The sequence below is a fragment of the Homo sapiens genome, chromosome 8 (genome assembly GCF_000001405.40).
Source record: "Homo sapiens chromosome 8, GRCh38.p14 Primary Assembly".
Taxonomy (NCBI): domain Eukaryota; kingdom Metazoa; phylum Chordata; class Mammalia; order Primates; family Hominidae; genus Homo; species Homo sapiens.
This window is the reverse complement of record NC_000008.11, coordinates 125,904,072-125,976,160: the sequence shown is the minus strand read 5'-3', so window position 1 is coordinate 125,976,160 and position 72,089 is coordinate 125,904,072. Positions and strand designations below refer to the sequence as shown.

Below are 72,089 nucleotides of genomic sequence, written 5' to 3'. Positions count from 1 at the left end.
ACATCTCTGAAAATTTCAGGCTTTCTGAGCTCTGGGCATTATCCAGGGAGAAAAACAGTTGTAATACGAAGGAGTGAAAAAGACTCTATGGAAAAATTCAACATAATTCTACTGCAGATCATGAGGTGCTTTTCTAAGCTCTGAAAGGATACCTTTAAGTTTAGAAGAAACAAAGGAAAGAACTCATTAGTTCCAACATGAGTAAGAGGAAGAGATGAGCAGGTGAGACGCTATAGAGAAGGAGCAAAGTTCTTTAAGGGTAGCCACTGGCTTTTCATCATAATATCAGCACCACAGAGGATTGTAGAGCCTTGAGTTTAGTAATCCTAGGAAGTTCAGTTCCATCCCCCATCCCCATCTGTGGAGAAAGTAGGTTTAATAGAAGGAAAAAGGACTTTGTAGTCATTTAAACCTTGGTTTGAAAATCACTCTAACACTCACGAGCTGGGGGGTCTCAAAAGAAATTTAACCCTCCTTAGTCTCAATTATCTCATTAAAAACAGCAGCAGGCAGAGGTGTTCCACTTCCAGCTTGTTTTGCTGATGAGAAAATATGCAGGCACTTGGAATCAACTCACATAAAATCATGCAAATCTTAGGATTTCAATTTTAAAATATAGTAATTCTATTTATTGCTCTCTTTCTGCTTCCTCTGATTCTTCTCCCCTTCATAACGGGGAGAATAATAACCTATTATTAAAGGTAATAGAGTAAATGGAAGCATAGTTAAGATGAAAATAGCCTGTAGCCTTTAGGCCGCTGTGGAACCTTTCTAACTCTTTCCACTTTCTAACTCTTTCCACTTTCTAACTCTTTCCACTTTCTAACTCTTTCCACTGCCTCTGTTCATTCAGTTGCCATCAAGATGGTCCACTGCTACTTCCCACACTTAACTTTATATTCCACATTACCATATCAAACTTGATAAAAGTGTTTCTCAGCTCAAAATAAAAGCTCTTCAGCATGAAATTCAAATCCATCTACAATCTGGTCCCTGTCTACTTCTCCAGCTCAGAGATACAAGGCTATTTAGTTTTTCATTCATTCAACAAATATTTATAGGCTACCTACTATGAGCAAGGTACTATAGTAGGTGTTAGGCAATTAAATTTGAAGATGTTGACAGAAAAAGAGAAGTGAGATGTAATTTTATAGATTTAAATTTCCATTATGCTCAGTTTATTTTCTAAAATAAATATGTATTACTGATATAATTATTTTTAAAAGCCATATCAGGTCTATAGTATCTCTGCTTTATTAATGAGGGCATCAAGACTCTGAAAAATTAAGTAAATTTTTCAAAATAAAACAGCATGGAAAAAGCCAAGTAGAATTTGAATTATATAATTTAAATTCTGCAGTTTTTGTTTTTGTGTTCCTTTGGACTTTAGCTTATTTTAAAAATGCTTTTTATCTGTATCTGCTCTAGTGGGTTTTAACAAAGACTTTTATGTTTTCAGAAATAATTTCTCTTACGTGACAATGAATCAAACATTTAAAGATGCTTTTTCCTACTTTCTGTATCCCAATAAAGGAAGTTTCTGCCTTAGCTAGAAACCATTGAATTATAGAATTGAGTAATGCAATTCTTGCATCTTTATAACTATTTTCTGGCCTAGAGTTTTTTATCCTTGGGAGATTCATAAGCATTATTTATATATGACATTTTGAGGTTGGTAACCCTCTTCAGAAATTTTCTTTCCTTCCAATGCAAAGGAAAAGAAACTCTCTTTGCATACATTTTTCACCTCAAAAACTCTCAGGCATGTAATCAATTTTGACCCATTTGGGAACCGCTACATACACTGGAAAAAAAAGTATGGCCTCGATGACCTTGGTAACAACTGCCCTAATTTTCAACCAAAACCAGGGAAGGTCTTAGGAATTTGAATCTCTGGTCAGAATGTTATCATTCATTATGTTGGCCAGGCAGGACAGTGACCTAACTGTTACAGAGTTTGTTTTGTTTTGATTTGTGTTCTTTGTCTTCTCGGGTTTTAGGATAGGGTAAGAACGTCATTTTCTTGCCAAGCAATGATGCAAATGACAAATCATAGGATAGGACTCTGACCTAAGATATTTTAAGAATACTGCCTTTCTCTTCTAGGATTTTTTCTATTTGGGGACATATTTTCATAATTCTTTCTCTAGGGGACAACATCTGACTAACACCCAAGGTTTCTGAGTCTCCTGAGCTCAAGTTCATCATCTGTCTTCCTCTGGTGTTGGTTTTCCTTGGATGTTTAGCTATTCCACGTTGTGTGTTCAGTTTTTGGATTAGTATTTCCTGTCAGACTACCTGATACATCTCTGCAGTGTCAGCTTGAAGGTAACCACAGAAGGTGCTGCTGAGGCCGTCCTCACTGGGAATGCGAGGCATCTGAGGATGGCGGCCCACCACTTTCTCCTAAAGGGACCAGCCATCTGGGACAACCCCTTGGCAGTGCGCCTACAGCCTTTTACATCCAACCCAAGCTCCACAACCTCTGCATCCACCTAGAAATGCACATCGAGGTGAGGATACATGAATATACAGTCAAGTGCTGAGCTATTCCTAGTGGCAAAACCAATGAATCACTTTGCTGGTTGTCACAGAGTTGCTTTCTGCTCTGAGTATAGGCCATTCCCAGGGTGCAAGCATTTTTCTGCCAACTTCAATTTTGTTATCACACCTTTTAGGGTAGTTTTAGGCTGTGGTTGCAGTCTTCAACTCTATGTCTTTCATGGATTTCACACAATTCCTGGTCCATAGAATGACTCTTTTGTGTGCATCATGTACATGGACTTATTTATTTATTTACATGCCATTTTTATCGTTTTGTATTTGGAGCAAGAGTGGGATGCGAGAGCCTGTTTCAGTCCACCATCCTCAACAAATGAATTGAACATAAGCTCTCAACTGTGGTGGGTTGAATATGGATTGAATGTTTTTGTTTCCTCCAAAACCCATGTTGACATTTAATCCCCAATGCAACAGTGTTGGGAAGTGGGGCCTAATGGGAGGTGTTTTGATCATGAGGGCTCTGGCCCATTAATGGATTAATGTCATTTTAAAGGGCTTGAGGGAGGGAGTTTGCTCTCTCTTGCTCTCTTGGCCTTCCACCCTTCACCATGGAATGACAAAGCAAGAGGGCCCTTGCCAGATGTTGGCTTCTTCATTTTCAACTTCCCAGCCTCCAGAACTATAAGATATAGATTTCCGTTCTTCATAAGTTACCCAGCCTGCAGTAATTTGTTATAGCAGCACAAAATGGACCAAAGCAATAGTATCCCCTAAAAGCTCACTTTCACCCAAAACCTCACGATGTCACTTTATTTGGAAATAGAGTTATTTACAGATGTAATTAAGGACCTCAAGATGAAATCACCCTGGGGTTAGGGAGAGCATTTAAATCCAATGACTGGCATCCTTATAAGAGGAGAGGACACAGAAAGCTTTAGATACACAATGTGGAGGCTGCCGTGTGAAGTGAAGGCAGATTGAAGCGTCTACTAGCCAAAGAATGACAAGAATTGCTGACAACCATCAGAAACTGATGTATGGTAGGCAAGCCCCAAAATTAGCTTAGTCCAGGAGGGTCCTTGGCTTTACTCAGGAAAGAATTCAAGAGCAAGCCAGTGGTGGAAGAAAGCAGGTTTACTGAAACGGCAGTGCATAGCGGAATGGCTGTTCCTTGCATAACTGGGCTAAGCCCTTGGCAGTGCACCTACAGTAGCAGTGTACAGCAAAGTGGCTTCTCCACAGGCAGAGCAGCCTGGAGTAGTAGTAGTAGCAGCAGCAGCAGCAGCAGCAGAAGCAGTATACAGCAACAGTAGCTGTCTGGAGAAGCCGTTGGAGCAGGAGCAGTGGCCACAGCTGAAGCCACAGCTGCAGAGGCAGCCCCAGCATGGATTGCTGGCTAGCTATATTTATGCCCACTCTTAGTTCTATGCTAATTAAGGGGTGGGTTATTCATAATTTTCTAGAAAAGAAGCGGGGAGTTCCTGGAGCCGTATAAGGTCACTTCCTAGTTGTTGCCACGGCATGTTGCCATGGCATTTGTAAACTGTCATGGCACTGGCAGGAGCGTCTTTAATTATGAACAGTGTGGGCACCAGAAGTCACTTTTGTCACCATCTGCTGGTTTTGGCAGGTTTCTTTACAGCATCCTGTTTTTGATCAGCAAGGTCATTACCAGTGCTCAGAAAACAAGTTCTACTGATCTCTCCACTTCAAAACTAGAAAAGAAGCATGAAAAAGACTTCCTCACAGCCTGCAGAAGGAATCAACCCTGTCAATATCTTTATTTCAGACTTCTTGCCTCTTAAACTGTAAGAGAATACACTTCTGTTTTCTTAAGCCAGCTTTTGGTCCTTTGGTACTTTTGGTACTTTGTTACAGCAGAATAATTATACCCTAGGAAACTAATACAACAGCTCTCCTCATTCACATAAATTTCATAAAGGTATAGTCAATTATAATTTTTATAAGGCAAGGGTAAAATGATCTCTATTTATATATCTTTTCCATTATTCTTTTCATGGTATGGCTAGAAACCGAGAAAAGCCTGAATCCTGCTGCATAATTTATTCCTACTTTTTTCATTCTTTCTTCAACCTCCAATCCCCACCCTGTAACCCACCCCAATCAAAGCCAGTTTCTTAGAGAGCTACATATAAGAACAGAGGTTATATGAAAAACAAAGTATTACTATATTTAATGGAATAGCACCATTTAACCTTTAAATCAGAGCACTGGTAAAAATTAGATTGGAGAATATATACAAAGCCTGAGGCTTAAATGCGATCCCCTAGGTCCCTCTGAATTTAAGTCCTGAGATGGAAAGAGGAGAGACGTGGCTCTGCATCCAGCTCAGGGCTATTGACCGTGCTGATGTCTGCTTCCATATGAAAAGGAGAATCCGAAAGTGCAAGAGAGTGCTATCTGCACATGTGCATTCTATCCTTTAAATGTCACCAGACTCCAGTCACCAGACTCACTAATAACTATTATCCAATCCAAATTCAAGACTCTGATTGAATTAGCAGATTCTCCTATCTTGGAGGGGGGCTTGAATTAAGCAAGAAGAGATAGAATCTTCCTGTTAGGGCAAAGAGTACAACAGTATTTTCTTCCCTCTCCTTTCCAAATTGATCCCAGTACTATGCATATAGCTAAGCAGCCAATAAATGTCTATTGAAATAAAACATTCAGTTTAAATAATACATATTAAATATATTACTGCCATCAATGTATTAGGTCCAACTCTGACTTGCTTTTGCTCAGACTGAAGGGAAACCTCAACATACATTTGCTTTTAAATCTATTCATTTATTTCAAGCCTATATAAAGTGACTATTTAATGGCAGTTTTTCTGGTAGGCACTTAAGATCAGAAATAATGAAATAGCTCATGAAGCTCAGAATCCAGTGAGGGTATGTATATAAAAATAAGCAAAGAAGTATGATGCCCATGATAAATGTCATTGCACAGGTATGCTCAGACATCCAGAAAAGCCCAGGGGAGATACGGCTAACACTGAATATCAGGGGCTAGAAGATCAGGAAAGGTGATACTGAAATGAGTCTTTTTTGTTTGTTTGTTTGTTTGTTTGTTTGTTTTTCAGACGAAGTCTCACTCTGTCACCAGGTTAGAGTGTTGTGGTGCAATCTCAGCTCACTGCAACCTCCAACTCCCTAGTTCAAGCGATTATTCTGCCTCAGCCTCCTGAGTAGCTGGGATTAAAGGCATGTGTCACCACACCTAGTTAATTTTTTTTTTTTGTATTTTTAGTAGAAACGAGGTTTCACCATGTTGGCCAGGATGGTCTCGATCTCCTGACCTCGAGATCTGCCCACCTTGGCCTCCCAAAGTTCTGGGATTACAGGCATGAGCCACCGCGCCCGGCCAAGATGAATCTTCAGTGATGAGTACAAAGAAGTACAATCAGGAGAAGGTTGGCAGAAGGCAGAATATTTGAAGCAGAGAATAAGGTTTACATAAAAGTCTGTGAAGATGATAGAGGATTGCGTAGAGATAGGAGCCCCCCCCCCAAAAAAAAGCAGTTTAGACTCTCAGAATCATGGGGTGTCAATAGGTGGAGAAAATCAATGAAGTTAGAAAGGCAATTGGAGGTCATGCCCTGTTGCCTCAGAAGGGACCGAACTGCGTATTTAAAACTAGAGATTGTGATATTCATGATGATGATGGCATCTTCAAGCAAAGCCTAAATAAAGTCATGTTCAGCATTTTCTAATGGAAGAGATTCATGTCAAGACTGCAGTGTCACTTACCTAGGAAGCTAATTTATCATAAAATTTTTATTATAAATAAATTATAGAGGAATGATTCAGATATTTTATAAATAAAATTTGTAATAAAACTAATTTGTATTAACTACTGTTCCAAACACTTAACAACATATTCTCTCTCATAATACAAAATCCTCCAAGGTGAGAACAGTTATCACCCTGTTTTACAGATGGGAAAACTGAGGTGTGGAGAGGATATCTTGCCCAAAGTGGCAGGTCCAGTCAAGCCAGGATTCAAACTCAGGCTGTTAAATCAGGAGCATGTTCTCTCACATCAGCGCATTACAGTGTGATGATGGACCACCAAAAATATAGAGAATGTGGGTGCCCTGTGGGTTTTTCTCTCAGTTAGTCCCGAAACCCACAATACAAAATCAGGGGCAGCTCTACTAGGACCTAATTAAAAGCCTCACTTGAAATAAGTTGTATTCCCCTGGCATCTATTTTTTTTTCATTTTTTAATATAGCCTAATTCAAATATTATTCCCTTGTCATATGATTTGCTCCTTACAGGCATTTTTGTCATGGACATAACCTTATTTTTTCTGCTACTAACCAATGGGTACTTGGCTTTTCCAATCAGTTTATGCTGTTTATGAATCACTATCTCATCTTTTCCTGGAGTTAAGCCGGAGTTTTCATAGCTCTCATAAACAAACCACTTTGAGTATATGACTCACACGTGAACAGCATCTGGCTGAATCTGACTAGGGGAAATCACTTGTGGCATGATTGGTATATTAGCCTACTAAGGCTGCCATAACAAAATGCCATAGTCGGGTGGCTTAAACAACGTAAATTTATTTTCACACTGTTCTAGAAACTGGAAGTCCAAGATCAAAATGTTCATGAATTTAGTTTCTTCCAAGGCTTCTCTCTTTGGCTTGCAGATGGCTGTGCCCTCACCTTGTCTTTTCTCTGTGCTTGTGCACCCTCGTGTCTTTTTATGTGTCCACATTTTCTCTTTTTATAGGGACACCAGCCAAATTTCATTAGGGTCCACCCTAAAGGCCTCATTTTGACTGAATTATCTCTTTAAAGTCCCTATCTCCAAATAAAATCACGTTCTAAAATACTGGGAGTTAAGGCTTCAGTGTATGAATTTGGAGGCCAGGACATGAGTCATCCCACAGCACTCAGTCTAAAAACATCAACATTGCATAATTTGTAGGGCACATACCAGCTCTTATGTGTTTACATGAGCATCTGACAATGTGTCTTTCAACAGATTTTGAGATGCAATGCCCTCATATGCAATATCTTCCCTTATAAATTACCAAGGCAATAACAGAGAAATTGAGGCTGAGAGTCTTGTGAAAGCTTGCTTGGATACAAATTTCAGCTTCACTACTTGCTAGGTATTAGCCTTAGACAAGTCGCTAATGTGACTCGGCCTTGGTGACCGCATCTGGGGATAATAACAGTGCATATCTCATAAGGATTTTTGAGGATCAAATCTGATAATGCCTGCAAAATAATACAGTCCCTTGCATATCATAAACACTTCACAGGCATTAGATATCATCATCATTATTATTATAAATGGCTAAAATCTACATATATATATATAGTTCATTAGTAGTCTGTATTTACAGAGATGAAAGAGCAACATAAAATTTTACAATAATGGAGGTTCCCAAATTTCCAAGTAAGCAGTGGAAGTGTTTATCGTGATTTGGTTTGAAAACTTACATATGAAGTAGTTGCCTCTCTAATAGGGGCAAATCTCATAGGTTGGTTCACTTAACATCTATTCACAACAATGCTCTCCTCAATCACAGGGTTAAAAGGAACCAAATACTTGATTTTCCAGGTCAGCTTATGAGAAAGAAATAAAGTCTTCTGGAAAGAGTTCCCCTGCCTAAATAAAAAGACAAAGTCCACTTGGTACCAATATTTGTTCATTTAATGTCATTCTCCAATAAAAGGGACCAGGGCACCTTAAAGAAATGGCTCATTCTAGGATTGAGGGACAGAATACACAAGATGAGTAGGGAGCACATTGCCAGAAAGAAAAGAAGTGCTCAAAACAAAAATGATGGGTGTATATCAAAAGAGACCCAGGAGTCAACTGAAAAAGCTCCCAACAGCCAAAACTGAAACCGTGTCAACAACAAAATGAATAAAGTAGTATTGGATGATAACCCAAAACATGAAATAAATTCTCGTGAATACACACACAAACACAAGCGCACACGCACACACAGACACACACACAGCATATATATTTATATTAGAGACAGGATCTTTCTGTGTTGCCCAGGCTAGAGTAAAGTGGCACAATTATAACTCACTGTAACCTCAAACTCCTGGGCTCAAGTGATCCTCCTGCCTCAGCCTCCTGAGTAGCTAAGACTATAAGCATGCACCAAACACCTGCCTAATTTTTTAAAAAATTTGTTTTTGTAGAGACAGGTGTTACTATGTTGCCCAGGTTGGTCTCAAACTCCTGGTCTCAAGCAATCCTCCTGCCTCAGCCTCCCAAAGTGCCTGGATTAGAGGCATGAGCCACTATGCCTACCTTGTAGAGATATTATTAAAGGATTGCCCATATAAATAAAAGAAATAGATATATAAATATAAATATAAATAAAAGAAATATAAATAAATAAATAAAAGAAATATAAATAAATATAAATAAAAGAAACAGAAGAAACACACCTCTTGTGCAGAATTTCAGTTAACACTGCATGTGCCTTCAGAGATGGCCTTATATTCCATAAGTATCTATGGATTATTATTTATGACAATAACAATGGTGCAGGGCTGAGACTGGCCCCTGTTTGAGCTTGAGATTTCTCAGATTGTATCTGCTCTGCTCTGACCATATCACAGTTTCAGGGACTTTTCCTTCCATACATTCTCCACCTGTTGATAACCAGGACCCACCTTCTCTCTTGTGGGTGAAGGACGAAGGCAGTGAGGGTGGTTGTTCCACAGGGTAAATAAGGCAAGGACCAAGCAAAGGGTTAAGGCAGACATGGGAACCACTCCTGCTGAACGGTTCATGGGCAATCTCTGGCTGTGCTATGGACACTAATGATGGCATCATCAGTGTAGCCCCTCAAGATGCAACAAGAACAGCATGCACTCGTGAGAAGCTGAACTATCTTGGGCTGCTGATTCTACTCCTCCAAGAAAGTCTGCTCAGTTCTGGCCCCTCAGTTGGGGCCACACATTCCCCTCGCCCTTTGCACATTCTACTCCCTCCTTCCCATCAACAAAGCCTGGGGAAATTATTATCTGGTCTCATTATAGAAGCCTTTCTCTTGTCTTCACATATTCCAGTTTTATTCTCTATGCCTTGGATTTTTATTTATTGGCCACTAAGTTTTAAGATCTTGACTCTCAAAACAATCTTACTGCTGCCATATCCTTTTTTGGAGGCACTTAATGAACAGCTTAGATTAAAGAGAACCAAATGATGATAGAATTGGAAAAAAAAATAGTTAACATTTTTAAAATATTATACTTCATTCTCTCTCCTTTTTCTCCTTCTCTCCCTCCAGTCCTGAAGCATCCGTGTATTCCAGTCATTATAATGCAAGGTAGAATTTCCCCAGTGCCTTACAACTTGTATGGATGAGATGAAGAGGCAAATGAGAGAGTATGGTCAGCTTTTAGATAAGCCTTGAAGGATGGGGAGCTAGGCACACAGGACTTGGGAAAGGGCATTCTTGGAAGAAAAAGCAGCCTGGAACTAAGCAGGCAGCAGAGGAGTGACCATTTATAGCAAGAATAGCTTGTCCAGTTTGTCTGGAGCACAGGCTTACAATGCCAGGAAAGCTAGTTTGTACTTTGCACCCATGTTAGGACATGCTGCAGTCATGAGAGGAGGGGAGGGGCATGGTAGGAACAGGGCCGAGTAAGACATACTGCTGATCATCTGAAGGGCAGATGGACAAGAATAGAAAATAGAAACAAAGTCTGGTCCAACCACTTTTATAACTATCAGCTGAGAGACAATGAGGGCCCAGTCTGAGCAATGGCAATGAAGAGAATGAATAGTACAATCAACATGGGACCACAAAACAGTCAGAGCTCATCCAGCACCCGCCACTCTGTGCCAGACACAGGGTCTCAGGTTTCACCAGGATTACTTCATTCAATCCTTACTGCAGTTCAATGAAAGTTACCTTATTATTACCCGTATTTTACAGAAAAGGAAACTGAGAGTGAGGTTGGATGGCAGTCCCTGGGGTAATCCTGGGTTACATATTTTTTTCCTAATGTAATTATTGAGGTAGCTCCCCTCTGAGAGGACCACCACCAACTCTTTTCCTCTTGTATGAAAGTACCATTCTCCCATCAAGAAGCATAGTCTGTCTATTCATCCCGTGGACTCCAGGCTGTCCTTTGGTCAATAGAATTTTGTGGATGTGACACTGTGCCGGTTCCAAGCATCACTTTTGGAGGACTTGGGATTTCCACCTGTGCCTCTTAGAGAATGTTTGTTGGTATGGATGTCCTTCCTCAGAACCCAGTGCCATGCTGTGGTTAATCCAAGTCACACAAAGAGGTCACACATAAGTGCTTAGGTCAGCAACTCAGCTAAGCTCCCAGTTGGTAGCCAACACCAACTTCCTGCCAAATGAGAGAGGGTCATTATGGACATGTAGTCCAGGTGAGTCTTCAGATGGTACCACTCCCAGCCAACAACCACACAAAAGACTACAAGTGAGAACCACTCAGTTGAGCCAAGCCTGGTCAACACAGAGAATCATAGATGATAATAATAATGCCTGCTTTAAGCCACTAAGTTTTGGAGTCTTTTTCCACAGCAATAAGTAACAAAAGCAATTATTAATAATGCTCCCTTTGTCTCTCAAAAGGGAACTTATTTATTTATTATTTATTCTTATTATAATATAAATAATAATATAAATATTATTATTTATTATTTGTTATATATTTATTTATTTATTATTATTATTTATTATTTATTTATTCTGCTGTGGACAATATATTACATTGGCTAACCTAGCTAAGTAAGTGTTGATTAAGTATAAAGGTTGAATTAAAATGTTTGTTACGTGAATAATTAACTAAATGAATGGATTTAATGGATGTATTAGGGTTGACTGCCCTTAGTTTGTTAAATGATTGGGTAGACACTTCTCCACTTTGGCCAGCAACACCATTTGCAGAAAAAGAGCTAGTGGATGCATTTACCAGGTCACAGCATGGCCTCATTGCCTGTTCTCAGCCTAGTCTTTAACCACCATGGGGAAGTAAGGGTTGGGGGGCGGGACAGGGAAAACTGAGTATGAGATAAAATCTATTATGAGGTCTTAATAAACTCTAGAGTGGACACTTTAAAAAATGATCTAACTTTTTTTCTAAAATAGAAATTCTGTCTAGCTTTTATAATGGCTCAGGCTTTCCTCAAGCACTTTTCCCATAAATTTTAACATTAGCATCCATGGTAATGCTTAACTGCAGGTAATATATTTTTTAAACCATATTTTTCTCCTAGAGCTCATTAAAAGCACTCACTCTGCTAATGATTTCTGAGCCTCAAGTTAGACTTATTAGTGCACAAGGAGCAACAGATGCCTAAATGTCAGGTCTATTTACCAGCTCAAAGTGTGGTTGCCGTAGAGGCATTTGTCTTCTGTGGGACATGCTGACTGTGGTTAGTTCACTCCATTTTTCCTGATGGGAAATGATCCTGAATCCAGAGCTATTTCGTCCAACCAAGCTTCAGCATGGAGAATTACACTCTGGATCAGAACCTTGCCAGTGTGGGTTTAAATGAAGGAGTTATTGCTGACGCTGCCTTGGAGTCTTCCCTGCCTTCTGGGCAGACTCTAAACCTACAATTTTATGTATCCTTTTGTTAGTAATGCTTGTTATAGTGCCTGGAACAAATGTCCAAACCAATAAAGGTTTGTCTGCCTTAGTTTCGCCTCTTTTTCCTTCTTTCTGTATCATCTGCTTCTATATGATCAATGTTTAAAAATTTTAGATTCAACCTCCTTAATAATTCTCAAACCCAACCCCTCTCAGCTCCATTCTTTCTCTTGTTACCTGAGTCCAAGGCTGCCATCATCCCTTAATTGGAATCTTGTGCAGTCTTCTGACTAATATCCTCCTCCTCCATCCATTCTCCACATTGATGCCAAAATGATAGTGAGCTTTGCTCCATTCATACTTAAAACACCTCAGTGACTCCTCTTCATTCATCTCTTATCACAAGGAAAATTCAAACTAATCTTGGCAGGTAGTCAAGTCCCTTTTGATCTATTCTCTCTGTGAACCCACAAAACTTGAGACAGGTCTCAGTTAATTTGGAAAGTTTATTTTGCCAAGGTTGAGGATGCACACTCATGACACAGCCTCAGGAGGTCCTGATGACATTTGTCCAAGGTGGTCAGAACACAGCTTGGTTTTATACATTCTAGGGAGACATGAGACATCAATTAACATATGTAAAATGAACACTGGTTTTATCCAAAAGGCAGGACAACTGGAAGCAGGGAAGGGGCTTCCAGGTCACAGGTAAGTGACAGACAAATGGTTACATTATTTTGAGTTTCTGATTAGCCTTTCCAAAGGAGGCATCAGATATGCATTTATCTGTTAGTAGAGGGATGACTTTGAATAGAATGCAAGGCAGATTTCCCCTAAGCAGTTCCCAGCTTGAATTTTCCTTTTAGCTTAGTGATTTTGGGGGCTCAAGATATTTTCCTTTCACATCCCAATATGTTCTAGCTACATTTCTCGCTCAACATATCTAGGCAAACTATGCCTCAATCAAGCCAGACTCCTCATTCACATAATATTTCATGCACTTTTCTTCATCTTGTTTTATTGTATGGTTTTCTTCCAGAGCCTGGAATATTCTTCCTGCTGTCACAGCGTGTCAAAATTTATGTTTTCTTTATGACCTAGTGAAAATGTTTTCAACACCCTCAAATTCTTTTCTACCACTTTCTTAGGACCCCCAAGCTTAAATGAATTACTCTCTTCTCTGTCCCCTCCACACCCTCCCACACTCACATCTTGTTTGTGCTATTGAAACTCAGCAGGAAGGCAGCAGAGGATAGGGGTGATAGCTCACATTTGGAGGTTGCCTGCTGGGTTTAAACCAAAGCTCTGCTGCTCACTGGCCTTGTTACCTTGAGCAAATTATTTTATCTCTCTCAGTTTCCTCAACAATAAAATGGGAATAAAGATGGTGTCAAATTATAGCATTACTATGATAATTAAATGACTTTATTATCTGACCCATTGAAAGTGCTTTGTAAGCATTCTTCAATGAAATAAAAGAGCACTGATCTCCTGAATCACTGATCAGAGGTTCTCCAAGCACGACTAGCAGCATCAGTCCCACCTAGGAAAGTACTAGAAATGCGAATTATCAGGTCTCATGTCCAGCCTACTGAATCAGAAACTCTGAGCATGGGACCTAACAGTGTAACAATCTCTCAGGATGATACCGATGCATGATCAAGTTTGAGAACCACTCTATAGATGATCTCTAAGATGTCTTTCAGCTCTCACCACCTATGGATTGATTACAATCCTCCTGTTCAGTCATTGAAAACTGGAATATCCCATTTGAAGGCAATTTTAAATGATTGGAAAGGGAAGTAAGGAATTAAGTCAAGAAATCAAAAGTGAAAAGGGAAACAACGTATCTATTTGCAGGAGAGAACAAATGAGGCAAGAGGAAAAATAACACTTAGAGGAGGAAAAAAACAAGGGTTTTTTTTCTTAGTTCTTTCTTTTCTCATAAAAGCAAGTAGCCTCACATAGACTAGTGATCTAAAGATTTATTGATAAGTTGTTTTTATTTCTATAATCACATTAACAAAACTCTCTTTCCTTCTTAACTTTTCTTGACTTGGGAATTGCATCTTTGGGGCAAGAACACTGAAAAAAATTTGTTTAAAAATGCAACCAACTTAGTGTTTAATCACTCAACATAAATATGTGTGAAAAACTAAAATAAGACACAAGATGGGTTGCAAGTAGCACCAAGCAGCAAAATAGTTCTTGGCAAGGCTGAGGTCATGCAGCAGAGACTGTTGCCAAAACAAAAGGCATTCTGAAATATTTTAGAAGTACAAAAATGTACAAAATAAATATCTATGTATCTAACAAGAAGCTGAAGAACCTTCATGCACCCAGATATTCCTACAATTGGTTTTCAAAGGATGAAAAAATATTTATGTATTTAAAATGCTGTGTGGCTATTAAAATTAATTTAAAAAGCATAGCACAGGGCTTATCACAATAAATGTCCACTCCCTCCTTGTGTCCCTCCTTTCAAAATGTGCAAACAAGCTGTCTGGCAGTGGGACTTCCAGACTGAAATATGCCTTTGCAGGTAAACTTTGGGATGGTGAAATTGTTACAAGTGAATAAAAACAATTACTGCTGTTGTATTCTCCAAATGAAATAATGTATTCTTACAGGGGGTGTATTTTACCCTTTAATAAATAAAGATTTGTGTTAAAAATGCTTTGGAAAGCTCTCAGGGATAATTCCACTATTCATGTGAAATATTACAGATTCTGAGGGTGAAAAAATGAATGCTATTTAACTCTGATGATTGTGAATGTTTTTGTAAGCATGAGGGAAAAATATGGCCATGAAAGCCTACAGAGAAATTAAACAAACATGTAAAATCAACTAAATATAACTTCCACGTGCTCTTTATTGATTTCCCTGGAACTCTGGCTTCATAAGATAAAATAGAAAATGTAAAAGGTTATCTGGATTTTCTCCCTTCTTTTCTTGGTTCATCTTGCTATTATTGGTCTATCAATTTTATCTTTTCTCAGCAAAATTGGCATACAAGGGACATACCTCAATGTAATAAAAGCCATCTATGACAAACCCACAGTCAACATAATACGGAATGAGGAAAAGTTGAAAGCATTCCCTCTGAGTACTGGAACACGACAAGGATGCCCACTCTCACCACTCCTCTTCAATATAGTATTGGAAGTCCTAGCCAGAGCAACCAGACAAAAGAAAGAAATAAAGGGCATCCAAATCGGTAAAGAGGAAGTCAAACTGTTGCTGTTTGCTGACAATATGATCGTTTACCTTGAAAACCCTAAAGACTCCTCCAGAAAGTTCCTAGAACTGATAAAAGAATTCAGCAAAGTTTCTGGATACAAGATTAATGTATACAAATCAGTAGCTCTTCTATATACCAGTAGCAAACAAGCAGAGAATCAAATCAAGAACTCAACCCTTTTTACAATAGCTGCAAAAATAATACAATACTTGGGAATACACCTAAAAAAGGAGGCAAAAGACATCTACAAGAAAAACTACAAAACACTGCTGAAAGAAATCATCAAAGACACAAATAAATGGAAAAACATCCCATGCTCATGGATGGGTAGAATCAATATTGTGATAATGACCATACTGCCAAAAGCAATCTACAAATTCAATGCAATCCGCATCAGAACACCACCATCATTCTTCACAGAATTAAAACACACACACACACACACACACACACACACAATTCTGAAATTCATATGGAACCAAGAAAGAGCCTGCATAGCCAAATCAATACTAGGCAAAAAGAACAAATCTGGAGGCATCACACTACCTGATTTCAAACTATACTGTAAGGCCACAGTCACCAAAATAACATGGTACTGGTATTAAAATGGCACATAGACCAGTGGAACAGAATAGAGAACCCAGAAATAAACCCAAATACAGCCAATTGATCTTTGCCAAAGCAAACAAAAACATAAAGTAGGAAAAGGACACCCTCTTCAACAAATGGTGCTGGGATAATTGGCTAGCCACATGTAGAAGAATGAAAGTGGACCCTCATGTCTCACTTATACAAAAACCAACTCAAGATGAATTAAGGACTTAAATTTAAGACCTGAAACTATAAAAATTCTAGAAGATAACACTGGAAAACCCCTTCTAGAAATTGGCTTAGGCAAGGATTACATGACCAAGAACCCGAAAGCAAATGCAATAAAAACAAAGATAAATAATTGCGACCTAACTAAACTAAAGAGCTTTTGCAAAAGGAACAGTCAGCAAAGTAAGCATTCAACCCAAGTGAGAGAAAATCTTCACAGTATATACATCTGACAAAGGACTGATATCCAGAATCTACAATGAACTCAAACAAATCAGTAAGAAAAAAACAAACAATCCCATCAAAAAGTGGGCTAAGGACATGAATACATAATTCTCAAAAGAAGATATACAAATGGACAAGAAATACATGAAAAAGTGCTCAACGTTACTAATGATCAGGAAAATGCAAATTAAAACCACAATGGGATAACATCTTACTCCTGCAAGAATGATCATAATCAACAAATAAAAAAACAGTAGATGTTGGCATGAATGCGGTGATCAGGGAACACTTCTACACTGCTGGTGGGAACGTAAACTAGTACAGCCACTATGGAAAATAGTGTGGAGATTCTTAGAAAACTAAAAGTAGAACTACCATTTGATCCAGCAATCCCACCACTGGGTATCTAACCAAAGGAAAAAAGAGTCATTTTTTGAAGAAGATACTCACACACGCATGTTTATAGGAGCACAATTCGCAACTGCAAAATTGTGGAACCAGCCCAAATGCCCATCAGTCAATGAGTGGATATAGAAATTGTGGTTTATATACATGATGGAATAGTATTCAGCATAAAAAGGAATGAATTAACAGCATTTGCAGCAACCTGGATGAGATTGGAGACTATTTTCTAAGTGAAGTAACTCAGGGATGGAAAACCAAACATCGTATGTTCTCACTGATATGTAGGAGCTAAGCTAAGAGGACACAAAAGCATAAGAATGATACAATGGTCTTTGGGGACTTGTGGGGAAGGATGGGAGGGGAGTGAGGGACAAAAGACTACAAATAGGGTGCAGTGTATACTGCTTCAGTGATGGGTGCACCAAAATCTCACAAATCACCACTAAAGAACTTATGTAACCAAATACCACCTGTACCCCAATAACTTAAGGAAAAATCAAAATAAATAAATAAACAAGAAAATGTAAAAGACATAATAATGTTTACTTTCAAGGAGCAACTTTCAGATGAAAGTCATTGTGCTAAGTACTTTATAGATATTAATTTAATATTTATAATGATTCAAGTTGGTAGGTATTATGAGGCACTTCTTCTAAGAAAATCAAGCATAAGAGAGGTTACATGACTTGTCCAGAGTCAGTGTTAGGAAATGGAGGTGTTGTGGTCTAACTCCTGTATTTTAACCAGTGGCCACTCAGAGTATATTGCCAAAAACTGAGGACCCCTATTCATTTAGGAAGCAGTTGACCAATAGATCACTCATATAGTCCAATCTCTTCATCTCAGGGGTAAGGAAACTAAGGCTACAACGGGAAAGGCACTTCTCCAAGGTTACAGAGCTTAGGCTAGCACGTAGGATTCCTAAATCTGTTTACCCATTCTCACTTCCTCTGCCTCACTGGTCGAAATGGAATGGATCTTCTTTCCCTTCAAAATCTGGTTATGTGTTCAGCCATATTCTAGGTCCAGAAAGGAGAGTGTGTATGTGTGTGTGTGTACACATAACATGTACAATTTTAAAAGATTGTATCTTCCGAACAAGAACCACACTGAGGCGCACACGGTAAATGCATACGTTCTCCATCTAACAAACATTTACCCAACACCTGACTCAAACTGTTCCAGTTGTGTCTGGCTGCACCACAGGGTCATTTGAGGAATTAAAAAAAAATACCAAAGCCAGACCACCACTCAAGATACTTTTACATATTTTGGTCCAGGGTGGGACCAGGACTCTACATTGCCTCAGTTTGTACATATTATAGGGTTCTCAAAACTAACATGGACACAATAGCTCCTCCCTTCATTCTGTCTCTGTAACTCAAAGAAACCCAAGTGAACCCTACTCAGATACAAATCTCTTGCATCTCAGTAAATAGCACCACCAGGTGGCTCAGGCCAGAAACTAGCATTTATTCTTGATTCCTCTTTTTCCTATCCATCTATATCCAATCCATCAGCTTGAGTCAGATGTTGGGTAAACGTTTGTTAGATGGAGAAATGCATACATTTACTGTGTGCATCTCAGTGTGGGTTCCCGTTTGGAAGGTACAATCTTTTAAAATTATGCATGTTATGTGTACACACACATACACACACTCCTTTCCGGACTGTTTCTCCTGCCATTCCTTCAAGTCTTTGAGGGCTCAGAGCTCCTCTCTGAGCAGGTTGAGCTGCAGACAAATTACACCCTTATGAAGGGTTTGGCTGCTTTTTGAGCTCTCACATTTTTCAGTTATATTCTTCCCTTCTATCCTTCATGCTTTTCTCATAATTGGCCTATCTACACAAGCATTTTTGTGGCCCTAGAGGAGAATGCTCTTCTCTGGAAAAAACTGAGAAAGTTTCATTACTGTATAATCTCCATCACTTTTTAGCCAAACAAGAAATGTGTAGTTTCAACATTGAAACAAGTCAAGCAGACGCCTCTGATCGGTCTTGAGTCCGATCTATCTGGATTATACTGTCACAAAGAAAGGGCACCTCTTTGGCCTGCCATACCTTAACCTCATTTGCAGTGGTGTGAACAGACCTCACATTCCAGGGCTGTGACCTCACATGTTGGGAAGAGTCAATGGCCAATAACAATTTAAAAGTCGGAAAGCCATAGATGGTTTTCTTCTTTCTGATGATCACACAGCAGTTACAGTACTTCAAAGTTTGAGCTTTGTATTTTAACCAAGAAATAAAAGTATTCTAGAGTAGTGCTGTCAAATAGAAATAAATATGAGCCAAATATGGAACTTGAAATTTTCTAGCAGCCACATTAAAAATAGTAAGAACAGATGAGATTAGTTTTAATATTTTATTTGTCCTAATACATCAAAAATTATTACTTCTGCATCTAATATAAAAATTGTTAATGAGATATTTTACTATTTTTTGATACTGTCTTCAAAATCCAGTGAGCATTCTATGCTTATTGCACATCACAATTTAGATGCTAGGTTTACAATAGTTTAAGTGAAATATACTTCTACCAAAGCAATAAAGTTACATTTAATGGAAAATAATTAAAATTAAAATTTAGTTTCTTGGTCATGCTATCCACATTTCAAGTGCTTAATAGTGCTGGGTGGCTTGTAGACACCATATTAGACAGCTCACCTTTAGATGCTAGAATATGGCTTTTATGATTTTTTATTAATAGTATTAAGGACCTTGTAAAGTATCCAGTCCTTATTAAATTGAATTCTTACTAATTGATAAAATTATTTTTAAAACCACTGAAACAAACAAAAGAAAGAAAAATATGAAGTATGGAATCAGAAAGGACAAGTTTGTTTTACATCTCATAACTCAAATGTTCTTATCTGCCAATGAAATGTTAAGTTCTTCAGTACTACCCAAAGCGTATCTGTGGACAAATGATTCAAGAGCAAGCAAATGTGGGAAATGCTGCATACAAATCAATCTCACCAGATATTAACACAACAGACTACTATTATCTTTTTCATTCATGGATCAGAGATTCAGAGCAAGCTTTGTCTTATGCTATGTGCTCATCTTTGGTCTACAACTATCTTTCTTCTTTCTCTCTCTGTTTCTTTTGTCAATGCAATTAGCAAGTATGAGCCCACAACAATATAGAAAATGCAGAACTTTAAAGTAGCTTACAACTTTGGCCTAAGGTAATCATTATTCCAGCCAAATCCTATGCTTATGATTATGATTTCCTTACTTTCACTCAATAAATATTTATATCACGTTTTAGCAAAATGTGATATATAATTTATTACACACACAGAGTCATAATATAGTGAGTTATCATGTTATATATAATTTTGAAACCTACTAGACAGAGTCAGATGGAAAAATCCATAAGATATCTCCTCAATCTTTGTTCAAGCCTCTATCATCTCTAAATCTATCTCTAGACTATTTTATTAGTCTTTTAAATACATTTTGCCTAACTTCAGTCTTTTCTCTCTTCAGTTCATCTTCCATACTACCTTAATAGTCATCTTTCTAAAATACAAACTTGACCATGTAATTCCCCTGTTTGATACCTTTTAGAGATGCCTCAATCATTAAAAAGTAAAGTTCGAATTCCTTATAAGATTGTGTTAGACTTTTTAAAATTTCCATAGTTTTCCTATTCCAGTAGACACCACTATACTGCAATGTGACTTCGCCATTCCTGTCATCATTCCTGGGGCTCTTTCTGCATTCTCTTTAATCTGGGCTAGCTTTTTAACTTGCTTTGATTAACAGAATGTGGCAAAAATGACAATTCAACTTTTTTTAAATTTTTATTTTAAGTTCTGGGATACAAATGTAGAACGTGTATGTTTGTTACATAGGTATACATGTGCCATGGTGGTTTGCTGCACCTATCAACCCGTCATCTAGGTTTTAAGCCCCACATGCATTAGCTATTTCTCCTAATGCTCTCCCTTCCCCTCACCCCCTAACCCCCAACTGGCCCTGGTGTGTGTTGTTCCCCTCCCTGTGTCCATGTATTCTCATTGTTCAACTCCCACTTACAAGTGAGAACATGTGGTGATTGGTTTTCTGTTCTTGTGTTAGTTTGCTGAAGATGATGGCTTCTAGCTTCATCCATGTCCCTGCAAAGGACATGAACTCATTCCTTTTTATGGCTGTACAGTATTCCATGGTATATATGTACCACGTTTTCTTTATCCAGCCTATCATTGATGGGCATTTGGGTTGGTTCCATGTCTTTGCTATGGTAAAATAGTGCTGCAATAAACATATGTGTGCATGTGTTTTTATAGTAGAATGATTTGTATTCCTTTGGGTATATACCCAGTAATGGGATTGCTAGGTCAAATAGTATTTCTGGTTCTAGATCCTTGAGGAATCACCACACTGTCTTCCACAATGATTGAACTAATTTACATTCCCACCAACAGTGTAAAAGTGTTCCTATTTCTCCACAGCCTCGCCAGCATCTATCGTTTCTTGATTTTTTAATAATAATCACCCTTCTTACTGGTGTGAAATGGTATCTCATTGTGATTTCGATTTGCATTTCTCTAATGATCAGTGATATTGAGCTTTTTTTCATATGTTTGTTGGCTGCATAAATGTCTTTTTTGAGAAGTGTCTGTTCATATCCTTCACTCACTTTTTGATGGTCTTTTTTTTTCTTGTAAATTTCTTTAAGTTACTTGTAGATTCTGGATATTACACCTTTGTCAGATGGGTAGATTGCAAAAATTTTCTCCCATTCTGTAGGTTGCCTGTTCACTCTGATGATAGTTTCTTTTGCTGTGCAGAAGCTCTTTAGTTTAATTAGATCCCATTTGTCAATTTTGGCTTTTGTTGCAATTGCTTTTGGCATTTTCATCATGAAGTCTTTGCCCATGCATATGTCCTGAATGATATTGCCTAGGTTTTCTCCTAGGGTTTTTATGGTTTGGGTTTTACATTTAAGTCTTTAATCTATCTTGAGTAAATTTTTGTATAAAGTGTAAGAGAAGGGTCCAATTTGTTTTCTGCATATGGCTAGCCAGTTTTCCTAGCACCATTTATTAAATAGGGAATCCTTTCCCCGTTGCTTGTTTTTGTCTGGTTTGTAGAAGATCAGATGGTTTTAGATGTGTGGTGTTATTTCTGAGGTTTCTGTTCTGTTCCATTGGTCTATATGTCTGTTTTGGTACCAGTACCATGCTGTTTTGGTAACTGTAGCCTTGTATAGGTTGAAGTCAGGTAGCGTGATGCCTCCAGCTTTGTTCTTTTTGCTTATTATTGTCTTAGCCATACAGGCTGTTTTTTGGTTCCATATGAAATTTAAAGTAGTTTTTTCTAATTCTTTGAAGAATGTCAATGGTAGTTTGATGGGAATAGCATTGAATCTATACATCACTTTGGGCAGTATGGCCATTTTTACAATATTGATTCTTCCTATCCATAAGGATAGAATGTTTTTCCACTTGATTGTATCATCTCCTATTTCCTTGAGCAGTGGTTTGTAGTTCTTTTTGAGGAGGTCCTTCACATCCCTTGTTAGCTGTATTCCTAGGTATTTTATTCTCTTTGTAGCAATTGCGAATGGGAGTTCATTCATGATTTGGCTTTGCTCATCTATTGTTGGTTTATAAGAATGATTGTCATTTTTTCACACAGATTTTCTATCCTGAGACTTTGCTGAAGTTGCTTATTATCTTAAGGAGTTTTGGGGCTCAACTTTAGTTCCTTAAAAGTGTCTGGTCATATCTGATCAAATAAGCATCATTCTCAAATATGACATCCAGGCAAAGCCTTGGTTGTATTACCAATGTTTTTGCTTGCATCCTGTTAACAAGGAGGACAGACTCTTATGGTATCTATGCAAATAACTATATTGCCATGAAGATAACAAGACTCAATGAGAGTTTCCAGATTTGGAATGGGTGAGTCAGGGAAGAAAAGAAAGAAGTTTCATTTCTGTTTACAAGAAATTAGCATAGTCTATAAAATTGTTTGAGCGATAACTTAAGAGAAAAAGAAAAGAAATTCTTACTTCCAAAAAATAGAGCAATAAAACCTTAACAATATTTCAAATAGAAATCATAATCATCTGCTCATTCAGTTCTATAAAATTCACTCTTCTTCCACCTGATCTTGTGTTGTTTCATGAATGCATCTGCTTCTCAACTAGACATCTGCAACTCCTGACTCAGTCCAATGGTATGATTTCATAGTTGTTTAAACAATGCCATCAGAAATCTGTTCCCCAGAGTATATGGCATGATCCTTTTCCACCAGACTCTAAGATTGTTCCTTTTTGCTGAAGATAGAACACCTTAGCCTATAATTGATTGCAAGGATTTTATGGAAACATCAGTGTAAAACAGAACAAACAAAACTATCAGTAGATGACAAAAGTCTAAAAATGGCTATCATGTACATATTATTGATAATTTTCAAAAGTGAATAATCTGAATAGAGTTCATTATAAGAATAATGCAATTGACAAACACATCTGGCTGTTTCTGTTGTACAAAACAAAATAAATTCAATCCAAAAAACATTTTAGAGAAAATATCTATCAACACAATGTATTAGCAATATTTTCAAAGAGGCTATATTACATCCAATTTATAAAAATGCTTATATATAACCTTACAAAGAAAACATTTTCATATATAACATAAAAATCCTGAGACATTAGATGCCACAAATACCTAGCACTTCATTAGAATTTACTAAAAATATATCAAAGTTATCAAGTAAATAGAGTCAGTACATCTGAAGTAGATTCTAAACATTAGAGTATTAATAAAAATGCATAGATAAGTGAAGTGAATCCTCAACGTAAAACTACCAGCCTAGCATATACTGGTTCCAGATAAAAGAAGTAAAGTTGCAACCAAGTTAAAGTTTGAAAATATAATTAATTATGACTGATAACACTATACTGCTTTTATCTAACAACAAGCAAAGCGACCCCAGGACTCTGATAAATAGAAATACATCATGGACAGTGAAAACATTAACAATTCTGGCGTTTGTGTTGTCATCTCTTATAGCACCTCCTGTTTCCCTGGCAATCCTCAGAACCCAGACAGGAGCGTGGCCCCATCAGTGCATGCTGAAGGGCGAAGGGCTGGTACCGAGAATTATCCATTTCAAGCAGAAGGAAAATGGACCAGTTGTGGTGTTGGGACACATTACAGGATTGCCTGAAGGCCAGCAGATGCCATGTTCATCAGTGTGCAAATAATATACAAGGCTGTACCAGTGCAGGTCCTCACTTTAATCCTCTATCCCCAAAACACGGTGGACCAAAGGATCAAGAGAGGCATGTTAAACACCTGGGCAATGTGACTGCTGGCAAAGATGATGCAATGATGTGTCTATTGAAGATTCTATGATCTCACTCTCAGGAGGCCACTCCATCATTGGCCATGCAATGGTGGTCCATGAAAAACCAGATGACTTGGGCAAAGATGGAAATGAAGAAAGTACAAAGATGGGAAATGCTGGAAGTTATTTGGCTTGTGGTGTATTTGGGAATTCCCAGTAAACATTCCCTAGGATGAGGTCTGAGTGCCAGTAACACATGTGTTATCCTGCTAGCTGTAGAAATGTAACTTGATAAACATTTAACACTGTAATCTTAAAAGTGTAAAGAAAAAAAAAACACACACACATTCACAATTCTCCAGAAACTTCTTATGTAGAATACAGTTTTAAACATGTTTATGTTAATGACATTTTACCCACACAAATTTAATCTATGCAAACCTGAGCATCTCTTCCGATTGGACAATGCTTCCTAGACATCTTGTCAATGATAACATATCAAACAATCCTAACTGTTTCCAATTCTTGTCTTTTCCCACGGTGAAAGAACACATCTTTGCAACTTTCCAGAGGTCCTCTGGGAAATCTCAAAGGCAATTTTGGGCACTGAGGAGGCTGAGAAGACTGTGCTTGACTGTTAGCTGAAACAACTTTTGGCTGTTTGGCAGAGGACTAACAGGCCCTCTGCTTTATGTGAATTTCTCACTTTAACTTGTTTGCTCCATTTTGGGTGCAGACCCAGCCCCATGTGCCTGACCACAAACCAACATTTCCTGTCTCAATTCTCCTATTCATATAACGTTTGAGGACGTTTGTTAAGTTTTAAGAATTCCCTCCCACCCCCAGATTTTCGCAGGGTTTTGTTGATTTCCCCTCAACTTTCCACAGGTATCTTAAAAGCTTTGCTCACTCATCCCTTCTCTGACTTAGGATTTGAGCATCTTTCTGTTATGCTGTTGCCCCACTCCTATTGCAATACTCCCCTTCTTAAGAAAGTTTTTCTAGACTAATGTCTAGATTAAACTTCTTTTCTTTGACAATAATGATGCCATGACTTGGACAAAATGCCCATTGCCTCTGGGTCCTGCTTTCTTCACCCAGTGCTGCCTTATTGGACTCCTTGTGCCTCTCCTTGGCTGGGGAAATCAGAATACACAGTGGTAAGTCATGATTTCTAATCCAGTGCTCCAGACGTCTGTCTGTTGTAGCACAGTGAGAAGTTGACTTATATTTCTCTCATTTTTGTCATTTTCTTCTGTTTTTCCATCTTTCCCTTCTGCCTTTTTTGAGTGTGGTGAAAGCCCCTCATTCTCTCCTGAGAATCATACCTGAGTTGAAATCCCAAAGCCTCTAGCACCAGCAGGTGTCCCTTCCATTATCATGAGAAACCGTCAATTTGGCTGTTGTTCTCCAGAACCCTCAACTCTGGGGTATGCTCTGTGTTACTATGGTAATAATTCCACCCACTTTCTTCCAAAAAAAAAAATGGCAATATTTTACAACTTAAATTTCAATGGCCTCTTTGGAGAACGTAGAATTTTTCCAAATTGCCTCATTCTGCGAAGGGCAATTGAATCCTGTGCCACCAAGATCTCATCCAAGCAATAGATGCTTTGTTAGTGGTGGTGGGCATTTGGTACAAAGAGGCAGAAAAAAAAAATGCTCTCTCTCAAAAACTTTTCAGTGACCATTGCTTCTTTCAAAGACAGTCATCCTTCCCCAATCTGTGACCTGTGTCTTCTCATCACCTATCCCCCAATCTCTCTTTTCTACCATCTTCCATGTTCCCTTCAGCTCCCTTTAATCCTTGGATCTTCCTCTTTCAACCCTCTATCTCCTCCACCTTTCCATCCACTCCTGCCAGACCTTTCCTCTCCCACTCTGGCCCCTCAATTCCTTATAATCCCTTGAGCTTTAAGTCCTGTCCCTTCATGGGAGGCTCTAGAGAAGCCCAGGGGCACTAAGAGCAACAGCCTGAGGCTAAAAAGGCTCACCGGAAACAGGCTGAATGTTTTATCCCCTCAGGTGGGCTCTGGAGACACCAGATGACCGCTTGGTCTCTCCTCCATGCCTCCCTTGAAATTGAGTCCACAGCTTCCCTAGAATTATACACCAGAGCCAAGGGTAGCTTATGGGTCTCCTACACAAATATTGGTGAAGATGCTTCAGTTCTCATACTGAACAGGTTACTTCAACTTGCCCCATCTACCAAAAATATTATCCTTGTAAAAATATAAACGTGAGGCAATGATGATACTTTGTTTGTTTGTTTATTTGTTTGTTTTTTGAGATGGAATCTCACTCTGTTGCCAGGCTGGTGTACAGTGGTGCAATCTCGACTCACTGCAATCTCTACCTCCCAGGTTCAAGCGATTCTCCTGCCGCAGCCTCCAAAGTAGCTGGGATTACAAGCACATGCCACCATGCTCAGCTAATTTTTGTATTTTTAGTAGACACTGTGTTTCACCATGTTGGCCAGGATGGTCTCGATCTTCTGACTTAATGATCTGACCGCCTTGGCCTCCCAAAGTGCTGAGATTACAGGCATGAGCCACCGTGCCCAGTCAATACTCTGTTTTTTTATATGAATCAGTGAGTTTTGCATTTCTGTGATTATGCCTAAGTCATGGCTAAAATTTAAAAATTAAAGCTGTAAGTTGGCTATGTCTGCCTATATGTTTATGTATGTGTGTTTGTGCATGTGCACATACATTTTGTTTGTGTAATATTTTCCTACCTCCAGATGGTATTACCACATTAAATTATAAAACGCCTTAAATAAGCTCCTTCTGGATTGTCTTAGAGATGAATGAGAGCCTACATAAGTTAAGTATTCTTGAACTTCCTTGAAATTAGGAAAATCAAATTTCTAATATCATCAATGTGAAAAAAGTATTTTTATAAAAGCTTAACAAAGTGTTTAAAAATTCAAGTTCACCTAATTTAGATAAACCTTTGGCCATTGAGAGTAGTTTAATATAATTGATTTAATAAATATAGCTATGTCTTCTGAGTTGTCCACATGGTAAGAATACATTTTTGTTCTACTTGAGTATTTTTTTCCTAAACCTATACAAATATACTGAATCTCTTTGCTTGATAATCTAAATATATTCTTGGTATATTCTAACTATATGTTTGATATATTCATGACACATTATGTCTCATGATTATCATGTTATTTCTTTTTTTTTTTTTTTTTTTTTTTTTTTTTGAGATGGAGTCTCACTCTGTTGCCCAGGCTGGAGTGCAGTGGCACGATCTCGGCTCACTACAACCTCCGCCTCCCAGGTTCAAGAGATTCTCCTGCCTCAGCCTCCCGAGTAGCTGGGACTACAGGTGACTGCCATCACACCTGGCTAATTTTTGTATTTTTAGTAGAGACGGGGTTTTACCATGTTGGCCAGGCTGGTCTCCAACTCCTGACCTTATGCTTGTGATCCGCCTGCCTCAGCCTCCCAAACTGCTGGGATTACAGGCATGAGCCACTGCGCCCAGATAATCATGTTATATCTGAAAATGTTTTCTCTATAAAAACTATGCCCATCCACTTTCATAAATTTGATGTAATATCCACCCTTTTTTGAAAATAAAATTAATTATTATGTTTACACATATTTTCTCTGAAACTTTTTGTAGCAACTTTAAGTGCCATAACGACAATTAAATTTTTCTGTCAATGTATTATTTTTATAGCAAACTTTCATCAGATCTTTTACTTTCAAAAATTATCAAAAATATGTTAACCACAGCAATTTTAAGTCTTTTGTTATCTATGGAGGACTTTGTTTCCACAAAAAAGGACTGACTCAGAAGTATGTGGAAAAGGATTATGCTAGGTGCTGTTGTGTTAAAGTTTCTAATTACGTTGTTTAAGTAACTTTGGGACCAAAACAATGAACTGAGTTAGGAATTCCAGAACTCTAGTTGAAAAAGAGATGGGTTCATAAGCCTACTAATCCGGGATCAAGTGGGACAAGAACTAATTCCACAGGAGTGAATGAACTGATGATAGATAATTATGGGACTTTTTTGGAATAGGGCTATAGGGCTATTCCTTTAATGTACTATTTTCTTTTTTTTTTTGAGACAGAGTTTTGCTCTTATGCCCAGGCTGGAGTGCAATGGCGTGATCTCAGCTCACTGCAACCTCTGCCTCCCAGGTTCAAACAATTCTCCTGTCTCAGCCTCCCAAGTAGCTGGGATTACAGGGTAGTGCCACCACACTTGGCTGTTTTTGTATTTTTAGTAGTGACGGGTTTTCACCATGTTGGCCAGGATGGTCTCGATCTCTTGACCTCATGATCCACCCGCCTCGGCCTCCCAAAGTGCTGGAATAACAGATGTGAGCCACCACGCTCGGCCTAATATCCTATTTTCTGGACATAAGAAAACCCCTCCTCTTTTTTTTAAGCTATTCATCACTCATAACAATTTCATAGACCATGCTAATTTCTTGTAAACAGAAATGAAACTTCTTTCTTTTCTTCCCTGACTCACCCATTCAAAATTTGGAAATTCTCCTTGAGTCTTCTTATTTTCATGGCAATATGGTTATTTGCATAGATTCAGTAAGAGTCTGTCCTCTTTGTTAACAGGGCACAAAAACATTGGTAATACAACCAAGGCTTTGCCTGGATGTCATATTTGAGAGTGACGCTTATTTAATCAGATATGACCAGACACTTTTAAGGAACTAAGGTTGACCTTATAGGGCCAATGCTTACAAAGCTCCTCTTGCGAAAACTGGCTTGAAACCTGGCTTTGCAGGGTTTGCAGCTTTGCAGGTGAGCAAGGAATGTCACTTCCCAGCAGGCTCTGGAATCTTAGGATATTTGTGGGATCTCAAGAAGAAAGGAATGCCTGCCAAATCGATAGGTACTGCATGTGAAATCTGATGTGAGTTGTTGGCTTGGCTTCTTATCCTCAAGAGGCTTTGAAAAGTCCAATTTGACATTCTTTATGAAAACTTCCAGCAAAGCAAATATAATATGATCTATATGTAAATTGCTGCTCTTGCAGCACCTATGCAAATAACCAGGCCGAATCTCATGAGACCAACCTTAATTTGTGATCAAGAATAATCTTTCTTTGAGATTGTCTTTGATCAAAAGAGGAGGAGTAACTGTAGAAAGAAAATTTGTGTTTCCATGGGAAATCATAGCACATCTTTCTGGATTATCAGATTCTGATCCTGTTAATTTGTGTTTGAGCTATTTAGTGCCTCTTGGTAAACTGAGAGTAACTGATAGTTATGCAAACTCTCTCTTCTCTAGTAGAGATTTAATTGACTTTCTCTCACACTATGGGACAATCAGTTTTTGTAACTACTAATAAATTGTACTTGAATCTGTTATCTTGCACAAATTGTCCACTTTTACTAAATTTTCAAATCTTCCAATTTCCCTCAATATCTAGCCATAAACCCCTCAACTAACGTTCCAATTTTTCTCCTTTTTTGTTACTCATAGTCACTGAGAAAACTTTACTATCCAGATGACAGTTAAGACCCTAGGTTGCCTTGTGGCTGGCCCCCAGTCTCTGAAGTATTACTACAATCTCAAGTCTGATGACTTGTTATAAACATATAAAGACCCATCATTGCTAGCAGACTATGCATGGTTCTCTTTTTCTCTGGACAAGCCCTGACTGGACCACAAAAAAAGGATGGGAAATGCTCAGGTCACGCATGTTCTGATAGAAGAGGTAATCCAGGCTCTGGGCAACATTACCAAGAGCATCAAAACGCTCAAAGAGCAATGCTACATGATCAAAAGGGCTCATCCACTAACCCCCTGAAATCCCCTGAAATGGATACCCTTGGGTTCAACTTCTGTCTTTCTCAGTTTAATCTCTCTTTCTATATTAACATTTCTCTTTTTTCCTTTTAGGTATCCCACTTCTAAGATGCCTGATCTGAAGGACAGTAAAACAACTGACCTTTGCCAGCATGTAAAACACATGGTTTAACTAGTCCTCCAGGAACAACACTGAGCAATCCTGACCTGGGACTACTTTACTCGGCCATCTCCTACTTGAGATGCTCCTTGTCTCTCTGTTCAAGGACACCTTTTCTGAGCCTTTCTTGAACAAGAGTGGAGGACCGATAGGGCGATTAAACTGTCCTTGACACAACTTTAGGTTGGTTTGCCTAAACTACTAGGTTCTCAATCTATATGAACCTCCTCCAGCATTCTAATTTGTTTGCTCTGTCTTAGACCCAGAATCCCACCCCATGTGCCTAACCATAGACCAATCTTCCTGCCTTAACTTCTCTGCTACCAATTTTGATGTAGCCCAGTAAGTTTCAGCATCATCCCTCACCACCCCACAGTCCCTCACCCTGCCCCCACCCCCACCACACACACACATACCAGCTCTTAGCATCAAATCCCCTTCCATTTTCCATAAGCATCTCTTCCCAGGTCTCTGCATATAAAAGCTATGTTTGCTCACCCCATGCCTGAGACTTTCCTGGCTTAGATCTTGAGCATCTTTCTATTATAAGATTCTCCCTTAGTAATGATTTCCTCACTTAACTTCAGATTTGTACATTTTTTTTTCATTGACAGTGCAAAAGATACCATTTAGGATTTGATTTTCAGAAGGTAAAATATAAAACATTGTCAGGAAATTCGAATACTTAATTAAGTAGGATAATGGATTACTGAGAAATAGTACTTGGTTATCTATTTAATCAAATGATGTAAAATAATTTTAGAGTAGATATAGGAGGTAACATAATTGCAAAGAACTTCATCTCTTTTATATGAAGACTGTTCTCTTAAATAATCAAGGACTCGAAAAAGTCAGCACAAAGCATGGAAAATTATTCTGATGAGATTCTGAATGTTTATCTTCTAAGAAGATTACTCAGAAGGTAAAGAAAAATATTTTACAAGCTCTTACTAAGAGAATACACTAATCCAAAAAAATTATTTTAATAGAGAATAAAACAAATTCTAGTTTTGCATCTGCATATTTGATACTAATGCTTATATTAAACATTTTGTAAACAAACCCATTAAACTTCAGCCAGCTGTGACTACAAGAAATAAAATTTCCTATCCATGAACCTTCTACAGCTTTCTCTATCTAGTTAGGGTTTTGTAGGGTTTTGCCCTACACTTTCCCCTTTCTCATCCTGGAATAACTACTCATTTTACTTCAGAAAAAAATTACTCTTGTTTTCCTTAACAAAAAAATATCCTGCATACCTTGCACTCAAAATGTTCCTTTCTGCCACAGTCACTTCTACTAGAGTCTCATTCATCTTATTGACATATATTGATTATAACTTTTTTTTTTTTTTGAGACAGTCTCGCTCTATCACCCAGGCTGAGTGCAGTGGTGTAATTTTGGCTCACTGCAACCTCCGCCTCCCGGGTTCAAGCAGTTCTCCTGCCTCAGTCTCCTGAGTAGTTGGGATTACAGGCGTGCGCCACCATGCCCAGTTACTTTTTTTATTTTTAGTAGAGGCGGGGTTTCACCATTTTGGTCAGGCTGGTCTCAAACTCCTGACCTCATGATCCGCCCGCCTCGGCCTCCCAAAGTGCTGGGATTACAGGTGTTAGCCACCGTGCCCGGCCTTGATTATTTTTAACTACGGTAACTCCTATTGCATAGAGAAACTTTGGAGGTAGTATAAAAGAAAAGTTACTGGATATGTATTAAAACAGCCAGATAGATCTTATTCAAACTGCTGCAGTAGGAGAGAGAGGTTTCTGTATGGAACTGAGCTCAACTTCTAATACAGCAAAGACAGTTGTGGATTTATAGCCAAGGAGTAGAGCAAGGTGGTAAGCAGATGGAAATTTACTAAGAACTTACCTAGATATCAAAGGTAGAGGGATTCTTGCTAAACTGGCTTAATAAAATTATTTTAAATAATAAAACTGTTAATTAATAAAACTATTAATAATAAAACTACTTTCTAAAACTAAGATATCCAGAGTGGAGAGTGAGAAACTTGATCAAATATCCAGTAGTCTAATATCAAGAATTAGTAAATTCTTGATAAATTCGCTAAGCAGGAATCTTTACTAAAACTCGGCTGGGCAGGCCAAGGTCAAAGTCTACTTAGGAAGAATGCTCCAAGGAGCCTAACTCAAGTTTGGTCAAGGGAAGAGTCTTTTTCAGTGGATAATTGTGAACTATTTTCATACACACTATTTCGTAGCAGACTAATAGATCTTATGAATATACATCTCATTATTTTTGCAGTAATAAACATCCCTATAATAAAACTCACTGTAGCAAAAAATAAACATGCTCATTAACACACCCAAATATATAGGCTCTCCGTATTATATAAAAAATAAGCAGCAAAAAGTCTACAAGCAGAAAATTATACTTAGTAATTAATGCTTCAGTATTTTATTATAGTTAGATAATCTAGGTATCTAATGAATGCCCATTAATTAACCAAATTTAGCATCAGTCTAAAGTTTTATGTTATCAAAAGATCTTGGTCTTGAGCCAGGATGACACACTATAAAATGTAATTAGTTACTTTTGAATTAACATTTGTCAAAACAGTGATTCAATTTAACTAAATGCAAATTTATATTTTTATAATTATAAACATATAGTAACTAAAATGATAGATTATTAAACCAAGAAAGCTGTATAAGCTGAGGAAGAATGTGCATAAGTAGATTAAAATGTATGCTTGTGTAATACCTAATACTGAGAACTCAGAAGACATAACTGTTTTAATTAAACCAACAAAATAAAGCTAGTCTCATTTGCCAAAATTTACCTAAATTATGTAACTTAAATTCTTAGAATATTCAAGCTAGTATCTATAAGCATATTAAAAGTAGAAATGCAATTATCTTAATTTCCAGAAATTTTTGAATATTTTATTTATATAAGACTTTAGTTAGTTCTAAGTCAATCAGAAAATAGTACCTTTAAAAATTTTGATAATCTAATTTAGTAATACCATCTGGAGGCAGGAAAATATTACATACCCACAGACACATAAATATACATACAGATCTAGAGAACTTATCATTTTAATTCTAAAATCTCAGCCATAGACCAGGCATAACACAGAAATACATAACTCACTTGTTCCTATAAAAAGGGCTCTTTTCGTTCCACTGGGTAGAAATTCTTGATTGAGTTCAAAATAGAGAAAAAAATAGACGAACAAAAATAACAAACCCAATTTTCTGGCATCTTTCTGACGTAACAGAGACACAATATCTGCAAACCATTTAATTCATTTACAGAGATTACCAAGTGACCACATACACACACACACACACACACAAATCCAGCACTAGAGATCAACTGCATACTCAATGAAAATTAAATTCCTACCATGCTACCAACAGACAAGAGTCTGGAACATTGAATTAGGAATAGGGCTCACCTTTAGGTCCCTGTATTGCCAGTCACAAATGGAGCATGAAGGCTCCAAGTGTCCTTATTACCTGGGTGGAGCAGATGGAGATCTGAAGGCATGGTCCCATTTTGAGTCATGGCAGCAATCCTGTCAAAGAAACAGACAAGTTAAAAGATTGCTTTTATTTGGGCTATTGCAATAGGGAAACCACCCTTATCTGAAGATGATGGGAATGGCTCAGCCTCTTAGGCAGTTTGGCTTTTATAGGGAGGGGTAAACAAATGCAAATGATGTGGTTTAACACTGTGGTCAGTTGCAAACTGCAGATGTCACAGTTTGTTAACTTTCCAAAACATTTGGAGATGTTTTTCTCAGTAGTGGTTGTGGTTTTTCTTAGTAAGCTTCGGAGAGCAGAGATTATCTCAGCTAATCAGCTATGAGACAAAGAACAGGATGTAGATTTTTTTGCTTTGTCAGCAGGTTTTGTCAGCAGATGAAAGGGGACAGTTTGTGGTAGGTCTTGTCACACTTGACCAAAGATCTTCTAGAATAGTTTCACACAGAGATAACATCAAACAGAAAAACCAGAAACAGGAAGGGGGCTGCGGTCATTCCCACCCCCACCCCCCACCCCAAGTAAAGCTAAGAGGCTGAGGCATACCTCCTTGCAGCCTAGCTCACTTACTTGCATGTGATGCACTTCCTTCCCATGCCTGCCTGTCCCAACCCCACCCCACCTTCTTACACATAGCCTTTCTTGCCCTGTGAATACCCATTTCTACACCTCTCTATTTGCACTGATGCTGACTCAATCAGTGTGTCACCTCATCCCTCCAAGGCTACTGTACTACCTTCCAAAATGGCTGCCTTCGTTCCACTCTTTTTTCTCACAATTTAGTTTCCACAGAGAAGCCAGAATGAACAAAAGTGAAAATCTGATTTTGTTACCAACCTGTTCAAAATTTTTCTGTCTCTCCCTATTGCCCTTCAAGGAAAGCCTATGCTACATAGCACAACATTCAAACCCTTCATGTTCCAAGTCACCCCCTTTTTTTGCCAGCCCTTAGCCAACTCTACATTCCAGCTGTGCAGAAGCTCCAGCTGCTTTCCTACACCCCCTGCAATTCTCTATGTCTAGGACTTTGCTTGTGCCTTTCCTTCACCCCCTGCAATTCTCCATGTCTAGGAATTTGCTTGTGCCTTTCCTTCCACCTCCAATGTCCTCCCTCCAACTGGCTAAGTCCCAATGTATGTATATAAGAATTTAGAGGATACCTCTTCTGGATTTATCCCAGGCCCCAACTTCAGCCCCCAGCCTTCCCCATCACCTTGAAGCTGAGTCTGGCTGAAATTCCTCTATTCCCTACCCTTTCCAGTCACAACACCTACCACACTGTTTAGCAAGTTCCTCCTTCTTTTTCTGTCTCAGCAGCTAGACCAGGAGCTCCCTGCAGGTCAAGACCATGTGTTCTCTGATGCTTTCTCATGGCAAGGGGAGACATAGGGTTGCAGTAGTGAGTGGGCATCTGTTCTCAGAAGGCAGTGCCTGGAGCACTATAAGTACTTAATAAACTCTTGTGAAATTAAAAAGTGGGTGAATTCACCATTTGTGTTTAAAATTGTGCAATACACTGGATTTACAGAACACATCTCAAATCCTGTAGAAACAAGACAAACTCATATAAAGCAACTAGCAAAAACTGAAGACTCTAAGAGGTAGAATATGAAATAGAATGATTTATGTTAATCAATTGTGTTACATCTCATGAAACCTAATGAATGTTAGAACATGGTAACTAGCCACTCTGGGGGTCTGGATATTCACTTATTTTAGGATTGACTTTTTTAACTCAAACCCAGGAGAGAATTCCTCCTTAAAAGCTAATTCTTGGGATACCTTCTGAGCAAACCCCATACTGAAATCAGTTTCATTCCTTTTTAATTAACCAATGTGAACATCCTCTTGGCTTTCATGACTAATGGGATGTATTCCTCAAAGTCACATCCACACTCACAACTATATTGGCTCCCACACAGTACTCTATGCATGCCCAAGGCTTGATAGATACTGCCTGACTTGGTGACTTGCAGAACAGCTGTACACCACTTCTGGGAGGGTTATGATTTCCTTAATATGAGTCTTGGTTTTTTTAATCTCAAATGTATCGTCTGCAATATCAGTCAATATTGTTAAGATCATTGTCACAATTTTTAAAAAAAGTATGTATCCTTACTAACCATATTCATAAATATGAGTTACAAAGTGTAGAATAACTTCAGAAGAAGCATACTCCAAAACTGCAGAGTAGTGTTGTAGGTAAATTGCCTCTTATAGACACTGCATCTCAGTAGAGGGCACTCAGGGGACTAGGAAAGGTCTGAGGTGGAAAATTCATGGTTTAATTTGGGTTCCCCCAGAAGAAGACCCTGACACAGGATTATTGCAAATAGATTTGGAATGGGATCCCAAGAAACATCAGTAGGGGGCTGGAGAAAGAGAGAGGCAAGAAAAAGAAGCTAAAGGGGAATGTCATTGTAGGAAACAAGGTCTCAGTCTCCAGGAGATGGAGCAGAACAGCCTCAGAGATGACTCACCTGAGCAGTAAGAAATATGAAATATTTAATATAACAATTTCCATTAACTATTAGTTGACAGCTGCCCTGAGGATATTAATTCCCTGCGTTTCAGCCCACCTAACATCAGAGCAAACATATTATCATGGCAGAGGGAGCTCCTAGGTAGAAAATCATGGATTCTTGTAGTACAAAGAACATAGACTCTATTATATTTCAGCTGAATCTAAGCTGTTGCATGTGTAATAAGCTGTCTCAGCTGATAGGCAGGCAAAAAAGAATTATGAATTTATTTAGCTTCATTAAATTTCTGAAACACACCATCCAATAACTGGGTTTCCAAACTCGTTCTCAGAATGTTCATTCACTCCTTTTCTACCTAAATGAGAACAGTTACCTCAAGCGAATTAAACATGCAGATTCTGTCCTTTAAGCTTTCATTCAATCCATATCCAATGCATGTTTCTTGTAGGTCCAGAAGCAGATCCTGCTGCAGGGATCCCAGTATAAATGATGTACTAAGGATGTTCTCTTATAAGAAGGCAGACAGGAAGCAGGAGACGGAAGGGAAGAAGCCAAGCAGATGTGTGATTTCTCAGGAAGCTCCAACTGCAGCCTGGTCTGCAGAAGGCTCTGAAGTATAAAATATACCCTAGGGGTGGTCCTGACTTAAAGGAGCTGGGTTATTCTATTCCCAATAGACAATCAGGCATTGGAAACATTGCCCTGAAATACTCTGGGTGGGACACATTAAGTTTGTCTCATCTGTCACAGCTTCTTACATTTTCAGGTTAGTCACAATTTCTAGGAGAAAATTTATAAACAGAAAAGTTAGTGGAAAAAAGTCATCTGTTGTAGCATTTAGACCTGAGGCCGTAAGTGATGGTCATCATCCCTCTTCTCTGACACTGTTTTAGATTCCTCATGAAGCTTTGGCTAGTGCCTCTGTCAGTGTGGGTGACCTTCCTGGAGGGGCTACTAAAACCACCATCCCTGAGGAGTCTCGGCCCCTAGTTACCACATTCTATCAAGCCATAGCATGATAATTCTAAGAGATGCCCCAGTAGGTTTCCTAAGTGCAGAACATTTTGTCTGCTCCCCTTATATAGCAGCAACGCCTTCTCATGGTCCTGGCAACTCAACTCTTTCATGCCATCTCCTGCTGCTGAGCATCCACTGAGTTTCAGCTCAAGATCTCACCTCTTCCATAAAACCTTCCCTGGTCCTTGCATTCCTCAATGCCTTCTTGTCCCCATAACTCAAAGAAGTTCCTGCTTATGCCTCTTATCTGGCCTGAATCGCATTCTGCATTGTAATTCCTCATTAGAGAATTTTTATTGACCTTGGACTATGCAATTTGGTTGACTTGTGAGTGTATGTGTTGTCTTTTTATGGGAACCTGAGCACCTGAACAGGGTTCTACCCCACACTTCACGGGCTGCCTCCAGTGCCGGATACAGGTTGCTGTGCATCCCCAGGCCTCAGGGAACTCACCATGAATTAGCAACTGAACAGCTTACAGAATATCATCTCTGCACTGTAGAACTAATTGTGATTTTTTCTTATCATAAGTCTTGCTTCCAAGAGTTCTCTAACTTATTTAGTTGTCAGTGACACTCATTATCATTCAGGCCACAATCGTCTTTCAAAAAAAACCCAACAGCTTTCAGAGGCTTAACCATATTATATTTTAAAACCAGCCCTTAAAAGCACATATTTCTAGATGCTTTATTATTAATCCAAATTGTGTGCAAATGAATGCCATAACTTTCCCCTACGAAGGACAGGTGTTTCGTTTTTTTTTCTTTTTTGGCATTACTCAGACCTTGAGGTTGACAAACCTACTTTGGGGACATTGGGTATTTGTGGAGAAGGCATAGAAACATTTACATAAAGAGGCAATTCAAACTATGTTGAACACCTTTTGGGTGCCAGGAATTGCCCAAGAGACTTTACATAGACTGCATTGTCCAGAGGTTTTTTCTTCTCTTTTTTTCTGAAACACATATGTTGGAGTATTTTGAGGCATTTTATAGCCTCTTGTGGGAGCTTAAAGAGACAGGAGGAAAACTCATGTCACTTCGTTTTGCAATTAATTACTTCTTCTGGGAAGACTTTGCCTTGTAATTGTAGTATTTATCTCTATGTATTTATTATTTCTGATTGTTTCTGTCTTGTATTCTCTACTCAGAAGCAAAAATTGGATAGAAAAATAGTACTAATCTTGACTATGTATCTCTAGGTATCTAATCTACTCTCCACAAATAGTATTGAGATGAAATAAAATATTTATGTTACTATTAATGGAGCTTAAAATCTATTGAATGCTTGCTGTAAGCCAGGCACTCTGCACAGCCCTTTATACATATCATCTCATTTAATACTCACAGCAATTTTCAGAGGCAAATACTATTATCATCTCTGTTTCATAGATACAGAAATTAAGGCTCAGGGCAGCTGAACAACTTCCCAAAGACCATACATCTAGTAGGTAAAGAAACTGAGCTTATGCTGCACAGAGGAAAAAAGCCTCCCTCCTTGGTTCTCTCCTTGGAGATGGCTAAAGAAGTTGTATTCTCAGCCTGTGATCTTGCTAGCCGAAAGATCACAAACTCTTTGGGTCTCAGCTTCTTTATTTATTGAATAGATACTCTAATGTCCACACTGCTATGCTCATCTATCTGTCCATCATTTATCCATCTTCTAGCATTTAACTTTCACTGTTTTACATTTTGCTTATAAGAGTTACTGATAGCTCTCAAAGAACATAAAGTATGTCACATTCATCTTTATACCTAGAGTTCCTAGGCCACTATTCTAAACACTTTAAATGTATTAAATCATTTATTCCTCATGATACCATGAGAAAGGTATTCTTTTTATCCCCACTTACTTCAGACTTAAGGAGGTTATTTGACACCAGTCACAATTACATTAATGGTGTCAGATAGATTTGAACATAGATATCTGGCTCCAGAGTCCACGCTCTTAATTACCATGCTATACAAGAAAGCAACTTAATTTTCTTCTCAAATCCAGGTGCTGTTTCAGAATAGATTTTCATATGTGTTTTTATCTCGTTTTTCTCTTTACTCTTTAGCTCTTGTTTTTATTCCATGATCTGTATTTATTTTTGTGTAATTAGAGATGTGATTTTTCACTGCATATTACTTTTAAAATCCCAGATATGAAATCTCATGTGGACATTAATTTTAATTTGCCATTGATTTTTTTCTTAGAAGTAACACTGAAAGAGAAAAATTTTCCTCTAATTTTTAAGTTTTATGACCTTAAATGTCACAGGTAGCAAAAATGCCACTTTGGCATAATAACAATTTTGAGTAAAAAAATTGTGAAGAAATAGATAACCCCCCCCCAAAAAAAAAAAAAAAGCTCTCCACCCTCCACCTGTTTTCCTAAAATTAGGAAGTAAATTTGCAAAAGTGCTCCTCTTGACCTCTGTACCAGGAAGGACGACAGTTAATCACCAGAGACAACTGTAGAACCTTGTCATCCTGGAGATGGGACGGTACCAGAAGGATCTGCATAATAAACTTTACCAACTAGACTTCATCTATGACTAGTTTTTCATATATTTGCATTTCCACAATTTACTATCCCTAGAGGTTAAAGGTCCCTTTCCTCTGTCTTGTCACTTCTTTAAAAATTTATTGTTCCTTTGCTATATAAGTCCGAGTTCTAACCAAACCTTTAAGCTACTCATCCCTGAGTTTCTCTCATGTACATAGGAGATATACGCATTAGTAAACTTCTGTTGGTTTTTTGCTCATTAATCTATCTTTTGTTGCAGAGCTTCAACTGAGAATCTAGAAGAGAGTAGATGGAAAAATATTTTTCCCTCCCCTCCAAATGCAAGGATAATCTTACACGAGTCCAGGAGGAAGGTAAGTAACATTAAAGATACAAGAAGATGAATGGCTTCAGATTTTGCCTTTTAGACTTTCAGAAGACAAAGGTTTAGATGAAAATCAACACAAATCTAGGATAAACAAAGCAATTTCAAGGAGTGGTAAGTCCTAGATATGCTAATTTTGGTCTCTGCAGGTCATAGAAAACAGAATTAAGACATAGGGACTGAAAAAGATTGTTACCTAAGTCCTTCACCTTTAAAAATGAGAAGTAATAAATAATTTAAAATTCAAACTAAGTGGAACATAATTTTAAAAAATGAACACTGTGACGAAAAAATCAAGAGCAGTAAAGCATCGGAAAAAAAGAAAAAAGATTGGTCAGCTGAGCTATTCATTGTGAAAACCTTGAGGTACAACCAAAGAATATCCAAAAACATTTCTGCCATCAAAAGATTACCCTTAAGATTAATATTAAGAAATAAAGGAAATGAAGCCTAAAATATAAACAGATTCACTTTTTAATGTGACTTTTATCATTTACTTAAAAATCTGCAGTCAGAAAACATAAAAAGAACATTCACTAACCAGAGCCAAGTGACTACTCTCCCACAAGTTCTTAACACATTACAGTAAATTGTTATAGGCATAACCAACATCACACACACACACACACACACACACGTTGCACACATTCTTCCCAGCATTCTTGCAATTGGTTTGGGATCCATTAGTGAGAGATGTTTTTGTAGCCACACGTTTAACAAATTTAGAAAAGAAAATAGAATAAAATAGCATTTAAGCATATGACCTCAAACTAGGGAAGCAATAATATACATAGTAAAGATGGATGATGATGGATAGATAGGTAAATCATAGATAGATGATAAACAGGTGGATGGATGGATAATAAATAGATGATAGATAGATAGATAGATAGATAGATAGATAGATAGATACATACATACATACATACATACATACATACATAGATTTCAATTAATGTGCATTCAAAAAAAGATTAATCACAATATTCACTCAGAATATTTAACTGTAGAAAGGTGATATTCCAAGGCCATCAACAGGCTAATGCAAGTCTGCAAATGTTTATCTCTGACAAGATGAGTACTGAAATTGAGAGTAAGTCTTTAGAAACTTTTATAGACATTTGGCAAAGAAATTTCATGTCTGTTGAATCTGATGATAAAAAAGAGCTGCATTTTATGCCCTTTTAATAATTTTTGTAGTAATTGATTTTTATTCTATTTTATGAAAGAATCAGCATTAGAAATTTAAAAAAATAAAATTATCCTTTTCCCACAGGTAGTTTGAGAAGCTTTGAATAAAATTATATTTGGTCTTGGGGAAGCTAGGGATTCTTCCTTCTGTTGTGGTTATACAAAACATACATTTTAGGGGCCTATCATTTTATTTTTGCAGGTATTGTAATTGCTTACTGTCAATGTAAGAGAAATTACAGGAGGTGGGTGAGCTGAGAGAAAGGAAAAAATACCTTCCTGTTTAGTAGTTACAAGTTAGAACTGTAGGCAAAGTGTAACATTAGGAAATACAGCTGCTGGTTGACCAGTAGTTTGCCTATTTGTATCAATAGTCCTGAGGTTACTATTATTATTATTTTTAATCTATACAGTTTTTCAAAACTTTGTTATGGACTTCATTCTGTTATTCATAGATATGACAAGATAACTTGTCCCTTTAACTTCTGGGCTAAAGCTACATTTTAGACTAAAGGACAAGAAAAATGTAAGCATCCCTTTTAGGCTTTGGGGAATTAGTGGTATCTGTGACATTAGCCTCACTTTGTTTTGGTGGCACTTTTTATGTGCTGTGGTTTGCTGTCCATGCAGGGCAAAGCTGACCTCCAATGGGATGTATGTAAGCAAAAGGTGCCCAAGAGTATAAAGAACTAAAATCTTTATGCAAAAACAAAAGAAGATGTAAACCTCAAGCGTACCTCCACCCATTTACACTTTTTAGCTCCAAACCACAAAGAGAACAAAAAAATTACTTTCCCAGACTTGTTTTTTTGTCACGTTTTCTGAGAAAAGACATGGTTAACTCTTAAATGCACTGTCCTGGCCGGCCTTACTCTTAGATGTTGATCTTTTCATAAAATTGATAACAGTTGACTGCTCTTAGAGAGAATCTACCTCGCCCCCCAAACCACATCCCTGTTTCTTGGTCCACTGGTCCTATGACCAGCCTTGAACTACAGTACCTATAATGTACAAAATGTCTGCAAATTGCCAGATGTCAAGGCTACTTCACATTTAGACCAAACTTCATGCTAGCAACACATACAGTTTTTTTTTTCTCACCTCTATAACCTCTAAGAAGAAGTTTTTGTAAAATTAGGGCACAGTCCATTTTGCTGCCAGGCAGTTGTCTCTCCAGCATTCCTTCACATGGACTTTGTCTATGGGCGAGAGTATATGGCTAATATGAAATTCAGTGCTGCAGAAAATAGGATAAAAGTAAATCCTGAAACAAATTAAGCTCTTTTTGTTGTAGAATCTAAGGAAACCCCAAGCGTTGCAGTTAAATTCTTAAATACTAGTGACAGCCAGAGTGTGAAATGAATGGATTCCATTTCTGGCAGCAAAAACTGAGTACCTACAAATTAATGCATTAAGAAAGAGATGTTTTTTAAACACACACATACCCCACCCTAAATGTACAAGAACACACACATCAGTGGAGAGGGAAAGCCTCCATGAGACTGAAAAGGCTTTAAAATACCTATATTATTCTAAGTGGCAATCCATGTCAGTGGTGTTATTTCTGAGTCCTGTCATCCCCCATCCACACTCCATCCTAACTTCCACCACTAGATTGAATTATCCTAAAATAGAAACCTTATGATATATCCAATGGTCTAAAACTTCTTCATCCCCCAAACTCCACCCTTGCCATAGCACAGAAAAGGTCAAATTCCAAAGTCATACAAGTGGCCCCATCCATTCTTGATGTAGCTCCACTTACTTTTTAAGAAATTCATAATTAATAAATTTTTGTTGTCATTTATGGCAGTAAGAACATTTACCATAAGACCTGTCCTTTTAACAAATTTGTAAGTGTAAAATATCGTTAACCATAGGCACGATGTTGTACAGCTGATCTCTAGAACATGTTTTTCTTGCATAATTGAAACTTTATGCGTATCGAACAGTAACTCCCCATTTCATCCTCCTCCCAGCCCCTGGAAGCCACCTTTCCACTCTCTACTTCTATGAGATTATTTTAGATATTTGTGTAAGTCAAATCATACTGTATCTTTCCTTCTGTGACTGGTTTATTTCATTAGCAAAATGTCCTTCAGGTTCACCCACGTTGTTGCACTTATTTTTTATATTCATTTTCTGGTCTCCTCAGAGTTGCTCATTTATTGACTTCCAATGTCTATATCATAGGCTCCCCAACCCTGCACTTTTTTATTTGTGTGCCTTTTCATGAAGCTTTTCTACATTTTTGCAATTTAGACTACTTATCCTTTCATCACAGGGCATTTAGTCTTATATGCTGCCATTTATTGAAAGTTTATACTTCATTTTGGCATTTCTCGTTGGCTTTGTTTGTACTGCAATTTACAAGTCTGTGTGTTTCTGTCTAAAGTTTCCGATTAGGTTAAACACATGTCTTACACCACATTTATATCTCTCATAGTATTTAGTGCAGTGTCTTACACGTAGTAATTGTGCAGTAAATACTGTTTAATCGATTGAACGGTTGTAAACTCCTTGAGGGAACATTTTATTTGGTTTACTATCCCCAAAGCCTGGGAAGTACCTGACATATAGTAAATGCTCAGTAAATATTGCGTTGTGTATGAGGAGAAACAGAAAGAGGAAATTAGATGATTCTGCTAAGACCACACATTGCTAAATACAGAGGTCAATTCTCAGTTCTCTTCTTACTTGACCTAAATGCTTTTGATCCAGCTGATAACTTCTTCCTACTAAAAATGTTCCCTTTGCTTGATTTCCAGCACATTCCTTGTCTTGGTTTTTCTCCTATGTCACTGACTGTTTCTTCTCAGTCTAATTTGCTAATTTTTTGTCTCCTCCCAGTTGCTTTATCTGCAAAGTGTTAGGGATCAGTCAGTCTTCTTCTCTTCTCTTAACTACATTCACTCCCTAGGGGATCTCATTAATTCATGACTTTAAAAATCCCACATGTTGCTGACTCCCGTATTTACATCTTCAACCTTGACACCTTCACCAGCTCCAAAGTTATGGTATCCTGTTGCCTACTTGATGTTTCCACTGAGAAGGCCAACAGTGTTTCTAACGAATATACCCCTAGTCTTCTTCCTTGAGCCTGCCTTCCAGCAGTATTCTCCATCTCAGTTCAAAATGGACACATCCTTTTCTAGTATCTCAAACATTATTGGCAATCTCATCTCTTATATCTCAATCTGTGAGGAAACACTGTTGTGCTCTACTTTCAAAATATTTACAGACAGCAACACCTTCTCATCTCCCACCCCTTTACCATTGTTTACCTGAATTGTTACCAAAGTATGCACAGTTTATTCCCCACATGGCAGCCAGAGGGCTCCTTTTAGAATGGAAGTCAGATCATGGCACTCCTCTTTCACAACCCCAGAACAGCTCTCTCTTTCACTCAAAGCAAAACTCAAAGTTATTACAAGAAAATATCCTATTGAACTTCCCAAGTCCTCTCTGACTTCATCTCCTGCTAATTTCCCTCTTGCTCACATTCCTCTAGCTACCATGTTCTCCTTTTTATTTATTTTAGTTATCTATTGCTCCATAACAAGCCACCCAGAATTAAGCAGTTTAAAACAATTTGTTATATTCTCTATTGGGTCTGTGGATTAACTGACTTCAACTGGGCATTTGTGCTTTAAGGCTTCTTGTGTGGTTACAGTCCAATGTCAGCTGAGTCTGAAGTCATCTGAAGGATCCATGGGCTGATGTCCACGGTAGCTTGCTCACTCCAGTGACTGACAGTTGATGCTGAGAGCTGAGCTGGGATTGTGGACAAGAGCACCTACATGCCTCTGGCCATGGCCTTTCCACATGCCTTGGGCTTCTTATAGCATAGCAGCTATGGCATTCAGTGTTCTGAGGGTCAGAGTCCCAAGAGCAAGTGTTATAGGAGGCAGGAAGTAGAAATTGCCAAGCCAGTTAAAGACTATGCTTGGAACTGGCCCATCAACACTTCTACCATATTCTACTGGTTAAAGCAGTTACCAGTCCTGCCAGGATTTGAGGGCATGGAGTAATAAACTCCACTTGCTCATGGTAACATGGCAAGGTCACATTGCAAAGGAGCATGTGGGATAGAAGATATTATCAGGGAAGTCTCTGGAAAATCCTATTCTTCAAACACAACAGCTGCACTCTTACCTCAGTGCTTGCAGTAGCTTTTCCCTCTGCCTAAAATGCTTTTCTCTTGATATCAGCATGTTTTGCTTCCTCACAGCTTTCTAGACTTTGCTCTCTCACTTACTTCAACTCTGCTATTATGTCACCTTCTCAATGAGCTCTTCCTGGACCACTCTACTGAATATGACACATAAACAGTCTCCTTGGTGATCAAGGGCTCACCATTGCCCATTAACGTTGGCTTGACCAAACTTCAGCCAGACTTCTCCCCTCCCTACAGGCCCCTACATTTTGACTTGCCCTCAAGTTTAAATAAGCACTAAGCACCTCAGGTGCAGAATATCCTCCTCAACACTCATTCCGAGAATCAGCCGACCACAAAGAAAAACATTTCTCTGCTGAAGCAACCTGATTTTGCCACCTTCTTACCCTGCCCTCTTGCCTTTTGCCCCTACAAACTTCCCTGTCAGTTTTACCTCTCCCTCTCTCCAAAAGATATGTCCTCTTCTGTTTGACTTTGAGACACTTGAGATTTCTGAGATGGAAGCATTCTCCCTGCTGTTTAACTAAAGTTTCCATTTACCTAAGTCTGCATTCATTTTGATTGAACACCTAGCACTCTCAATATTGTTTATCCTAAACCCGTTTTTCACATTACACAATACCTTTTACATACTAAATGTCATCTCTATTTAACTTCAACTATTTATTATGTTTATTGTCTCTAGCCCTCCATTAGGATATAAACTGCCTGACAGCAGGATGCCTTTCTGTTTCATCTGTTGAATTCCCATCACCTACTACAAACATGATAAGTGCTCAAAAAGCCTTTGTGAATTTAATGGATAAATTTACTCTTACCTGTGATGTGATATGAGCAGGTTTTGTCTAATACATAGATACAGAATAAAGAAATATTCGCTACTGGTTCTGCCAGGATCTCATTCTCCACTCCAGTTAACTGAATCTCTGACATGTTCCTTGAGCTTGTTTCAAATTCTTGTTTCAAGCATCTAACTCCTATAAAACTGTCCTGTTTTTCTTTGCCCTTCCTAACTTCTTTTCCTCTCTGCCCTTCAACTCAGCTCAGATACTGGGGCTTCATGATTTGTGGACAGTTGTCCCTGATGCAGTTAACCCACAGGCTTTTCAATCATTTCCTCTGAGTAGATCCCTGTGCACTTCTGTTAAACTCAGATCCCAGCTGTACCAGCCACCTGTCTAGCCCTTCCCTATCAGATCCCAGGTATACCAGCCATCTGTCCACCCCAGCTTTCCCTCCTTCCTTGGGCAGGTACCATTCCTGTTTCTGACACCTCCAGTCATCCATGTCCTACTTTAGTGAACAAAGTGCCTTATAACCACATCCTAGACAAAAGAAAAGAAGTATCATTGCTTTATGATCATGCATAGATAATATTTGTGGAGTGAATTTGTGTCAGAAAGATCTGGAGGCACAGTGGTTTTACATTCTAAGTTATTCCCCTATTCCAAGGACTTTGGCAAAGGAAGGGGAAAGAATCAAAAGTTTTATGATAATCATAATGAGTTTCAGGTCATGACCACATAATTCACCTTGTTATTACACACTGCTGATCCTTTAAGTAAAATACCAGAGCCCCAGTAAAACAAATGAGATACCAATGCCTGAGGATTTCACCCAAGCATCACTAATTAAGGGTTATCTTCTAATGCATTCAAGCTACACAAGTCTCTTGAGTTTGCATAATTGAGCTGGAAATCAGTTGAAGGAAATTTATGGGATTTTTAGCCCAGGAGGGAAAGCAAGAAAGTTGGAAAACTCAAAACCATGGGGAAACAAAACAAAAACACACAAAAAAAACTTCCTTCACATTGAAAAATGAAGGTTTTGTTTCTGACTCTTTTTTTTTTATGTAAGAAAAGTCTTACACTATCTTTTATATCCTCTTTGTCTTGTTTTCCAATTTTTAGACCTCCAAATGAGGTAGAGGGTGAAAGAAAGAGCATTAGAATCCAAGTCAGAAGTCTTGGGTTATACCTTCCCCCTACTCAATAACTGAGTCTCATATATGAAATATAAATAAAAATTACTGTATCTACTCCATGGAGTAATAATGTGGATTAAACAAGAGGACGAATTGAAAATACAACAAGTCCTCGATGTCATCCACAGGTTCTTGAAAACTGTGACTTTAAGTGAAAGGATTTATAACAAAATAGGTTCATTGATACAAACAAACTTCCTACAGCATATTTTTGGTCACAGAAACATCACCAAACTTCTAAAAAAAAAACCAAAGCACTTCTAATGGTAAACACTGAAACAAATGTGAGTGTGCTGTCTCTCTCTCTTTCTCTCATATATATTTTTATATATATAAAATGTATATGAAAAATCTTTCATATATAATATTTCATATATATGAAAAATCTTTCATATATATAGTCTTTCAAATAAGATTATTTACCCCATTATTTCAGTTCAGGGTCTTGGGTGGTTGGAGCCTATCCCAGCACTTATGACCTGGACATAGAAGTCCATGGTGGCCTGCAACCTTGTTTGGAATTAGAATATGGAGCTGAACCCATTGTTGGCATCAAGGGAAGCTTGGACAGCCTTGCGAGTGAGGAGGCAACAATGAAAGTGGAAAGTTGGGGCTCTAGAAAGCATGAGGCTCTCTATTGTATCCAGAATACAGAAATATAAAAAGCTATTACAACTTAACAACAAAAAGGCAAACAACTCATTTATAAAATGAGCAAAGGACTTGAATAGACATAGCTCCAAAGAAGGTATACAAATAACCAATAAGCACATGAAAAGATGAGCAAAGAGAGCAGAGGGATGAGATGTTATGAATTAAATAGGTTGGAGATATGACGGTAACTTAGACAGCATGGCCAGTTGTATTTCAAAGAACAAAGAGCCTTTTAAACCTTTGCGTAGAAACACAATCATAGGGTTTAAGCAGCAAGGGTTTTTTTCTTTGTATAATAAGTATACAAAGGTTATACAATTGACAACACAGTCTCTATAAAAAGCTTTTTTAGCCACTCCAATCTCAGTTTCTTCTATGAACTGTCCACATTATTTGCCCAACCATTTATTTTTTACAAAATTTCCTTAATTTTTTCCAGTTAAAAAATTTGAGTTGTCATTTAATTTTCATGTAATTTTGCCTGACCTTTATCTATGTTTTAAGCAACTTGAGCACTGGAAATCTTTATTTTGTATCCTCCAGAGTATGAAGTATGATTCTTTTCCCTAAAATAGTAGCATTTGTGATTTTAAATTCTATCCCCTGGATGAATCAATACAAGTGAGTAGAAGATAGAATAATACCTCATCTACCAGAATTCACTGCGCTAGCAGTCTTATCTATTAGAAATATATGAAAGAATCAATAAGTAAGAAAAAAAAGCTTTCAAATAACCAAAATAAATGTTACTAAATCATGTTTGCCATCTTAAATGAGTATTAAATAAGTAAAGGCAAAACCTAAGATGATTACATCTAGGAATTATTTTACAATATGAGACAGGAATTAAGTGTAGCATCAATAACCTTTGACCAAGTGAAACAGGCTTTTTTTAGAGAGCATAAACTTGTATTATTTTTTCATCCAAACCCAAGCAGCCTAACCCCCTCTTCTTGCCATGAAGAGAAGCCATTCTTAGATAACAAAGAGCTTAAGCAAAGTAATTTTGCAGAGTATACTTTGAAGGAGGAAAAAAAAATCCTTCAAATTTCAGCATTTGTATGGATGAATGCAATAGGCAATAGAAACATAAATAGCTTTTTTAAAAGTGCAATAAATGAAAGCTGTTCATAATTGGTGTTCTATAAGGAATTACAAACAAAGAATTTGGGAAGTCTCTGGAGTTACACTTCCCACACAGATACAAGGTAGTGACTTATCTGAAACAGAATTATTTGGCACACCTGGCATGGGCAAGCATGAACCACAGAAGAGATTCAGCAAAATGTGTAAAATCAGACATGAGTTAGTAAGAACATCTAAGCAAGCACAAGACAGCAATATTACCCAGAATACATTACTAAAGGACTCACTGTCACCTGAGTGGGCTGAGATGGGAGGCATCGACCTGTTATAGCCTTATCAGGATATCATTTTACTGTGAGAAGATAACATTGTGCTTAAGCAAACCAATTAGTAAGTCATTCAGAGTTGATCTTATGTATTAAATTAGTCATTTGTAACTAGTTCTTTATGTTACCTTTAAAAAGCATCAAGTAAAAAGCACTATTCAGATATTGTTAGAAAGAGGTTTTATATAGCAATTGCAGGTACAACTTAGTTGCTCGAAATGATGGAAGCTCACAAATGGAGAAAAAGATGATTTAATAATTTTTTTCTTCAAAATGCATAAACATAAATAAATCACAATTAGAAATGCAAAGAAAAGTTAAATTAAAAACCTAAAAAGATGGCCCTGGTAAAAACAAAATAAGCACATTTTGAAAATTAAAAAACATGTATTTTAAAACCTAAACTTCCAGAACCCACCTTGTTATGTCAATATTAGCAACTTAAATAAGATTAAATTAAAAAGTAATATTTTGGGTTTGACTGCAACAGAGTATGGGTGTTACCTAGACTGTTCTTCCTCCCTTCACAAAGGTAAACAACTATGAAACGGAACAAAATAGGTGAAGCATTTTTTGGAGGAGGACTATAATGCTAGCAAAAAAGCAAACATGTGGTGAGCTCAATGTTTTCCCAACCTTCTGCCGTAGGGAACTTTCAGTGATCTGCATGTCACAAGGAGATGGAGACCAAGGAGAGCACAGCAGTGTTGCTGAGCTGGGATGGCAGAGATTAAAGTTGAGGGCTGTGAATGCAAACTGGAATTTGCACAGCAAATTAACAAAGAGAAGGGTACTATTCAGACAAGAGTCCTCAGAATGCTGTATGGGGAAATCTGAGTGGATCCTTGGTCCGAAGCTGGGCTGTACATATATAGAGCCAATCTCTTCCAGAGCTCACAGGAAATACCACAGTGCTTACCAACTGTATTTCTGAGTACAAAGGAAATACATTAGAATTCAACAACTAAAAACATAAAATACACAAATATTTAGAAATTAAACAACACACTTCCAAATAGCACATAGGTTGAAAAAGAAATCACAAAGGACATTAAAGTATTTGAAACAATCATAGTAAAAACACAGCAAATAAAAAAATTATTCATAACTAAGGCAGTGCTAGAGGAAATTTTACAACTTTATAAAAATAAAAGACTAAGAGTGGTTCATGTTTCCACCTTCAAAGGTTGAAAAAAGAAATGCAAAGTAAACCCAAAGTAAATAGAAGGAAGAAAATAATCAATATGAAAAACTACATCAATAAAATAGTATACAAACATTTTAGAAAGTAAGAAAGCCAAAAGCAGAATTTTTAAAAGAACACCAAATATTTCCAGAGCTCATCTTATGCACCATGCTTTCTGCCATGTGTTGATTACACAGATTAAGATAATGCAGTCCGTCTACTCCTGTCCCCAAGTTCACCATATTTGAGCTTTCAGTCATGTATTTCACAAAATGATTTCAACATAATACATCTGAGAGTTCATCTCTCCAGCAGTGCCTAGAACACAGTAGAAGCTCAATAAATATATGTTGAATGGATGAATGAACTTTTTCCTTTAACACATGGAGAGGGCCACAGAGAGGAAGGGACTTTCCCTAAGGTCACCAATGTCTTACTTGGTGCAGCCTGGATTCTGTCCTCCATACCAGACAACATTCTCTGCCTTGGCCAGCTCAGACTTTAGTCTCAACTCTCTTATGCCATTAGAGAACCTTAATAACTAGTTCTGTGTTTAAATTGCCTGGCACCCATCTTGGAAAGGCATTTCATTAGCATTCCTGTTTGTGTAATGCCAGCTTGCCAGCCAAGGAGCCCACTGAGAGATGAGCCAGGGGAGAGTGAGTGAGCACACAGACTCACATTGGAACTTGCAACTCCACTTAGCACAGGGGAGCTGAGCTGTATTGACTCACACCAGCAAAAGCCACCTTTCTCAAGCTCTCTCACCTCCCCAACATTGTTCCTGTTGCCTGATTGCACCTGGAGAATCAAATTTTCTTGGGGCACAGCCCAAGTATAATTGAGACAACAGGACTATTTCCTACTAGTGGAGAACTAAGCCTTTGCAATGGAAAATACAGAGGGAAGAAACAACCAATATTGTCATAAACCAACACATAAGACACACTCAAATTTTAGCAACTCAGATTAGAAGGGAGGCAGAAACAGCTACAGCTACTGGGGGAAATGGGAGGATGCCTAGGAAGGAAGTGGTTATAGGGGCTGGCACTTGAAAAGGCATAGTATGTCCCATCTCCAAAAGAATAAAAATAATAGAAATTACTTATATAGCATACACTATATGTCAGGAACTATTATAAACACTTTGTAAAATAAATATAAATTATTTAATCTTCACAGCAACCATACAACATAAATAATGTAATATCCCCCACTTTACAGATGGCAAAACTAAGTCAGAGATGGGTTAAGTAAGTTGCTTAAATTCACAGAGCAAATAAGTGGTAGAATCCAGGCAGTCTTGTTCCAAAGTCGATGCTTTTACTGATCCCTCAACCCCATACTACATGAAGAATTGATTTTACTGTGAACATGGGCTCCTAATTAGATAAGTAGACCAGCTCTGGAATTCTCCTCCAGAGGTCAAAAACTTACAAAATAGCAAGCACTCTGCAGCTCAAGCCTTGCAGACAGCTAAGCAATGATAAGACCAGTTGTGTCTACTCCTTCCTTCTCCATTCATTCGCTATTAGTCATTTGACCCATTGGAGTTTGTAGATATGAACTGAGTTTGTACTCTGAAGAAATGGCAAACAGTTTTTTGAAAGTGAATCACAAATTTTGATTTGCCAACTACTATAATCTAGTTTCACAGAGCGTGGAGACTATCTGGGATTCAGAGAGGGCAAGCAAATGTTTAGATAGTAGCTGTCTATGAGTAGATAACATGATCTGTGCCAGCCATGCTACACTGTCCCTGCTTTTATGGAGATTCCGGTCTAAAAGGAAAGACCAGTATTAATTACCTAATCCATTAGTGAATGCTACCTGCAAAACAAGTGAGGGGCTCTGACGGAAAGGAAGACAGGTCAATATCAGGGACTCATAATGGAAGCTGAGCTGGCCCTGGGGCAGCAGAAGGGCTTGCCTTGAGAAACAGGTGCTTGGGTTGAGAGCAGAAAGATGAAAAGCCTTTTTTTTAGGTGGCACAAGAGAGATGAGAAGAGAATTCTAGGCAGAATATACAGCACTTGCAAAGGCAAGAGAGAACAGGCAAGAAGCCTCCTGGTATGGCCAGCCCCAAGGCAGGGAGCAGGGTATGAAATGGGTTGAGGCTGGAGTGGGAAGGAGAGGCAGGCCATACAGCAACTGACACATTCACGATCTCTGTACAAAGAGCACTTGGGAGCCGTGGAAGGACATAGGCAGAACAGTGGCATGAAGCAAGAAACACCCAATGCATCCAATAAGTGACTAGACTAATACTCAAACTCAGATCCTTTGCCCTTCTTCCCCCCAGTCTCCATCCTCACTGCATTTTATCAGCCCAGGAAGTTTAGCCAGTAGAGGTCCTCACCAAGCCACACAAATCACAGAGCCTCAGGGTTGCCAGGGACTTGGCTATCTTGCAGACACATCCACTAGCTAAGCACTCCCATGTCCTCTCTGAATCTCAGCCCATTTCCAGTCTGTTTGAAACTAGATATCTGGACTCAGCATATGCTTAATAGCTGGGTCATCTCTAGCAAATTAAATCACTTCTATAAGCCTCCCTTTCTACACCTGCACTATGGGAGTGCTAATGTCAATTGACTATTAAGATAATGAAGGTGATGTTTTCAGCACCATATCCAATCTTTAGTAGATGCCCAAAGAGTGATGATTTAATCTGAATTCAGCCATTCATCTTGAGCTATATCTTTCTCCCAACTCAGCTGTGACAGTTCCAAGACATCATCCTGTGTATCAGACAGATCTTATCATTAAGTCCAGTAGTCCACTAAATAATTATGCATGTTATAGCAGCCCATAGTTAAGGCAGAAATAAAAAATAATAATAAACTTACCCACAGTGGAGAAAGGAGGAAGTGAAGAAATCTCATCTTTCTGGTATAATTTTCCATTGTTTTATTCCTTGAAAAATAGCCAGTATAATTTTGCATGGTGCTCAAAAAATGAAAGTCAACTCACCAAAAGACAATGAGTTCAATATTTCTGTTGAAAATAAACATTTGAAAAACAGTATCTATTTATATTTATGTATATTTATTCATCTATTCAATTTATAATTTCAGGCTCATTCCACACTAAGTGTTCTGAATCAAAAAGATGAACAAAATACAGTGCCATTCTTCAAGGACTTCACAGTCTACAGGAAAGGGATATAGTTAAACAAATAACTGCAGAATTGGAAATTGGAGCTGATGTGCTTAGAAGTGTTTTGAACAAGGGGCATGACTGTGACTCTCTCTGCTTTTGCAAGCTTCAGGAAAACCTTTACTCACAGGTGAGTTCCACCTGAGGTTAATTTGAAGCTTGTGTTCTGAATTTGCCAACTAAGATAAGAAGGAAACATATTGATAGCAAGAAGAATAGCCTGTGCAAGGAAGTGACGGCCCAAGAAGGATGTGTTTTCTCAGAAGCCTGGAAAGGCATCTCCTTCTCAACCTCCAGGGAAATCAAAATAGACACTCAGTGATGGGTCCTGAGCATTTCCAGATCCAAGGAAAGTTCTAAATTACTGGAATTAGATATGTTAAATCAAGACTATCATGACAACCTGACTTCAAGTCTTATTTGCTGAAAGTGCAAAGCAGAGGACGTGACCATTTTGTGTGTGCAGCACCCTTGTGATCTCACAAGGATGTTGCTTAATGACATATGGAAACCCATTGGGTAATTAAATAGTCTGAGGCTAATTGCGCCTGACTGTGTTATTCCAATGTGATGGGTTGAGATGTGCAATGGATAGGAGAAAACAGGTTTCTAGAATTGCAATGGGTGACTGTTTGCTCTGACCTTGATTGAATTTGAACATGGGGCACAGGATGCAGCGGGGCACAAGCTGACAGCCAGCACATGAGGAGTAGGGCAGACTAATTTGTCAGTCTGGCTTACAAAGGTGTCTTGTATTCATTTCAGAACAAATCCAACAGCTGTGATTCTGGCTTTTCCTCCAAGTAAAGGCTTATCTTCTTCTTCCCAAGCTAAATGCATCCGCAGAGCCCTCCAGCTCAACATCATTATTTGTATGGAACTTTTATATAATTCCTCCTTAAAAACACAAATATTCTCATTTGTGCCTCAAAATTGTGAAGGTTATTATTATCCCTCATCCAACCTCATTTTGCAGATGAAGAAATCAAACCCCAGAGAAACTGAGTAGCCTGCTGTTTACAAAGTGATGGAATCATGACTCGTGTCCACGTCATTCTGCTTGCAAATCCAGTGTCCTGCTGGACTCTGCTCTCACATTTTAGTTGGGAGAGGCCTGGGAGAACTGTTTTTGCCTTTAGGCAGACACACAGATCCTGAGGTGGCCCAGCCTGATGAAAGCAAATATTAAGAAAATGGAAATGGTTAGACTCAATGATTATTGTCATTTTCACTTTACAGTTGAAAATACAGAGCCTCAGGGTGAAGCCCTAACTTCCCACAGCAGATGGGGTCTATGAGGAGGAAGAAGTAGACGCATGGACCAGTCCTGTTATGAAGACAAGTTTCATGGTGCTACTCTGTCTCCATGAGCTCCTATGGCCCAGAAGCTGGCATCCTGTGAGTGGGTAGGTTGATGATTATGCCAACTAACCCTGCAGGGATTCATGCTGACTTTGAGATCCACTCACACATTAGTACAACTCCATAGGTTGTAGGACATTTTCCAGGCTGGAGCAAATAAGTTATTGCTTTCAGTAAATCCCCTCCCTCCTTCCCTTCCTTTTATCTTAGATTTGGGATGATGGAGTGGGCTGAGTTTTAAGACTATTCTCCGTCTGTTTATAATATTCTCTGGGTGACCACGTCACCAGAAACCTCTTGCAGTATTGAAGTCCAAATCCAACACAACTCTGTCACCAATCTATAAGCTCCATTTACCTCCATATTCCTAGTGAGTACATCATAACATCAGAGATACACAAAAGGCCGGGCGCAGTAGCTCACGCCTGTAATCCCAGCACTTTGGGAGGCCGAGACGGGCAGATCACGAGGTGAGGAGATCGAGACCGTCCTGGCTAACACAGTGAAACCCCGTCTCTACTAAAAATACAAAAAATTAGCCGGGCGTGGTTGCAGGTGCCTGTAGTCCCAGCTACTCGGGAGGCTGAGGCAGGAGAATGGCCTGAACCTGGGAGGCAGAGCTTGCAGTGAGCTGAGATCGCGCCAGTGCACTCTAGCCTGGGCAACAGAGCGAGACTCTGTCTCAAAAAAAAAAAAGAGATACACAAAAATTACTTACAGAAATAATAGGAATTATTTTGTGAAGTCCAAATAATATATATCAGGTTTTATTCCATGGTGTTATGTTTACAAGCAATTACTTGACTTGCAAAATCTGCTTGATATGAAGTGTGTTGTAATGGTTTTCTGCTGCTACTCCTCTGAAGTCCTGAGTGTTTCCACCATCCAGGGGGAAACAGCTAATATCTATCTGCCTGTTCTAAAACATTACGTGCAAGTACATACACACATAATCCCTTTCCATCTTCTGAGATTTAGCAAACGATTACATGTTGAACAATTTAGCAGTCTATTGAGTGACTTTTCATTTGCTATTAAAGTACGCAGATATATGGTCCTAGGGAATGCGCATGGGCTTTCGTTGTATATCTTGGGACCTACAATTTCTGGCATGTTAGGCAAGTTACTTAACTCTGAGGTTCTATATTTTGAACTGTAAAGTGAAAATGATGATAGTCATTGAGTTGCAAGGAAAGAAATTATAATGAAGTCATGAGGGGTCAGGTTTCCTGAGTTCGAATCCTTCTTTCACCACTGTAGTGGATGCTGTAGTGCTCCACTCAGATTCCAGAACTGAGAAACTCATGCCCATGGCTGCTGGAATTATGGGTTGTTGATATCTCACAGCCAAGTTTCTTCTCAGGAAATGTCCTCTCTTGGTCAAAGAGAGCTGCTCTGTCTAATGCTACACCCTTCTCCTGGGGACAGTCTGAAAGGCTTCAAAGTCTTGGCATTCCTTCTTCAATTCAGCCCTCCAGAAATGCCTGGGAAGTCACCTGTAACCAGTCTGACCCAGTCTTGCTTCTCTGACCCCCTGACAGGTCCTGGTCCAGAAAACACCCCCAATAAACTTTACACAAATAAATTTCCAATTCCGAGTCCGCTTCCTGGAGTCTTGGTAGTTCTGTGAAATTTACAGCTTATTGCATATAGAGGTCACATATATAATTACACATGGTGGAATTGAAATTGAAATTCTGATAAGAATCCTGTGATTTCGAGTCCAGGTCTCCTGTTGGTCTCCATGATTCTATTTCATTCATGAAATAGGTTGGAGGAACTCACAACACAATAGACCCCATATTTCAGCTCATTAATAATCAACATATTCTGGTCTCAGTGGCCATTATTTTTAAGAAGTTGTATACAACATTATAATCAGTGTGATCTAGTCAGGTTTTTCTACTACAGTGGGGCAGCCTGGAACTCAGTCAGATATACTTGTTTTTCTCAAGTCTTTATGAGATTCATTTTCATATTTTTAAAATTACATTTTGAACCGACACAGAGCGCAATTTTGGAGAGGTGATCCTATAAACGAACAAAGGTCACTGCCATTCATTCCTTCATTTACGGTTTTTTATTTTTTTTTAGACGGAGTCTTGCTCGGTCGCCCAGGCTGGAGTGCAGTTAAATGAAAAAACGTACCCAGACAGAGGTTCTAAAACAGCACCAAAATATTAATTTAATGAGTGGAGATTAGTTTTCTTTATCAACACTACAATTTTCTTTTCTTTTTTTTTTTTTTTTTTTTTTTGAGACGTAGTCTCACTCTGTCGCTCAGGCTGGAGTGCAGTGGCACAATCTCGGCTCACTGCAAGCTCCGCCTCCCGGGTTCACACCATTCTCCTGCCTCAGCCTCCCAAGTAGCTGGGACTACAGGTGCCCACCACCACGCCCAGCTAATGTTCTGTATTTTTAGTAGAGATGGGGTTTCACTGTGTTATCTAGGATGGTCTCGATCTCCTGACCTCATGATCTGCCCGCCTCGGCCTCCCAAAGTGCTGGAATTACAGGTGTGAGCCACATTGCCCGGCCCATTTATGTTGTTTTTAATCCATCTAACCAGCCACCATATATTGTGTGCTTCCCATGTACCACAACACATTCTGAGAACTTGCCACACATGCTCTACTTTCGTCTTCACATCAACAATGTGAATCTTAAGCTGTGCTGAATTTTGTCCAAAATGACTCAGATAGGAAAAGGCAGAATAAGGAATACATTCCAGTTGTCTCCAAAGTCCACCCTTTTCTAAGTGTCACATTATATTGTCCTTGCCACTGGCACACAGCTTAAATAAAAGTCAAACCATGAGAAGCCATAGAAAGTAATATCAGAGTACAGGTGAGAAGTTGCACTTACATAAATGATCATTCAAGACTTCCTGGAGAAGGCACGAGTTGTCCTTTGGAGTGACCAAGACTCACTTCCAAGTAGAAAGCTCAGTAATTTTGCTTGAGAGATAGCATGGAAAGGGCCCAGTCTTCAGAGTGTGGCTGACTTGAATTTGAGCTCTATCTTCATCTATTACTACCCATGTGCCTCTGGACATCTTACTTAACCTCTCTGAATCTTCATCTTGTCATTGTGAGAAACCTGATTGACTTGTTGTAAAGATTAAAGAAATCATGAAACACATCTAGTCCAAAACTGATACTATAGTAGACATTTAACAAGTGATGTTTGATTTAATTCAAGTCTCTAGGTTATAGTAAGACAATGGCAAAATATTAATTAATCAGCTTCTCCAGTTTGTGCGTTTGAGAAGGGTAAGCCAAAGGAGGACTTTGTTTTCATATCTCATATTGCATCGTTTGTCATAAAAATTACACATTTATACAAGCGCGCACACACACACACACACACAGGCACAAACACTCAGACATGAGCCACAATCCACAATGAAGGAGTGCTTAGAGTGCTTAGGCACCATAATAAACTTTCACATAAAGTACAGCAGTAGCATTCTTAATTAAAATCTCTAAAGTACTCTTGTTGTTGACAATATCACCACCCAAAGCCATATTTACCTTGTTAATTATTCAAGTTGCAGTGAATAAGAAACAATGCCCAGGCTTCCCATAAAATTTCCAAAAATTAAACCAGGGAAATGGGCAATAAATGTCATTTGAAATGGAACTGATGCCAGTTAATTACAAGACAACTGTAAAATAATGGGGCATGAGGTTCTTCAACAATGCCTAATTAGTAACTATATGGGCATTTCCTTGGAAAAAATGGCAATTACACGGTGCAAACACTTAGCAGTCATCATCAAAGGCCCTTAACCAATATTAGCTAATTAATCTTCCCTACAACACTCCAGCAGGAGGCAGCACAAGTCCTCATTGAGGGAGGGAGAAGGGAAGGCCAAAAGATGAAATGGAAAATCCTCTTCTGCTCAGCATCTGTAAAGAACAATTTGACACTCGCAGCCTAGAAGCACTCAGGAGGGATTCCCAGGCCAAGAGAGGCAGATTGTTTTCTTAATGATAAGGTTAATGTGGTGAACACCTAGCTTCCTCCTGATTTGCTGCCATGGCTCACATCCTTGCTGTCCTCGAGAACTCCCCACACCAAATTGCTGTTGCAGGCACACATGCACTCTTGCGCTTATCAACCCTTTTCTCTTTTTCTCAGCAAGAAGGCTTTTGACCTCAAATATATAAAACCAATGGGGGGAGAAGGAAGCTATGCCTCTTTCCACAAAGCCAAGCTTGTTATATTATAACATGATCCACAGCTTTTGATTTCAACTTAATGTATGAGATCTGGAATTATTTCAGAAGTATGATTGATTTTGATCAGGTGAAGATATTTTAAAAGAAGTGAATTATCTCTTATGTTACTTAATTTAATCCACATTAAAGATTTATGACAAAATCTCATTTGTGTCTAATTTTGTATTCTTTTACCTAAAGAGAGTCCAAAATTTGTATAAGTTCCAGGCCCAAGACAACCTAAGTCTGCCCGTGTATCTGGTTGAGTTCTTCCAACTCTCAGTCAGGGGCCATATTTTGTAGGATTCTGAGGCTCCGATGCCCTTTTGAGGTAGACTTAGTTTCATAAAGCAAAGTTAGGCTACATCATAAAATGAGGCTTGCACGAATTTTTCTCCACCTAATTCCATTTGTCTTATAATACACCTGATTCTTCCCATTTAAAAAGTTACAAGTTTTAATGAGAAAATGGATAAGAAGAAAGGGGTATAACTACTCCCGCTACTCCATTTTATAGATGGTGAAACTAGGCTATGCAGAGGTTAAGTGGCCTCCAAATATGGGATTTTATTAGTATTCCCATAGCTAATACAATAGTGAGCCTCACCCAGAACCCATCTCCATTTGATCCTAATGTTTTAGTTCTTTGTGAGTTTCCTTGTCACCTCTAACCTGCCTCTGAACTCATAGCTAATTGATATCCAGAAGGCATGCATAAAGAACATTTGGAATGGTACTATCCTAATAGAGTGTTGGGTGAGCCGAGATCCAGTGCCAGGTCAAATCTAAATATAATTTTCTTAAAGTAACACACACACTTCACAGAAGAGGACTCATGACTTGTTCCTTCAGTATCCCCCAAAATGTTCTTCTTCTTCCATTTTGGGGGATACTTGTTCCTTCAGTACCCCTAAAAATGGAAGAATATCACATAACATTCAGAGGATAAGTTTGACAGTCTGATAAGCCCAGATCAAAAAATCCTAGACTCTATTTGTTATCTGTAAAATGGGCACAATAATAGTACCTACCTTGTGAGGCTAATGTGAGGAATAAATGGACAAATGCTTAGGAACTGGCATATAGAACACGTGCAATAATTATTAGCTATATTTAAAAAATATTTTACACTATTAATGATCACTCCTTTACTGAGACTATACTGTAATAATGAACTGTGTTGGTTTTGTAGTCACACAACCTAAATTTAAATCTTGTATCATCTATTACTCTCTGTGTAACCATGGGGGAGCTACTTGGCCTCTGCATGCCTCAGTTTCCTTATTAGTAAAAAGGGTGTAGTGAGAGCATCTACTTGATCTTTTTAAGAGGGTTGGTTGCAGGGATTGAATGAGACAGTGTATGAAATCCTGGCACCTAGCCAATAACAAGAATTTGATAAAGTTAGCTATCGATATATTTTGAGTAGGCATACCTTATACACAGAGGGGACTCGGTCCATGTTTGAGCAATAGAATTAACAAAATTTATTTGACATTCACTCAACAAACGTTTGCTGTATACCTACTCTATAGTAGGCAGTGTCCTATGGGCTAGGGATTCAGAGAAAAATAAATACATAGTCTCTGCCCTCAGCTGAGATAATAGTGTCTTCTGGCACAGACAATTCAATCAGAATTATTAGATACATGTGGAGGAGAATTATTCTTTTTAGTGCATCCAGGAATGTTGAATAAATAAAGTGTTTAGTAGTTTCACAAAATTTCAGGAAAATACATTTTATCCAAATTCCTACACATCATTAGAGTTTATTTAATCTCAATTCTTACTTCAATAAGGACAAATGATGAATGAATGATGGCTCCTCCTCCCTGAAGTGACAATGTGTCCCTAAACATCTCTACAGACAGGACTTATTGTAAAGCAGCTGTTTCCACTGTTCAGTAGTTCTAAAGTCCCTCCAGCTATTGATTATACTGAAACCTCATCCCCTCAACATATCCACCCTTGGTGATTTTCCTTCCTCTAGTGCTCAGTGGAGAGAGTCTAACCCTTCTTCTACCCAACGGGCCTTTCTCATATGTCCATTCCCACATCTGAGTCACCATTTCTTTAAGCTAAACTTCCAGATGTACCATGATGAAAGTCTAATAGACATAAGCATCTCTTCTTAAAGATGAGCTTCCAGATGGCAGGAGTGACAACTAGGTCCAAGCTGTGGGTACTTGGCACCCACAGCTCTTAGTTTCAGAATCTCCTCCTCCCCAGGCTTCATATCAGCCCTGGCCATGCTTGTTAATTTGGGCCAAATCTACCAGAGTCCCCTCTCCTAAATCCTAACTGTTGGACTAAGCAGGGATCGGTCTCAGCCCCTGGATAAAGGACTGCTATCACATCTGTCTTTGAGGCCTTCAAAGACTTACTAACTAGAAAAATGACTAATGCAAGGATTTCAGGGCCCAAAACAGGGGGAGTGGGAGTCCTCAAAGTAATACCTGTTGGCATAAGGCCAAGGCCATTCTCTTCTAACTCATGGGTCCTCTTTCAAAGAAAAATTACTCAGTCCGCTCCCAAATTCCCGGGTCTGCTGACTCCTGCTACTGATGGGGCTTGTCTGCTGGACTTTCACATTCTTAACATAGTGTTCTTGAACACTTCTGAAAACAGGGGGCTTGTGAAGCAACTGCTTCTACTGCTCAATTCTAATGTTCTTCCATATCAAGATAAGCTCCAATTTTCCCCCTTGTCACTTCCACTTCTGGTCATTTTCCTTCTCTCTGGAGCTGGACAGAACAAGTGTAACCCCCTTTTGCAGAAATAGATGTTTGCATATTTGATTTATTGTGCTTGCATTTGCATTTCTGGGTCACTGCTACTTTAGCTTAAAACTTCACAGCTTCTCAATTGTTCTTTAAAATGATGTTCACATTCGTCATATGAATGTTTTCTGCTGGATATATATCCAGCAATGGATTCGTGCTTCTCTTAGGCTATGGCACCTAAATCTGACAGTCCTAATAAAGCTGAGCATTTAGGGAAAGGACAGACAATTCCACAGTGCCATGGTGGGATATTTGGTAAGAGTCTTCTGTATAATAGAGAGACCATGAATCACCTGGAAGTCAACCACTGAGTGGATTCTCTGCTATTATGGGAACATAAAACCTACAAGCTACCCGGTAATATCTTCCTATGCTTATTGACCCTAAAGGATGCCCATATCATTTTGGTTCTCCACATAAGGAAGATATTCACCCACACTTGACTCCCTCATGAGTCAACTCTCCACATCTGCTGTAAGGTTAATTCTTAAAACATGTTCATGATCAACTATCTCATGTGCCAGTCCTAATCCAGATGGCATTTGGCTTAACACTCTATTAGCTGAAAGAATGAAGATCTCTGAAAAATGAGACTTGTATGCCTTCTTTACATACATTTAGACTAATTTCCATTCCCCTCATTAAAGCTCTCTGTGATTGACAGAAGCTGATGACAACCAGATCTGCTGATAGAACTAAATATTTTCAGTTTTCTCTTCAAGGAAATAGACATCCAGAGCAATTTTAGAGATCACCATTTTGGTGAAAGTTAGAAGGAGAGCATATAGAAAGAATATATACATTAAGTCTGGCGCAAAAAAGGCCTTTGATTAGATGGAGGAAGAGTCTCAGGAAATACATAGACAGAAATGATCTTCTACTCACTCTCTCAGAAATAAAATCTCCAAGACAAATGCACAAATATACCCTGAGACAAAGATCTTCACTTATGCATGTAAAATCAACCCCTCTTTTCTGAGCCCCACACCTACCATAAAAGAGGCAGTCAGCACTGACCATAGAGTCCCTAGACTTGGATATGATGACTTATTCTGCTTCATATTGGCAAAGCATGTTAATCTCCTCTCTGAACTTCAGATAATGATAGTTAGCTGCTTGCAAATCTCAAGAATTATTGGGTTATATAGCTTAAGTTATATAAGTTGGTTAAAATGTTTTGTGTTACTGTGAAATGTTATAGAAAGGTAAAATATGAATAATGCCACATTCTGCCTCATCTGATACTCAGTTGTATACACTGCCCACTAGAATATAAATGCTAGGCAGCTAGAATTGCTCTCATCTCTGCCGTTTCAGTATCTAGCATAGTACCTGTCATGTTCTAGGAGCTTGATAAATGTTTACTGAATTGACTTCCATTAAATTGAATTACTAACTTGCAAGGTCTTTGGGGGCAATTGTAGAATCTCATTTTACATCATTGCCATTTCCTTGCTCAAAGCTGACATGAGGAAGTATGCAATAAATGGTGAGTGAATGAATGAATGGATGGAGAGGAATTGAAAAGATGATTCTCAACACCGAATGCTCTTTAGAATCATTTACAGTGCTTTCAAAAATTAATCTCTGGGTCTCTGTCCCAGAGAGTGATTTAAAAGTTCCCCAAGATATTCTAATGTAAAGTCAAGGTTGAGAATCAATGACTTTGAATGACAGGAAAATATAAGGAAGAGTCTGCTCCCTCCTTTTTTTTTTCTCACCAGTGTAGGTTTTACATTCTTAAGTGAAATAAAGCATTCCGAAAGCTCTTTTTTTTTTTTTCTGAATAAAGCACTCTAAAATGGAAGAGTGATGTTGCTACTGCTTTTTAGAAAATACTGTCAAAAAGTGGTTTTCTAGACTGTTGGCTGGTGGACCTCCCTGTAGCTATCACTTGGCAGGCACTTGACCCTATTATCTCAGTATAACTAAGCTATGAAGCCCAGTTCAACCGCCAAGGCCAGGACTCAGGACTTCTGCTGGCCTAATGTTCTGAGACGCTGCCACCTTGTGGGCACTCTGGAGCGACACTTACAACAGCTTCCTTAAAACAGGTGTATCTCAGATGGCCTTAGGTTTTCCTTGTTCTGTATATTCTGATATTTCTGGAAAATAAATATTTATAAGGAAAAGAGAGTTCTGGTTGCTCCATGAAGAGAATGCTACAGATGCAGACATGAACAGTAGGTATGGTGTGGAGTTTACATGAGCAGGATTGATTTATCCCTGTTGAATAGCAAGTGACAGAGGCCATGAGAGGACAAGGTACTTAAGGACAAAGAATTGGTTATGTCAAATCCACTTATAATGGAAGCCATCATCCTCAGCAAACTAACACAGGAACAGACAACCAAACACCACATGTTCTCACTCATAAGTGGGAGCTGAACATTGAGAACACATGGACACAGGGAAGGGAAAAACACACACCAGGGCCTCCCAGGGAGACTGGGGGAGGGAGAGCATCAAAAATAGCTAATGCATGCGGGGATTAATACCTAGGTGATGCGTTGATAGGTGCAACAAACCACCATGGCACACGTTTACCTTTGTAGCAAACCTGCACGTTCTGCACAAGTACCCCAGAATTTAAAATAAAATATATTTTTTAAAAATACACTTATAAGTCTTTACTTCCGTGAGAAAAAAAAAATACATATAAACAGTAACACAGATCTCCTTCCCATTTTTTAAGTAGACAACCGGAAGGCCCAGGAATTAATTGCCTTAGTCAAAGCCACATGGCAAGCTGCTAGATAAACTCAAATTGAAAACCAACGTTTTAAATCAGTATCTTCAGAAAATGAAATTTCTTTCCATCCTAAAAGAAAAAATTCAGGAACAAACATCAAAGTTCAAGACTGGACTTACATGTGTGTATATGGGAAACAAAATACCCACGTACATATATTATACAAGCATATACTTTTTATTATTTTATTTTATTTTATTTTATTTTTTATTTTTTTTGAGACGGAGTTTCACTCTTGTTGCCTAGCTGGAGTGCGATGGCACAATCTCAGCTCACCACAACCTCCACCTCCCGAGTTCCAGCGATTCTCCTGCCTCAGCCTCTCGAGTAGCTGGGATTACAGGCATGCGCCACCACGCCTGGCTAATTTTGTATTTTTAGTAGAGACGGGGTTTCTCCATGTTGGTCAGGCTGGTCTCAAACTCCTGACCTCAGTGATCTGCCCTCCTCGGCCTCCCAAAGTGCTGGGATTACAGGTGTAAGCCACCGTACCCAGCTTCATATACATTTTTTTAACTTCATAATGAGGATGAATTGGCTGATAGAAATTTTTACTTCATGAAAAATTGGACTTTGTGATACCGTTAAAGAAATACATTTTCTTCAAAGACACAAACGAATTCAGACAAATATCTTAATTTCCAAGTCTTGTCAGGTCGGCTATAGTGAATAGATTAGACTCACTGGTAAAGGCACCTGGAATCTAAATATCACGTATGAATTACATTCTTCACATACGTCTGCTTTTTCAACTGGATTAAATGGGTGATAAGTCGAAATACTTGTAACTGGGGCCAAATAGACCTGGTTTTGTGTGCCAACTCTACTACTACATGCTGTGATGTCTTGCATAATTTACTTAAACACCCTATGCTTCAATTTCCTTATCTACAAGGAAAGCTAATAATGAAAACTCACTAATAATTTTTATTGCTGTTAAATGAAAAAATGTACCCAGACAGAGGTTCTATAACAGCACCAAAATATTAATTTAATGAGTGGAGATTAGTTTTCTTTATCAACACTACAATTTTCTTTTTTCTTTTTTCTTTTTCTTTTTTTTTTTTTTTTTGAGACAGAGTCTTACTCTGTCACCCAGGCTGGAGTGCAGTGGCACGATCTCGGCTCACTGCAAGCTCCATCTCCCAGGTTCACACCATTCTCCTGTCTCAGCCTCCCGAGTCGCTGGAACTACAGGTGCCCGCCACCATGCCCAGCTAATTTTTTGTATTTTTAGTAGAGACGGGGTTTCACCGTGTTAGCCGGGATGGTCTCGATCTCCTGACCTCATGATCCGCCCACCTTGGCCTCCCAAAGTGCTGGGATTACAGGCGTGAGCCACCGCACCCTGCCAACACTACAGTTTTCTTTAAGTGTTCAGCTAATTGATCAAATTGCTCATCAGTGAGTGATCAGTGGGGCACAAATTATTTTGGTACCACACCACTTTAGATGTGAAGGATTTTATGAAGGTGCAAAAAATCAGACTGTTCAAACCATCAGAAAAAAGTATAAAAAGGATCTTTTTGGCAGCTAAGAGGAGTTGGGAACATTGCGGAATGGACCAGTGCAGTCATCATGGCGAGTTAAATGGTACATTTGGGCACCATTTTAGGGTATAATTGATTGGACTACAGCTTTAGACAACAGCCCTGTACTCAGCTCCCAAGAAGGCGCTGACCTTTGATTCTTACTTGACTGGGCGATGAGCCAGCTGGGGTCTAGAAAGCCAAATCTTGATGGAACAGAGCTAGGCTTCAGTGATGACAGGTCATGTATTCAAATATCAATGTTCAAGAGAATGCCAAGGTAAAAGGATCACTTGAGGCCAGGAGTAAAGACTGGCCTGAGCAGTATAGTGAGACCTTATCTACACACACACACACACACACACACACACACACACACACACACAAATACTGTTAAAGGATGTGACTTCAGAAGCTGAGATACAAAAATTTCTCCCCCTAAAAAAATCTCCAAGCCAGACACCAAACATAAAAGAGAGAAATTTGTACTGAAACTAAGAAACCTTTCTAAGGGCTACACCCCAGACAACGAATGCCTGTGTTCATCTCGTTTCTTTTTGTTTCCCTACAGTACTACTAGAAGGAAGTGTGGTGTTCCTGCAATGAATGAGCACAAGAGTTAAAGAAACTATTGTGGTGCAGGTGCTATCTGTATTTACATAACTCATGGGAATGGGAGACTAGAAATAGATGAGCAGAGCTTAAAAAATGAAATCGTTACCTGTTTTTATAATACAGTCTATATTAGTATGTTCTTGCATTGCTGTAATGAAATACCTGAGACTGGGTAATTTATAAAGAAAAGAGATTTCATTGGCTCATGGTTCTGAAGGCTATACAGGAAGGATGATGCTGGCAACAGCTTGGCTTCCAGGGAGCCTCAGGAACCTTACAATCATGGCAGAAGGCAAAGTGGAAGTAGGCATATCACATGGCTGGAGTAGGAGCAAGAAAGAGAGGGACGGGAGGTGCTACACTTTTTTAAACAACCAGATCTCATGAGAACTCACTATTATGATGACAGTACCAAGAGGGAAATCCACACTTATGATCCAATCACCTCCCACCAGGCCCCACCTCCAACATTGGTGCTTACATTTTGACATGAGATTGGAGGGGGACAACATCCAAACTATGTCAGAGTCCCATCCAAGTGCGGTGGCTCAAGCCTGTAATTCTAGCACTTTGGGAGGACAAGGCAGAAGGATCACTTGAGGCCAGGAGTTCAAGGCTGCAGTGAGCTGTGACATCATAGCACTGCACTCCAGCCTGGGCAACAGAGTGAGACCCTTTCTCCAGAAGAAAATAAAATGTAAAAGCTATTTGTCTTAAAACATATATCAGATTATTTAAAGAGGGTAAAATATTACTATAGCAGATCAAGAAATATCAACAGCAGTAATAATGGTGATGCTCAACTAGGCCTGTGTTCTAAACTGGCAGTGAATGATTATCCACAGGTGTGGTTTGAGGGACGTAAGACAACCATTTTAACTTCAAAGGATTTTCCCTACCAGGATTCTATAGAGCTTGAAATTTTTTTTTCCAGTTTAGACTGCCCCCAAAAGGATTCCATTAAAAAGCACATATGTTTCCTTGGAATAATAACACTAGGAATGCTATTTGGCCTAGATTACCTTAGCACGTAGCCAAAAATCTTGAAGTAGAAAGAGTTGAGGAAAGTGGGAAGAAAGGGAGGTAGAGAACCAGGCTCCCCATATATCTCCACTCAACTTGTAGATCTGCACTGTACAATATAGTAGCCTCTATTCACATACGGCTATTTTTTTTTTTTTTTTTTTTTTTGTGAGACGGAGTCTCGCTCTGTCGCCCAGGCTGGAGTGCAGTGGCGGGATCTCGGCTCACTGCAAGCTCCGCCTCCCGGGTTCACGCCATTCTCCTGCCTCAGCCTCCCAAGTAGCTGGGACTACAGGCGCCCGCTACTACGCCCGGCTAATTTTTTGTATTTTTAGTAGAGACGGGGTTTCACCGTTTTAGCCGGGATGGTCTCGATCTCCTGACCTCGTGATCCGCCCGCCTCGGCCTCCCAAAGTGCTGGGATTACAGGCGTGAGCCACCGCGCCCGGCCACGGCTATTTAAACTTAAACGTAAATTAAGTAAAATTAAACATTCAGCTCCTCCATCACTGTAGGTATATGTCAAATGCTCAATAGTCACATGAGGCTAGTAGCTAACATAGTGGTCGGTGCAGACACAGAACATTTCCATCAAAGTTCTGTTGAACAGTATTGCCCTCATAAGTGACTCTCTTTGAAGGAACGTATCATATACTTCAGAGGTGCTGGGCTTAAAAAAAGAGCTAAGCACATTGTGCTAGAGAGAGAGCTGTAGTATCTTGCAGGCTTTGAAAACTGTGACATATAAAGAACTAAGAAGCAAGGTTTTTGTTGCCCAATAAGCTACATGGAAAAAGAGCAAAATGGGTCACAGAGAAAAAGATTCCAACAGAACAAGCCAGCAGCCTCTTCCTTAGCAACCCAAAATGAAACAGTTCACCAGTGGGCACTAAATGAAAACCAATTGTAAAACACATTTTGTTCTGTAGAGCTATTGACTATACCCATGTGTTGTACACTTTATAAAGTTCTCATGGCAGAGGGGGATCAGCGTCTCACAAATTTCCTTTGTCATCTTTAGTGTTTCGCTTGATGGTGTCCTATAATTCCCACAGGCTTTCATTACTCTTTTTTTTTTTCCTTTTTGTTCCTCTGACTGGGTAATTTCAAATGACCTGTCTCTGAGTTCATTGATTCTTTCTTCGGCTTGATTGAGTCTACTGTTGAAGCTCTCTATGGAATTTTTAGCCCTTTGTCATTTTTATAACCTCCAGCTGGTAGAAACCCTCCATGTATTTTATAGACAGGGAAGTCACTACCTGATCATAAGAATTAGATGAGCATCAAGATTATGGAAGTTAGTTGTTGTTGTTTTCAATGTAAGTAACACAAATTTAAACCAACATCTACATAACCCAGAAGCCCATATTTTTAAACCATACCATGTCATCTCTATAAAGAAGAAAAAATATTATGAAGGGGTTGTTTTAGCCAGAACTATATTCAGAGAAGGCTGCTATGATGTTACATTGGGGAACACATGGCCTGATCATAGTTAACTATAGGCTTAGGATATTTATGCTTTATCTGAATCTCAATACCCGTTTCTATAAGGTGAAGTATTCAGACAAAATTATCTTGGGCCCCTTTTACTCTTGCATAATTGTTTAATTCCCTAGGATTCTGTAAAGAACTCAATATGAAGCCTCTGTAAGTGAGGATTACTTTATTATCTAGTAAAAATAGTTCTATTGGTACATATTATTTTAGTGTTAAGAAAGGACATAAGTGTAAATTAGCTGGCCACAAAATTGATAGTTAACAAATTGACTGTCTAGCCAATTTTTTCAGTGCGTTGAATGCTAAAAGGTATTTTTTAATTAAAAAGAAATTACTAGAGAAAAGGAGTATAGTCAAATTTTTGCCAGATTCGTCACCAGAATAATTTTTGCGTATGTATGTCATCACATTTGCAATGTCTTTGCCCCTCCCTTTCCCCCAAGCTAAACATGTTTATGCTTGAAGCTGTTTTGTGAATCCCAAGAAAGCATTTGAAGAAAATTAAAAATCTCTGCCAAAAACTATAACCATCTCTGAGCTTGGTTATAAAGTTTAATTGGAAAACTGATATTAAGTATGTATCTTCATTACATTTTGAAAGCATGAATAATACATGTAATCGTCCAAAGACTGAGCTCTGAATGTTGCTGCATTATTCAAACATAAATGGAAGTACACTGTATTATCAATTAGTGTCCAGTTTCTTTGGAAGAACAAGAAAAAAAAATCTGTTGAACCTCAGCTTGTGATTTACATTCTCAAACATGTTTATTCACAAGCCTAAAAAGCACGTTAGTAACAGTTGCCAAAGCAGTTGCCAAGACAACTTATCCCTGGATTTAGTATTATTGCATCAGGAAAAATGCCTACGAGAAATTTAATTAACTAACGCCTCATCCTCCTTGGCCAAAAAAGGATGGATTTTCTTTCAACCCAACGTCCCTAAAGAATGAGATTCAGTGGAATCAAGGTAGACACAGACACACAAGATAGACTCACATACACACACACCATGCTGGGTGAGTGTACAATAATGAGACTAGTTTCCAGGTAGAATTTTTATAAAATCTGCCTCAGTAGTTCCTACATGTTTATTGAGTGAATGTGGATAAATATGTAGCTAGGGTTTTCCATGTACATATATATATATTACATACAATTACACATATCTTTATAACGTGCATACATACTTATTTTTTCCTCTCTTCTCAATAAGAAATAGTCAGTTTATAAGAAAGTTAATTGAAACAAAAAACTAGCACCAAAGGAAAGATACATCAGATGTATATACATCAGATATACATCCAGACCACCAGGTTTAATCTGGATCCCTCCCACCAACAACACAACCTGGAAATTCTCTCAAAGCAGTTAGCTGAAATAATTGCAGGGCTCACTTCATTTGTTTTCTATCTCTCAGGAGATATTGCCTTATGTTGTCTGATATCTACTGTTTTACAAATTATTGTGTCATGTGTTTTGTCTAGTTTTTTAGTTTCTGCAGCAGAACTAATATAGTCAGATATAAAATTGATAGGTATTTTATAATTATAAAGACTGTAATTCATCATTAGTTCTGAGCTTTCAGCTAACCATAGCAGCAATGGAAATAGAACAAATCGCATAGCTTGCATTATTCTCCACAGAAAGGAATGTTTCTACAATCCCAAATTCTAAAAGAAACCATGACTTGGAGGAAGCGGGGTGCTTGAAAACCACATATTTTTTTTACCAGCATTACAAAATTCCCAATATAAGTGCCATACTTTGTTCCTCATTTTCTGCGCATGTGTTTTTCTCATTTAATAATCACCACTCACTACTAACATCCAATATCTTCAAAGCTAGTAGAAAATGCTGTAAAAATTTTAAGAATATGACTTATTATATACTTGGATTATACATTCTTCTTTCCCACCTGCTGCTCCTAAGTATTTCATGTTTATATGCTATTAATAATGATATTTATTCAATTTCCAAGTACTTATTGCTAACATATTTAAATACAATTGAATTTTGTATGTTAATCTTCTATCTTGCAACTTTGCTAAACTTAATTATTAGTTCAAATAACTGTTACATAAACTCCATGAGATTATCTACTTAAAAAATGAGGCCACCTGCAAGTAAAGACAGGTTTACTTCACCATTTTCCATCTGGATGCATTTTTTTCTTTTTCTTGCCTAATTGCACTAGTTAGAACATCCAACACAGCATAGAATAGAAGTGATGAGAGCAGATAATCCTTTCTTGGTCCTGATTTTAAAGAAAAATAATTTTTCCATTTTTAAGTACAATGTTAGCTATAGGTTTTCACAAATGCCCTTTAATAAGTTGAGTGCATTTCTTTTTTATTCTGGTTTGCTGACAGTTTTTATCAAGAGTTGATATTGCCTTTTTCCTTGTCCTTGTGTAGTTTTCTACATGTGTGCAACTGATTAGTACTCAGATGAAGACTAGAGGGACAACTCTGCAGTTTTTCAGAGTCCTCTCTGTGTACTACTCTCTCTTCTCTGGTACTTTACCCTGTAAACTCTAGAAACTTCAGCTTCCTTAGATTCCCAAGTCAATTTCCCCAATGCACAGAGACCACCAGGCTCAATCTG

General features: G+C 38.5%; 1 long non-coding RNA gene and 1 pseudogene across 2 annotated transcripts, besides 2 other annotated features; both read left to right on the top strand.

Annotated features, from left to right (window-relative positions):
• Positions 6,802-7,096: a silencer, noted in NCBI's record as "tiled region #6550; HepG2 Repressive non-DNase unmatched - State 24:Quies". NCBI's record gives its function as "represses a minimal TATA promoter and a strong SV40 promoter by Sharpr-MPRA in HepG2 cells {active_cell/tissue: HepG2}" and the evidence as "EXISTENCE:reporter gene assay evidence [ECO:0000049][PMID:27701403]".
• Positions 23,867-24,303, top strand: SOD1P3 (superoxide dismutase 1 pseudogene 3; annotated as a pseudogene).
• Positions 24,789-24,838: a silencer, noted in NCBI's record as "silent region_19520". NCBI's record gives its function as "represses an Ori minimal core promoter by ATAC-STARR-seq in GM12878 lymphoblastoid cells {active_cell/tissue: GM12878}" and the evidence as "EXISTENCE:reporter gene assay evidence [ECO:0000049][PMID:35858748]".
• On the top strand, positions 24,964-53,638 carry LINC00861 (long intergenic non-protein coding RNA 861). Of its 2 annotated transcripts, NR_038447.1 has the most exons (4): positions 24,964-25,247; positions 29,979-30,228; positions 39,828-39,921; positions 53,614-53,638. It is a non-coding gene; the product is annotated as a long intergenic non-protein coding RNA 861 (long non-coding RNA). The 2 variants fall into 2 exon arrangements; NR_038446.1 differs by lacking the exons at positions 39,828-39,921; positions 53,614-53,638 and having other exon boundaries at positions 29,979-35,032.
• Positions 53,639-72,089: the final 18,451 nt, after the last annotated feature.